This window comes from Triticum urartu, chromosome 3 (genome assembly GCF_003073215.2).
Source record: "Triticum urartu cultivar G1812 chromosome 3, Tu2.1, whole genome shotgun sequence".
Classification (NCBI taxonomy): Eukaryota; Viridiplantae; Streptophyta; class Magnoliopsida; order Poales; family Poaceae; genus Triticum; species Triticum urartu.
This window is the reverse complement of record NC_053024.1, coordinates 532,671,663-532,723,141: the sequence shown is the minus strand read 5'-3', so window position 1 is coordinate 532,723,141 and position 51,479 is coordinate 532,671,663. Positions and strand designations below refer to the sequence as shown.

Below are 51,479 nucleotides of genomic sequence, written 5' to 3'. Positions count from 1 at the left end.
AATAATAGCTACGGAATAAACGGAGACTAGCTAAAGGTGAGCTGACGATATGTGTTGGAAGTGTTTCCAATGTTGATATGATCAAGCATCGCACACTCCCTCTACCATCGAGATTGGTGTTTGCGTTGAGCATAGACATGATTGGATTATGTCTATCGCAATACGGTTATTCATTTAAGGAGAATAACGGTTACTCTGTTTATTTGAATAATACCTTCAATGGTCTTGCACCTAAAATGAATGGTTCATTGAATCTCGATCGTAGTGATACACATGTTCATGCCAAAAGATAGTAATGATAGTACCACCTACTTGTGGCACTGCCACTTAAGTCATATCGGTATAAAACGCATGAAGAAGCTCCATGTTGATGGATCTTTGGACTCACTCATCTTTGAAAGGTTTGAGACATGCGGACCATGTCTATTGGTGTATATGCATGAAGAAACTCCATGCAAATGGACCGTTTGGACTCACTTGATTTTGAATCACTTGAGACATGCAAATCATACCACATGGGCAAGATGACTGAAAGCCTTGTTTTCAGTAAAATGGAACTAGAAAGCAACTTGTTGGAAGTAATACATTTTGATGTGTGCAATCCAATGAGTGCTGAGGCATGTAGTGGATATCGTTATGTTCTTACTTCACAGATGATTTGAGTAGATGTTGAGTATATTTACTTGATGAATCACGAGTCTGAATTATTGAAAGGTTCAAGTAATTTCAGGGTGAAGTTGAAAGATCGTCGTGACAAGAGGATAAAATATCTATGATATGATCATAGAGATGAATATCTGAATTACGAGTTTGGCACAGAATTAAGACATTGTGGAAATTGTTTCACAACTAATACAGCCTGGAACACCATAGTGTGATGGTGTGTCCGAACATCATAATTGCACCCTATTGGATATGATGCATACCATGATGTCTCTTATCGAATTACCACGATAGTTTATGGGTTAGGCATTAGAGACAACCACATTCACTTTAAATAGGGTACCACGTAATTCCGATGAGATGACACCGTATGAACTATGGTTTAGAGAAACCTAAGCTGTCATTTCTTAAAAGTTTGGGGCTGCGACGCTTATGTGGAAAAGTTTCAGGCTGATAAGCTCGAACCCAAAGCGGATAAATGCATCTTCATAGGACACCCAAAACAGTTGGGTATACCTCCTATCTCAGATCCGAAAGCAATAAGGGATTGTTTCTAGAATCGGGTCCTTTCTCGAGGAAAAGTTTCTCTTGAAAGAATTGAGTGGGAGGATGGTGGAGACTTGATGAGGTTATTGAACCGTCTCTTCAACTAGTGTGTGGCAGGGCACAGGAAGTTGTTCCTGTGTCACCTACACCAATTGAAGTGGAAGCTTATGATAGTGATCATGAAACTTCAGATCAAGTCACTACCAAACCTCGTGGGATAACAAGAATGCGTACTACTTCAGAGTGGTACATAATCCTGTCTTGGAAGTCATGTTGCTAGACAACAATGAACCTACGAGCTATGGAGAAGCGATGGTGGGCCTGGATTCCAAAATGGCTCGAGGCCATATAATCCGAGAGAGGATCCATATATGAAAAACAAAGTGTAGACTTTGGGAGAACTACTTGATGGTCGTAAGGCTGTTAGGTACATATGGATTTTAAAAGGAAGATGGACAATGATGGTAGGTATCACCATTAAGAAAGCTCGACTTGTCGTTAAGATGTTTTCCGACAAGTTCAAGGAGTTGACCGCGATGAGACTTTCTCACTCGTAGCGATGCTAAGAGTCTGTTGGAATTATATTGGCAATTACTGCATTATTTATGAAATCTTGCAGATAGGATGTCAAAACATTGTTTCCTCGACGATTTTCTTGAGGACTGAAATACAACCGGAAGGTTTTGTTAATCCTGAAAGATGCTAATAAGTATGCAAAGCTCCAGCAATCCTTCTAAGGACTGGAGTAAGCATCTCGGAGTTGGAATGTATGCTTTGATGAGATGATCAAATATTTTGGGTGTATACAATGTTTATGAGAAACTTGTATTTCCAAAGAAGTGAGTGGGAGCACTATAGAATTTCTGATGAGTATATGTTGTTGACATATTGTTGATCAGAAATGATGTAGAATTTCTGGAAAGCATGCAGAGTTATTTGAAAAGTGTTTTTCAATGGAAAACCTGGATTAGGCTACTTGAGTATTGAGCATTAAGATCTATAAGGATAGATCAAAATGTTTAATGGTACTTTCAAATGAGCACATACCTTGACATGATCTTGAAGGTGTTCAAGATGGATCAGTCAAAGAAGGAGTTCTTGCCTGAGTTGTAAGGTATGAAGTTAAGACTTAAAGCTCGACCACGGCAGAATAAAGAGAAAGGATGAAGGTCGTCCCCTATGCTTAAGACATAGGCTCTACAGTATGCTATGCTGTGTACCGCACCTGAAATGTGCCTTGCCATGAGTCAATCAAGGGGTACAAGAGTGATCTAAGAATGGATCACAGGACAGCGGTCAAAGTTATCCTTAGTAACTTGTGGACTAAGGAATTTTCTCGATTATGGAGGTGATAAAGAGTTCGACGTAAAGAGTTACGTCGATGCAAGCTTAACACCTATCCGGATAGCTCTGAGTAGAGATACCGGATACGTATAATGGAGCAACAATTTAGAATAGCTCCAAGTAGAACAGTTATTTGGAATAGCTCCAAATAGAACGTGGTAGCTGCATCTAGGAGATGACATAGAGATTTGTAAAGCACACATGGATCTGAAAGATTCAGACCCGTTGACTATAACATCTCTCACAAGCATAACATGATCAAACCCAGAACTCATTGAGTGTTAATCACATGGTAATGTGAACTAGATTATTGACTCTAGTAAACTCTTTGGGTGTTAGTCACATGGGGATGTGACCTTGAGTGTTAATCACATATCGATGTGAACTGGATTATTGACTCTAGTGCAAGTGGGAGACTGTTGGAAATATGCCCTAGAGGCAATAATAAATTGATTATTATTATATTTCCTTGTTCATGATAATCGTTTATTATCCATGCTAGAATTGTGTTGATAGGAAACTCAGATACATGTGTGGATACATAGACAACACCATGTCCCTAGTAAGCCTCTAGTTGGCTAGCTCGTTGATCAATGGATGGTTACGGTTTCCTGACCATGGACATTAGATGTCGTTGATAACGGGATCACATCATTGGGAGAATGATGTGATGGACAAGACCCAATCCTAAGCCTAGCACAAGATCATGTAGTCCGTATGCTAAAGCTTTTCTAATGTCAAGTATCATTTCCTTAGACCATGAGATTGTGCAACTCCCGGATACCCGTAGGAGTGCTTTGGGTGTGCCAAACGTCACAACGTAACTGGGTGGCTATAAAGGTACACTACAGGTATCTCCGAAAGTGTCTGTTGGGTTGGCACGAATCGAGACTGGGATTTGTCACTCCGTGTAAACGGAGAGGTATCTCTAGGCCCACTCGGTAGGACATCATCATAATGTGCACAATGTGATCAAGGAGTTGATCACGGGATGATGTGTTACGAAACGAGTAAAGAGACTTGCCGGTAACGAGATTGAACAAGGTATCGGGATACCGACGATCGAATCTCGGGCAAGTATCGTACCGATAGACAAAGGGAATTGTATACGGGATTGATTAAGTCCTTGACATCGTGGTTCATCCGATGAGATCATCGTGGAACATGTGGGAGCCAACATGGGTATCCAGATCCCGCTGTTGGTTATTGACCGGAGCGTCTCGGTCATGTCTGCATGTTCCCGAACCCGTAGGGTCTACACACTTAAGGTTCGGTGACGCTAGGGTTATAGAGATATTAGTATGCGGTAACCCGAAAGTTGTTCGGAGTCCCGGATGAGATCCCGGACGTCACGAGGAGTTCCGGAATGGTCCGGAGGTAAAGAATTATATATAGGAAGTGCTATTTCGGCCATCGGGACAAGTTTCGGGGTCACCGGTATTGTACCGGGACCACCGGAAGGGTCCCGGGGGTCCACCGGGTGGGGCCACCTGCCCCGGGGGGCCACATGGGCTGTAGGGGGTGTGCCTTGGCCTATATGGGCCAAGGGCACCAGCCCCAAGAGGCCCATGCGCCAAGAAGAGGGAAAAGGGGAGAGTCCTAAAGGGGAAGGCACCTCCGAGGTGCCTTGGGGAGGATGGACTCCTCCCCACCCTTGGCCGCACCCTTCCTTGGAGGAAGGGGCAAGGGCTGCGTCCCCCTCTCCCTTGGCCCTATATATAGTGGGGGAAGGGAGGGCAGCAACCTAAGCCCTGGCGCCTCCCTCTCCCTCCCATGACACATCTCCCTCCTCCCGCAGCGCTTGGCGAAGCCCTGTTGGAATCCCGCTACTTCCACCACCACGCCGTCGTGCTGCTGGATCTCCATCAACCTCTCCTCCCCCCTTGCTGGATCAAGAAGGAGGAGACGTCGCTGCTCCGTACGTGTGTTGAACGCGGAGGTGCCGTCGTTCGGCGCTAGGATCATCGGTGATTTGGATCACGACGAGTACGACTCCATCAACCCCGTTCTCTTGAACGCTTCCGCGCGCGATCTACAAGGGTATGTAGATCCACTCCTCCCTCGTTGCTAGATGACTCCATAGATAGATCTTGGTGACACGTAGGAAAATTTTGAATTTATGCTACGTTCCAACCGCCCGTATATAAAGGAGCAAGGGGGGAGGAGGGGCCCTAGGAGGGGCGCGCCAGGGGAGTAGGATTCCTACTCCTAGTTGGAGTAGGTTTCCTCCTTTCCTAGTCCAACTAGGAGAAGGGGGGAAAGGGGGAAGAGGGGAAGGAAGGGAGAGAGGGGCCGCGCCCCAAACCCCTTGTCCAATTCGGACTGGGCTTGGGAGGGGCGCGCGCCACCTCCTGGTCCTTCCCACTAAGGCCCATTAAGGCCCATTGCTTCTTCCTCGTATTCCCGTAACTCCCCGGTACCTCCGAAAATACCCGAATCACTCGGAACCTTTCCGATGTCCGAATCTGTTGGGGAACGCAGTAATTTCAAAAAATTTCCTACGCACACGCAAGATCATGGTGATGCATAGCAACGAGAGGGGGAGAGTGTGATCTACGTACCCTTGCAGATCGACAACGGAAGCGTTAACTTGGTTGATGTAGTCGTACGTCTTCACGGCCCGACCGATCAAGCACCGAAACTACGGCACCTCCGAGTTCTAGCACACGTTCAGCTCGATGACGATCCCCGGACTCCGATCCAGCAAAGTGTCGGGGAAGAGTTCCGTCAGCACGACGGCGTGGTGATGATCTTGATGTACTACCGTCGTAGGGCTTCGCCTAAGCACCGCTACAATATTATCAAGGACTATGGTGAAAGGGGGCACCGCACACGGCTAAGAATATGATCACGTGGATCAACTTGTGTCTCTAGGGGGTGCCCCTGCCTCCGTATATAAAGGCTCAAGGGAGGGGGGCCGGCCGGCCAGGAGAGGCGCGCCAGGAGGAGTCCTACTCCCTCCGGGAGTAGGACTCCCCCCCTTTCCTAGTTGGAATAGGATTCACGGAGGGGGGGAAAGAGGAGAGAGAGGAGGAAGGGGGGCCGGCCCCCTCTCCTTGTCCAATTCGGACCAAGGGGGGGAGGGGCGCGCGGCCCATCTCTGGCCACCTCTCCTCTCTTCTACTAAGGCCCACTAAGGCCCATATACCTCCCGGGGGGTTCCGGTAACCTCCCGGTACTCCGGTAAAATCCCGATTTCACCCGGAACACTTCCGATATCCAAACATAGGCTTCCAATATATCAATCTTTATGTCTCGACCATTTCGAGACTCCTCGTCATGTCCGTGATCACATCCGGGACTCCGAACAACCTTCGGTACATCAAAATGCATAAACTCATAATATAACTGTCATCGTAACCTTAAGCGTGCGGACCCTACGGGTTCGAGAACAATGTAGACATGACCGAGACACGTCTCCGGTCAATAACCAATAGCGGGACCTGGATGCCCATATTGGTTCCTACATATTCTACGAAGATCTTTTATCGGTCAGACCGCATAACAACATACGTTGTTCCCTTTGTCATCGGTATGTTACTTGCCCGAGATTCGATCGTCGGTATCCTATACCTAGTTCAATCTCGTTACCGGCAAGTCTCTTTACTCGTTCTGTAATGCATCATCCCGCAACTAACTTATTAGTTGCAATGCTTGCAAGGCTTAAGTGATGTGCATTACCGAGAGGGCCCAGAGATACCTCTCCGACAATCGGAGTGACAAATCCTAATTGAAAGTGCATTATATCGACTAGAGGGGGGGTGAATAGGCGATTTTTATGAAAGTCTTCAAAACGTGAGAGTTATGAAGACAAACAGTGAAGATTATGCCTATTACTATGCAGCGGAAGTTAGATTACACTAGGCCAGCCATGGTCATGTATTCAATAGAGTGAAAACGCAATGACAAACAGCTTCAGTGTAATAAGGATCAGGTAGGAAGAAGTTATGAAGCCGAACAGATCATACATTCATGTTGTGAAGACAAAAGATAAAGCAAGCATGCAATGGCTTCACAATGAATAACTGTAAGTGAAAGGAAGTGAAGATGAAACCAGTGACACGTTGAAGACAATGATTTGTTGGACCAGTTCCAGTTGCTGTGACAACTGTACGTCTGGTTGGAGCGGCTAGGTATTTAAACCAAAGGACACACAGTCCCGGACACCCAGTCAAGGACACTTAGTCCAAGACACCCAGTCCTCACCGTTTTCTCCTTGAGCTAAGGTCACACAGACCTCGCCCAATCACTCAGGTAAGTCTTCAAGGTAGACTCCCAAACCTTCACAGACTTCGTTCACTGGCAATCCACAATTTCTCTTGGATGCTCAGAACGCGACGCCTAACCGTCTGGAGGATGCACAGTCCTCAAGTGTAATAAGTCTTCAAATCACACAGACATGAAGACTTAAGTGATGCCCAATTTACTCTGGCTCTGGGTGGTTAGGGCTTTTCTCCTCACTAGGAATTTTTCTTTCAAAGGCTTCGAGGTGGGTTGCTCTCAAACGACAAAAGCCTTGCACTGAAATCTGAGCAGCCGACCGTTTATGGTTGTGGGGGTGGACTATTTATAGCCACTTGGCAACCCGACCTGATCTATCCAAAATGACCCTGGGTCACTAAGGAACTGACACGTGTACCAACAGTCGAATTTTGAACTCACACGGCAACTTTACTTGGGCTACAAGTAAAGCTCACTTGTCTGACTCTGGACAAGATTTTCTCTCAAAGTCTTCGCTCGAAGACATAGGATTTGAATTAGGCATCACTACAGTCATTCTGACTGGTTCTTTTGGACCCCACTTAACAGTACGGTGATTCCTATGACACTACATAAATGAAATAAAACTACGAAGGATCTAAGTCTTCGAGTTCCATAAGCTTCATAGGGAGTCTTCTCATGTCATTGTCTTCAATATGAATATCTTCATAAACCACCATTGTCTTCAATGTCTTCGTACATTTTTAGGGGTCATCTCTGGTAATAAAACCGAATCAATGAGGGACTTCTACCTGTGTTTTCCTGCAATTCTCACAAACACGTTAGTCCCTCAACTAGGTTTGTCGTCAATACTCCAAAACCAACTAGGGGTGGCACTAGATGCACTTACACTAATCTCGAAATACGCCAACCCAACATGTACCTTTGGAGACACCTGTAGAGCTCCTTTATAATCACCCAGTTATGTTGTGACGTTTGGTAGCACACAAAGTGTTTCTCCGGTAAACGGGAGTTGCATAATCTCATAGTCATAGGAACATGTATAAGTCATGAAGAAAGCAATAGCAACATACTAAACGATCGGGTGCTAAGCTAATGGAATGGGTCATGTCAATCAGATCATTCAACTAATGATGTGATCCCGTTAATCAAATAACAACTCTTTGTCCATGGTTAGGAAACATAACCATCTTTGATTAACGAGCTAGTCAAGTAGAGGCATACTAGTGACACTCTGTTTGTCTATGTATTCACACATGCATTATGTTTCCGGTTAATACAATTCTAGCATGAATAATAAACTTTTATCATGATATAAGGAAATAAATAATAACTTTATTATTGCCTCTAGGGCATATTTTCTTCAGTCTCCCACTTGCACTAGAGTCAATAATCTAGATTACACAGTAATGATTCTCACACCCATGGAGCCTTGGTGCTGATCATGTTTTGCTCGTTGAAGAGGCTTAGTCAACGGGTCTGCAACATTCAGATCCGTATGTATCTTGCAAATATCTATGTCTCCCACCTGGACTAGATCCCGGATGGAATTGAAGCGTCTCTTGATGTGCTTGGTTCTCTTGTGAAATCTAGATTCCTTCGCCAAGGCAATTGCACCAATATTGTCACAAAAGATTTTCATTGGTCCCGATGCATTAGGTATGACACCTAGATCGGATATGAACTCCTTCATCTAGACTCCTTCATTCGCTGCTTCCGAAGCAGCTATGTATTCCGCTTCACACGTAGATCCCGCCATGACTCTCTGTTTAGAACTGCACCAACTGATAGCTCCACCGTTTAATGTAAACACGTATCCGGTTTGTGATTTAGAATCGTCCGGATCAGTGTCAAAGCTTGCATCAACGTAACCGTTTACGATGAGCTCTTTGTCACCTCCATATACGAGAAACATATCCTTAGTCCTTTTCAGGTACTTCAGGATGTTCTTGACCGCTGTCCAGTGATCCACTCCTGGATTACTTTGGTACCTCCCTGCTAGACTTATAGCAAGGCACACATCAGGTCTGGTACACAGCATTGCATACATGATAGAGCCTATGGCTGAAGCATAGGGAACATCTTTCATTTTCTCTCTATCTTCTGCAGTGGTCGGGCATTGAGTCTTACTCAACTTCACACCTTGTAACACAGGCAAGAACCCTTTCTTTGCTTGATCCATTTTGAACTTCTTCAAAACTTTGTCAAGGTATGTGCTTTGTGAAAGTCCAATTAAGCGTCTTGATCTATCTCTATAGATCTTAATGCCTAATGTGTAAGCAGCTTCACCGAGGTCTTTCATTGAAAAACTCTTATTCAAGTATCCCTTTATGCTATCCAGAAATTCTATATCATTTCCAATTAGTAATATGTCATCCACATATAATATCAGAAATGCTACAGAGCTCCCACTCACTTTCTTGTAAATACAGGCTTCTCCAAAAGTCTGTATAAAACCAAATGCTTTGATCACACTATCAAAGCGTTTATTCCAACTCCGAGAGGCTTGCACCAGTCCATAAATGGATCGCTGGAGCTTGCACACTTTGTTAGCTCCCTTTGGATCGACAAAACCTTCTGGTTGCATCATATACAACTCTTCTTCCAGAAATCCATTCAGGAATGCAGTTTTGACATCCATCTGCCAAATTTCATAATCATAAAATGCGGCGATTGCTAACATGATTCGGACAGACTTAAGCATCGCTACGGGTGAGAAGGTCTCATCGTAGTCAATCCCTTGAACTTGCCGAAAACCTTTTGCGACAAGTCGAGCTTTGTAGACAGTAATATTACCGTCAGCGTCAGTCTTCTTCTTGAAGATCCATTTATTCTCAATTGCTTGCTGATCATCGGGCAAGTCAACCAAAGTCCATACTTTGTTCTCATACATGGATCCCATCTCAGATTTCATGGCTTCAAGCCATTTTGCGGAATCTGGGCTCACCATCGCTTCTTCATAGTTCGTAGGTTCATCATGATCTAGTAGCATGACTTCCAGAACAGGATTACCGTACCACTCTGGCGCGGATCTCACTCTGGTTGATCTACGAGGTTCAGTAGTATCTTGTTCTGAAGTTTCATGATCATCATCACTAGCTTCCTCACTAACCGGTGTAGGTGTCACAGAAACAGTTTTCTGTGATGCACTACTTTCCAATAAGGGAGCAGGTACAGTTACCTCGTCAAGTTCTACTTTCCTCCCACTCACTTCTTTCGAGAGAAACTCCTTCTCCAAAAAGTTTCCGAACTTAGCAACAAAAGTCTTGCCTTCGGATCTGTGATAGAAGGTGTATCCAATAGTCTCCTTTGGATATCCTATGAAGACACATTTCTCCGATTTGGGTTCGAGCTTATCAGGTTGAAGCTTTTTCACATAAGCATCGCAGCCCCAAACTTTCAGAAACGACAACTTTGGTTTCTTGCCAAACCATAGTTTATAAGGCGTCGTCTCAACGGATTTTAATGGTGCCCTATTTAACGTGAATGCGGCCGTCTCCAAAGCATAACCCCAAAACGATAGCGGTAAATCAGTAAGAGACATCATAGATCGCACCATATCTAGTAAAGTACGATTACGACGTTCGGACACACCATTACGCTGTGGTGTTCCGGGTGGTGTGAGTTGCGAGACTATTCCTCATTGTTTCAAATGTACACCAAACTCGTAACTCAAATATTCTCCTCCACGATCAGATCGTAGAAACTTTATTTTCTTGTTACGATGATTTTCAACTTCACTCTGAAATTCTTTGAACTTTTCATACGTTTCAGACTTATGTTTCATTAAGTAGATATACCCATATCTGCTTAAGTCATTTGTGAAGGTGAGAAAATAACGATATCCGCCACGAGCCTCAATATTCATCGGACCACATACATCAGTATGTATGATTTCCAACAAATCTGTTGCTCTCTCCATCGTACCGGAGAACGGCGTTTTAGTCATCTTGCCCATGAGGCACGGTTCGCAAGTACCAAGTGATTCATAATCAAGTGGTTCCAAAAATCCATCAGTATGGAGTTTCTTCATGCGCTTTACACCGATATGACCTAAACGGCAGTGCCACAAATAAGTTGCACTATCATTATCAACTCTGCATCTTTTGGCTTCAACATTATGAATATGTGTGTCACTAATATCGAGATTCAATAAGAATAGACCATTCTTCAAGGGTGCATGACCATAAAAGATATTACTCATATAAATAGAACAACCATTATTCTCTGATTTAAATGAATAACCGTCTCGCATCAAACAAGATCCAGATATAATGTTCATGCTCAACGCTGGCACCAAATAACAATTATTTAGGTCTAATATTAATCCCGAAGGTAGATGTAGAGGTAGCGCGCCGACTGCGATCACATCAACTTTGGAACCGTTTCCCACGCGCATCGTGACCTCGTCCTTAGCCAATCTTCGCTTAATCCGTAGTCCCTGTTTCTAGTTGCAAATATTAGCAACAGAACCAGTATCAAATACCCAGGTTCTACTGCGAGCATTAGTAAGGTACACATCAATAACATGTATATCACATATACCTTTGTTCACCTTGCCATCCTTCTTATCCGCCAAATACTTGGGGCAGTTCCGCTTCCAGTGACCAGTCTGCTTGCAGTAGAAGCACTCAGTTTCAGGCTTCGGTCCAGACTTGGGTTTCTTCTCTCGAGCAGCAACTTGCTTGCTGTTCTTCTTGAAATTCCCCTTCTTCTTCCCTTTGCCCTTTTTCTTGAAACTAGTGGTCTTGTTGACCATCAACACTTGATGCTCCTTTTTGATTTCTACCTCCGCAGCTTTCAGCATTGCGAAGAGCTCGGGAATAGTCTTATTCATCCCTTGCATATTATAGTTCATCACGAAGCTCTTGTAGCTTGGTGGCAGTGATTGGAGAATTCTGTCAATGACGCAATCATCTGGAAGATTAACTCCCATTTGAATCAAGTGATTATTATACCCAGACATTTTGAGTATATGCTCACTGACAGAACTGTTCTCCTCCATCTTGCAGCTATAGAACTTATTGGAGACTTCATATCTCTCAATCCGGGCATTTGCTTGAAATATTAACTTCAAATCCTGGAACATCTCATATGCTCCATGACGTTCAAAACGTCGTTGAAGTCCCGATTCTAAGCCGTAAAGCATGGCACACTGAACTATCGAGTAGTCATCAGCTTTGCCCTGCTAGACGTTCATAACATCTGGTGTTGCTCCAGTAGCAGGCCTGGCACCCAGCGGTGCTTCCAGGACGTAATTCTTCTGTGCAGCAATGAGGATAATTCTCAAGTTACGGACCCAGTCCGTGTAATTGCTTACCATCATCTTTCAACTTTGCTTTCTCAAGGAACGCATTAAAATTCAACGGAACAACAGCACGGGCCATCTATCTACAATCAAACATACATAAGCAAGATACTATCAGGTACTAAGTTCATGATAAATTTTAAGTTCAATTAATCATATTACTTTAAGAACTCCCACTTAGATAGACTACCTCTGTTGGGGAACGTAGCAGAAATTCAAAATTTTCCTACGTGTCACCAAGATCAATCTATGGAGTCATCTAGCAACGAGGGAGGAGTGGATCTACATACCCTTGTAGATCGCGCACGGAAGCGTTCAAGAGAACGGGGTTGATGGAGTCGTACTCGTCGTGATTCAAATCACCGATGATCCTAGTGCCGAACGGACGGCACCTCCGCGTTCAACACACGTACAGCCCGGTGACGTCTCCCACGCCTTGATCCAGCAAGGAGAGAGGGAGAGGTTGAGGAAGACTCCATCCAGCAGCAGCACAACGGCGTGGTGGTGATGGAGGAGCGTGGCAATCCTGCACAGGGCTTCGCCAAGCACCACGGGAGAGGAGAAGAACTTGGGAGAGAGGGAGGGGCTGCACCAAAGGCATAAGGGGTGTTGCAAGAGGCCCTCCTACCCTCACTATATATAGGGAGCCCAAGGGGGGGGTGCGCCAGCCCTAGGAGATCCAATCTCCTAGGAGGCGGCGGCCAGGGGAGGTTTCCCTCCCCCCAAGGCACCTAGGAGGTGCCTTCCCTCCTTGGGACTCTTCCTTAGGGTTCCCCCTTCACCCTAGGCGCATGGGCCTCTTGGGGCTGGTGCCCTTGGCCCATATAGGCCAAGGCGCACACCCCTAGAGCTCATGTGGCCCCCGGGGGCAGGTGGCCCCACCCGGTGGACCCCCGGGACCCTTCCGGTGGTCCCGGTACAATACCGGTGACCCCGAAACATGTCCCGATGGCCGAAATAGCACTTCCTATATATAATCTTTACCTCCGGACCATTCCGGAACTCCTCGTGACGTCCGGGATCTCATCCGGGACTCCGAACAACATTCGGTAACCACATACAAACTTCCTTTATAACCCTAGCGTCATCGAACCTTAAGTGTGTAGACCCTACGGGTTCGGGAAGCATGTAGACATGACCGAGACGTTCTCCGGTCAATAACCAACAGCGGGATCTGGATACCCATGTTGGCTCCCACATGTTCCATGATGATCTCATCGGATGAACCACGATGTCAAGGACTTAATCAATCCCGTATACAATTCCCTTTGTCTAGCGGTATTGTACTTGCCCGAGATTCGATCGTCGGTATCCCTATACCTTGTTCAATCTCGTTACCGGCAAGTCTCTTTACTCGTTCCGTAACACATCATCCCGTGATCAACTCCTTGGTCACATTGCGCATATGATGATGTCCTACCGAGTGGGCCCAGAGATACCTCTCCGTTACGGAGTGACAAATCCCAGTCTCGATTCGTGCCAACCCAACAGACACTTTCGGAGATACCTGTAGTGCACCTTTATAGCCACCCAGTTACGTTGTGACGTTTGGCACACCCAAAGCACTCCTACGGTATCCGGGAGTTGCACAATCTCATGGTCTAAGGAAATGATACTTGAAATTAGAAAAGCTTTAGCATACGAACTACACGATCTTGTGCTAGGCTTAGGATTGGGTCTTGTCCATCACATCATTCTCCTAATGATGTGATCCCGTTATCAACGACATCCAATGTCCATGGTCAGGAAACCATAACCATCTATTGATCAACGAGCTAGTCAACTAGAGGCTTACTAGGGACATGGTGTTGTCTATGTATCCACACATGTATCTGAGTTTCCTATCAATACAATTATAGCATGGATAATAAACGATTATCATGAACAAGGAAATATAATAATAATCAATTTATTATTGCCTCTAGGGCATATTTCCAACAGTCTCCCACTTGCACTAGAGTCAATAATCTAGTTCACATCGCCATGTGATTAACATTCACAGGTCACATCGCCATGTGACTAACACCCAAAGAGTTTACTAGAGTCAATAATCTAGTTCACATTACTATGTGATTAACACTCAATGAGTTCTGGGTTTGATCATGTTGCTTGTGAGAGAGGTTTTAGTCAACGGGTCTGAACCTTTCAGATTCGTGTGTGCTTTACAAATCTTTATGTCATCTCCTAGATGCAGCTACCACGCTCTATTTGGAGTTTATTCCAAATAACTGTTCTACTATACGAATCCAGTTTACTACTCAGAATAATCTGGATTAGTGTCAAAGTTTGCATCGGCGTAACCCTTTACGACGAACTCTTTTACCACCTCCATAATCGAGAAAATTCCTTAGTCCACTAGTTACTAAGGATAACTTTGACCACTATCCTGTGATCCGTTCTTGGATCACTCTTGTACCCCTTGACTGACTCATGGCAAGGCACACTTCAGGTGCGGTACACAGCATAGCATACTGTAGAGCCTATGTCTCAAGCATAGGGGACGACCTTCGTCCTTTCTCTCTATTCTGTCGTGGTCGAGCTTTAAGTCTTAACTTCATACCTTACAACTCAGGCAAGAACTCCTTCTTTGACTGATCCATCTTGAACACCTTCAAGATCATGTCAAGGTATGTGCTCATTTGAAAGTACTTTTAAGCGTTTTGATCTATCCTTATAGATCTTGATGCTCAATGTTCAAGTAGCTTAATCCAGGCTTTCCATTGAAAACCACTTTCCAAATAACCCTACATGCTTTCTAGAAATTATACATCATTTCCGATTAAAAATATGTTAACAACATATACTCATCAGAAATTCTATAGTGCTCCCACTCACTTCTTTGGAAATACAAGTTTCTCATAAACTTCGTATACACCCAAATCTTTGATCATCTCATCAAAGTGTACATTCCAACTCCGAGATGCTTACTCCAGTCCTCAGAAGGATTGCTGGAGCTTTGCATATTTATTAGCATCTTTCAGGATTGACAAAACCTTCTGGTTGTATCACATACAACCTTTCCTCAAGAAAATCGTCGAGGAAACAATGTTTTTGACATCCTATCTGCAAGATTTCATAAATAATGCAGTAATCACTAATATAATTCCAACAGACTCTTAGCATCGCTACGAGTGAGAAAATCTCACCGTAGTCAACTCCTTGAACTTGTCGGAAAACATCTTAACGACAAGTCGAGCTTTCTTAATGGTGACATTTACCATCATTGTCCGTCTTCCTTTTAAAATCCATCTACACTCAACAGCCTTACGACCATCAAGTAGTTCTTCCAAAGTCTACACTTTGTTTTCATACATGGATCCTCTCTCGGATTTTATGGCCTCGAGCCATTTATCGGAATCTAGGCCCACCATCGCTTCTCCATAGCTCGTAGGTTCATTGTTGTCTAGCAACATGACTTCCAAGACATGATTACGTACCACTCTGAAGTAGTACGCATCCTTGTCATCCCACGAGGTTTAGTAGTGACTTGATCTGAAGTCTCATGATCAATATCATAAGCTTCCACTTCAATTGGTGTAGGTGCCACAGGAACAACTCTTTGTGCCCTGCTATACACTAGTTGAAGTAACGGTTCAATAACCTCATCAAGTCTCCACCATCCTCCCACCCAATTCTTTCGAGAGAAACTTTTCCTCGAGAAAGGACCCGATTCTAGAAACAATCCCTTATTGCTTTCGAATCTGAGACAGGAGGTATACCCAACTGTTTTGGGTGTCCTATGAAGATGCATTTATCCGCTTTGGGTTCGAGCTTATCAGCCTGAAACTTTTTCACATAAGCGTCGCAGTCCCAAACTTTTAAGAAATGACAGCTTAGGTTTCTCTAAACCATAGTTCATACGGTGTCATCTCATCGGAATTACGTGGTGCCCTATTTAAAGTGAATGTGGTTGTCTCTAATGCCTAACCCATAAACTATTGTTGTAATTTGATAAGAGACATCATGGTATGCTTCATATCCAATAGGGTGCAGTTATGATGTTCGGACACACCATCACACTATGGTGTTCCAGGCTGTATTAGTTTTTAAACAATTTCCACAATGTCTTAATTCTGTGCCAAACTCGTAATTCAGATATTCATCTCTATGATCATATCATAGATATTTTTATCCTCTTATCACGACGATCTTCCAACTTCACACTGAAATTACTTGAACCTTTCAATAATTCAGACTCGTGATTCATCAAGTAAATATACTCAACATCTACTCAAATCATCTGTGAAGTAAAAACATAACGATATCCACTACATGCCTCAGCACTCATTGGACTGCACACATCAAAATGTATTACTTCCAACAAGTTGCTTTCTAGTTCCATTTTACTGAAAACGAGGCTTTCAGTCATCTTGCCCGTGTGGTATGATTTGCATGTCTCAAGTGATTCAAAATCAAGTGAGTCAAAACGGTCCATTTGCATGGAGTTTCTTCATGCATATACACCAATAGACATGGTTCGCATGTCTCAAACTTTTCAAAAACGAGTGAGCCCAAAGATCCATCAACATGGAGCTTCTTCATGTGTTTTATACCGATATGACTTACGTGGCAGTGCCACAAGTAGGTGGTACTATCATTACTATCTTTTGGCATGAACATGTGTATCACTACGATCGAGATTCAATAAACCATTCATTTTAGGTGTAAGACCATTGAAGGTATTATTCAAATAAACAGAGTAACCATTATTCTCCTTAAATGAATAACCGTATTGCGATAGACATAATCCAATCATGTCTATGCTCAACGCAAACACCAATCTCGATGGTAGAGGGAGCGTGCGATGCTTGATCATATCAACATTGAGAACACTTCCAACACATATCGTCAGCTCACCTTTAGCTAGTCTCCGTTTATTCCGTAGCTTTTATTTCGAGTTACTAACACTTAGCAACCGAATCGGTATCTAATACCCTGGTGCTACTAGGAGTACTAGTAAAGTACACATCAACACAATGTATATCCAATATACTTCTATCGACCTTGCCAGCCTTCTTATCTACCAAGTATCTAGGGTAATTCTGCTCCAGTGGTTGTTCCCTTATTACAAAAGCACTTAGTCTCGGGTTTGGGTTCAACCTTGGGTTTCTTCACTAGAGCAGCAGCTGAATTGCCGTTTCATGAAGTATCCCTTTGTTCCCTTGCCCTTCTTGAAACTAGCGGTTTTACTAACCATCAACGATTGATGCCCCCTTTTGATTTCTACTTTCGCGGTGTCAAACATTGCGAATATCTCAAGGATCATCATATATGTCCCTGATATATTATAGTTCATCACGAAGCTCTAGCAGCTTGGTGGTAATGACTTCGGAGAAACATCACTATCTCATCTGGAAGATCAACTCCCACTTGATTCAAGCGATTGTTGTACTCAGACAATCTGAGCACAAGCTCAACAATTGAGCTTTTCTCCCTTAGTTTGTAGGCTAAGAAAATCGTCGGAGGTCTTATATCTCTTGACGTGGGCACGAGCCTGAAATCCCAATTTCAGCCCTCAAAACATCTTATATGTTTTGCGACGTTTCAAAAACGTCTTCGGTGCCTCAACTCTAAACCGTTTAACTGAACTATCACGTAGTTATCAAAGCGTGTATGTCAGATGTTCACAACATCCACAGACAACGTTCGAGGTTCAGCACACTGAGCAGTGCATTAAGGACATAAGCCTTCTATGAAGCAATGAGGACAATCCTCAGTTTACGGACCTAGTCCGCATAATTGCTACTATCAACTTTCAACTAATTTTTCTCTAGGAACATAACTAAACAGTATAACTAAAGCGCGAGCTATGACATAATTTGCAAAATCCTTTTGACTATGTTCAAGATAATTAAGTTCATCTTATGAACTCCCACTCAGATAGACATCCCTCTAGTCATCTAAGTGATTACATGATCCGAGTCAACTAGGCCGTGTCCGATCTGTGCGTGAGACGGACTAGTCAACGTCGGTGAACATCTTCATGTTGATCGTATCTTCTATACGACTCATGCTCGACCTTTCGGTCTTTTGTGTTCCGAGGCCATGTCTGTACATGCTAGGCTCGTCAAGTTAACCCTAAGTGTTTTTGCATGTGTAAAACTGTCTTACACCCGTTGTATGTGAACGTAAGGATCCATCACACCCGATTAACACGTGGTGCTTAGAAACGACGAACTGTAGCAACGGTGCACAGTTAGGGGAGAACACTTCTTGAAATTGTTGTAAGGGATCATCTTATTTACTACCATCGTTCTAAGCAAATAAGATGTATAAATATGATAAACATCACATGCAATCAAATAATAGTGACATGATATGGCCAATATCATATAGCTCCTTTGATCTCCATCTTGGGGCTCCATGATCATCTTGTCACCGGTATGACACCATGATCTCCATCATCATGATCTCCATCATCGTGTCTTCTTGAAGTTGTCTCGTCATCGACATGCAAGTCGTGATCCCCTTGACAAGAACATGATCAATCTCATACATCACATATATCATTCATCACATCCTTTTGGCCATATCACATCACATAGCATACCCTGCAAAAACAAGTTAGACGTCCTCTAATTGTTGTTTGCATGTTTTACGTGGCTGCTATGGGTTTCTAGCAAGAACGTTTCTTACCTACGCAAAGACCACAACGTGATATGCCAATTGCTATTTACCCTTCATAAGGACCCTTTTCATCGAATCCGATCCGACTAAAGTGGGAGAGACAGACACCCGCTAGCCACCTTATGCATCTAGTGCATGTTTGTCGGTGGAACCGGTCTCACGTAAGAGTACGTGTAAGGTTGGTCCAGGCCGCTTCATACCACGATGCCGCCGAATCAAGATAAGACTAGTAACGGCAAGCATATTGAACAAAATCAACGCCCACAACTTACTACCTTTTCTACCGTCATTAGAATCAACGCGAGAGAAATTATTGGGCTCAATGCAGTTGCCACACCACAGCCACAACAATTCCTAAACTGTTATATATACGACTATATGGGAAGAACTACCACACACACGGGAACGAGAGTGCCTACAACTGTACAGTCGCTATGCACCGTGACACAATGGATCCAACTTCAAGGAACGGTTAAAGAGGAACGCCAAGTACCACGAGAGCACACACACCGAGGAGAACCAGGCCCCAGGACATCCAAGGACCCACATCCGCCTCAAGGAGAGGCCCCCGAGGAAACGTCTCGCCAATCCTTGATTCCTTAGCAGAAATATGGAAGTATGCACACACGACACCATCTCACAGCAGCAACACCTTTACCGTGGGGGAGAGCAGGAACCCCACAGACACGAACCAAAGACAGAGACACATCAGCACCACACCGGGCAGAAGATTTCTTTCACTCCTGCACTCGGTAAGGGATCTCGTTAAGTCGAGTCATCAGAGACTCAAGATCATTCTGGAGCGTGGCCTCTGGCCAAAGTGCCGGGTCGATCCGTGACGTGGCGACCTTCAGTCGAGCCAAGTAGTCCACAACACCGTCGATGCAGGATTCCAGTCGGAGCAGATTCATGGCAGTTTCATCTTTCACGGGAGAATTGATTGGGTCCAAACCTGGCTCAATCCGTCCAGTCTCCTCCTCGAAGTTCTGGCAAAACTCTGCATTCACGATCCAAGGATAAGTCAATTTTCGTACGCTGAGTCGATAAAAAAATCAGTCGGAACAAAATGTGTACCTTCAAGCTTGATGAATAACTTCTTGGCAAGGCTCCTCAGATAGCTCTCCAGATCGTCCCTCCTGCGAGCGATGCCTTCCATCTTCTCGTACAGGTTGTGAGTGTCCTTCTTCAAGCGCGTGCACTCCTTGTTGGCTTCGTTCAGAGCAGATTTCATCTTGGTATTCTCTTCTTCCAACTGGCCGACCGAAGCCAGTTTCTGTTCAGCCAGAGCGGTCCTGTCGTCAGCTTCCTTTCGAGCAGCAGCCAAATCCTGATCCTTCTTCGCCAGAGCTTCTCTCAGTTTTTCTGCAAAGAAATGATGCTTGATTCAGAAAGAGTAGAAGGGTACTCAAGCCTAAGACAAACCAGTCGACAAACTCGTCTTACCATTGGCGTCGTCCTTGGCCTTTTGCAACTCTGTCTTGGCCAGCTCCAAGTCAAGGTTCAGTTGGATCTGCTGTTTCTCCAAGTCAGCAAAGCGAGCTCCAAGATCACAAGATTTCTGCAATCAAAGAGGAGAAGTTATTTTACAGCGAAAAACGACAAAGTCAATAAGTACTAAGACTACGGTCGACTGCCCGCAGTCCACCATAGTCTCGGGGACTACACCCAGTGGGTGCACTTTGCGTGCCCCCACCGGGTTTGATCCCACTCGACCGGCCCGACGGAGTCGAGTGCAGGAAGTAAAAAAAGGGGGAGAGAAAGAAGAACTCAGACCGCGGTCGACCGCGGTCTCGGGGACTACACCCAGTGGGTGCACTTGGCGTGCCCCCACCGGTTCTGATCCCACTCGACCAGACCGAGTGGAAGAGACAAACTACCAGTTCGGTTTACACTCGACAAAATAAAAAGACTACAGTCGACTGCCAGCAGTCCACCGTAGTCTCGGGGACCACACCCAGTGGGTGCACTCAGCGTGCCCCCACTAGTTCAAAAATTCAATCGACGCACCCAGTGGGTGTACAGATGCAAAATTTTTTGAAAAGAGTCTTCAGATAGCATATCCTAACAGAACAAGCGGTGACCAACTAACCTGAACGTTGCTTTGGAGAGCCGAGCTGGCGTCGTAGGCGGCCTGACTGGCATCCCGCACCATCTTCATCTTCTCCATCATGATGCCCGCCTGGCGTATGGCTTCCTTGGCAGCATTCACTTCGTCCTCTGGGACATGATGGGTCGCAAAAACTGAAGGTGGGTCGACAGGGGCCTGAGCAGTCGACGAAGAAGGCAAGGCACTCGACAGTGGCACGGCGAAGGTAACAGAACCCCGATTGGCGTCGCCAGTGTCCTGAACGACTGGTTCCGCCCTCGGCGTCGACTATGGCACCTTGCTTGCAGGAGCTTGCCTATTCTTCCTCGTCAAAGGCCTCTCGGGCTCTTCATCATCATCGGGGAGGTCAATAATGTTGGGAGCTGTGCAAAGTTCGATCGCCAAAATCACATCACCCAATGGTGCACATTGCAGTTGAGTCGACCAAATAAAGACAAAATGGCAGAAATCATACCCAGATTGGAAGTGACCACATCCTCCATTACCTCATCCTCGTCCCTGTAAGCTGAGGTCCCAGAAGTAGTAGCACTGCCAGTTCCAAAGTTCGTCTGGTTAAAACAAGAAAAACAAACAGCGCGGGGCGTCGAGTGAATACAAAGGGAGACACTCACGCGGAAGCGACGGGGATGTCAATCTTAATCTTCGGCAACACCTTTCGAGTCTTCGGCTCTGCAACTTTGGGATGCTTTGGTGCTTTTTCGGTCGGGGTTGGTGAAGAGATCCGAGGACGCTTTGAAGACTGACCAGCCTGAGCAGTCGCCTTTTCGCGGGCACTCGGTCGTTCTTGGTCAAGCTTGGATTGCCTCTCCCTGCAAGGAGGCGACTCGACTTCTTCTTCGTCACTTGAGTCGTCGCTTTCTCTGTCAGAAGTCCATTCGCCACTGTCGCTGCCGCTCGCCTCGCCTTCCAGATCTTGCTCTTGCTCTCCGTTGGGCATTGAATACATTTCGATAAGGGCCTGAAAGAAAGCAGGAAGAATAAAGTCAGTCGGCGCGGTATAGACGGCTGCGCGAGTGAATTCAGATTACAATCAAAAGCTCGGAATCGGACCTTCTCTGGTACATGGGACTGGTCGAATGGAGGAACTCTCCAGGCTCCCTTGGGGTTGTCCTTGTTTCCGGTCATGCCCGACAGCCACTTCTCCAGTGTGTCGTCATCGACCTCCTCTGGGTGAATCCGAGTGGAGTTGTCAAGACCCGAATACATCCACATCGGGTGGTCTCGAGCTTGAAGAGGCTGGATGCGCCGCTGAAGGAAGACCTCCAGGAGATCCATACTGGTGACCCCGTCACGGATAAGCTGGACCACTCGCTCGACCAGCACCCTCACTTGCGCCTTCTCCTCCGGGAGCACCATCAAAGAGGAGGGTTTCCTCACTCGGTCCATGGTAAAAGGAGGGAGGCCGGTCGACTGCCCTGGCGTCGACTGGTCTTTGCAGTAAAACCAGGTCGACTGCCATCCGCGAACCGAGTCGGGAAGAATCATGGCTGGAAAGGAACTTTTCCCTCTCATCTGAACACCAAGACCCCCGCACATCTGAATCACTTGAGTTCTCTCGTCACTCGGATTGGCCTTTTTCACCGTCTGAGAGCGACAAGTGAAAATGTGCTTGAAAAGACCCCAATGAGGCCGGCAACCCAGGAAATTCTCGCACAAAGAAATGAAAGCGGCGAGATAAACGATTGTGTTGGGAGTGAAGTGGTGGAGTTGTGCCCCAAAGAAGTTAAGAAATCCCCAAAAGAAAGGGTGAGGAGGCAAGGAAAATCCATGGTCGACGTGGGTGGCAAGGAGAACGCGCTCACCCTCCCGAGGTTGCGGCTCGGATTCCTTCCCCGGAAGCCGCGCCGATTCATGGGGGGATCAGCCCTCCTTCGGCTAGGTCATCGAGATCCTCTTGGGTGATCATCGAGCAGATCCAGTCGCCCTGGATCCAGCCCTTCGGCAGGCCAGTCCGCGAGGAAGATCCGCCCCGACTGGTCGCTTTCCCCTTCGCCTTTGCCGTCGCTTTCTTCGCCCGCTCCAGAGCTGCCGTCTTCTCCTTCCCCATCGTCGCCGGCGAGACGCGTACGGAGCGGTGGCGTTGGGGCGAGAGCGAGCGCGACGAAGGAGGCTGAAGAGGAGAAGAGATAATGGGGACGCACTGTTCAAGAGCCCCCGGTCCAACGCCTTATATGAGGCCGCTTCCGAGTGGCTGACTGGTAGGCCCGGGCGGTCCTGTCAAATCCCGTAACAATCGCGCGCGCGATACGTGGCGAAAAAGGTGGCGCAGGGATCGAGGCGGCTCCGCCCTATCCCATCCGATTACTGCGGCCTTCCCCGTCCCGCGCGCTTCCCAAAATTCGGATCCCGCGAAATCTGCGGGCAGCAGAACAACTTGTTAGACCGAAGATCTCCTCCACACCGTCACTCGGAGCCTCTCAAGTAAAGAAACTCACTCGACAAAAAAACTAAGAATAGATCAAGGCGACTGAAAAGGAAGTTGCTGGCATCACTCAGGTTCATTGATCCGAAACAAGATATGCTCATAGCATGAAAAATGAGTCGGAGAAGTGCTCAACTCCTTCCCCACTCAAACCTCGATTCATTCGGGGCTAATGATGAAGCTATGTACCTAGGGTAGGGTCATGGACCTGTCCCAGCTGCCCTACCCAAGGACATCTCAAGAAAAAAATCACCTTTCAATCGACTTGGAGGTGTTTCACTCGACAGACTCGAAGACACTCGACCAAGAAGCAATCACTCGACCAAGGTCCAATCACTCGATGGCCAGGAGACCTAAAGGCACTCCGCACGCTAACGGTCGGTAATTAAGTAGCTTTTATGGTCATCATAGCACTTTATTAGAGGCGTTATCAGTAACGCCTCACCTTAATGTATTTAAAACCCTGTACAACTGAGGGCCGGAGGGATCGGGCGAACTCTATATAAGTCACCCCCTCCTCAGTGTAAAGGGTTCGCACCCCTGTAATTCATACACGCATAATCCAGTCGACCGCCTCCGGGCTCCGAGACGTAGGGCTATTACTTCCTCCGAGAAGGGCCTGAACTCGTAAACCTCGTGTGCTTACAACTTCTCCATAGCTAAGATCTTGCCTCTCCATACCTACCCTCCTACATTACTGACAGACTTAGAACCACGACAGTGCACACATTTTTTATGTGTTGGAAAAGCTTGCTCCATTTTCTTATGTTTAGAAAAAGCTTCTAACGATTTTAATCATCTAAATCCAAACAAATAAACCATGAATTGTTACCCTTTTGACTCCCGGTATCGTACATAGCTTCTCAGCCGAACAAAGGGTTTTTCACGCCTGCTACCGACGCCACCGCCTATTTGTCTCATCTTCCAAGGTCTTAGGGCCATGAAGGCGTAGTGGATCTCGACAAAGGTTGGCAGAAGGGCTCCTACTCCGTTTTTAGATGCTTTATTGAAATTTTTTAGGGTTTGTTTCTGCTCAGAAAGACGAGTCTGTGGAGGCTCCCTGAAGATGAAATAAGATTCTTCCCGCCTAGCCCCTATTTTTACAGTGTGTCTAGCGTCGTCGAAGGGCGTGTGTAGGTGTGTCTCCGACAGACCTTCACATTATTTGGTCGGTGTTGTATGTGGTGGACCAGCTGGGATCCAATCTTTATTCATATGTGTTTATGTGTTACAGATTGGATTTTTCTAATGCACACTCATTTTCATGATCGACGATTGTTGTTCTAGTGCATTTGTTCTTTAGAATCTTAACACGACGATTTTTTGATTGTCTATTATAAAAGTTTGTTCGATTCAGGTAAAAAAAAAGTACACCTTCGGTTTAATGTTGTGTTCGTAGTCGTCGCTAAGTAGTCTATGGATCTGAATGTAATTTGCGTTATTTTTTGGCGTTGTTTCGTACTGACGTGTTTGATGCATAGATCGAAAATCCAAACAAATAAGCTCCTCGTTTTTTTTTTCAAGTCACTACTCCCGGGGAGTTTTTTCTAACCTTTCCTAACCCTTTCTGCCCTCCCCGGTTTTCCCTCCCGTCGGCGCCGCTCTGCTCCGCTGTGGCTGATGCTGTCACGATGGATCCCTGCCGCCGGGCGCCAGCGAGGGCTGCTGGCCAGGTTGGGCTCACGCGCTTATTCCTGCGGGAGGGTGTTCGACGCAGCGGTTCGGGACGGCGAACTTCGGGTGTTCGTTGTCGCCGGTGAGGTCTCCGGCGATTCGCTCGCTTCGCGCCTCATGGCGTCCCTCAGGAAGCTCTCCCCTGTTCCCGTTCGTTTTGCTGGCGTTGGCGGGTGTGGTTTAACCCCTGTTCCTACATTTTTGGTTCAGTTATCTGTGCTATTAAAGTATTTTTCAGTCTCAGTTTGAGCATTTTTTTCTGATGAAACGCCCCAGTTTGAACATTTGATAAATACTAGCTCTGAAACCACCTAACTTCATGCACTTTAAGCTTTATATTTGCCTTTTGATGTCAATGTTTTTTTCCCAATGAATGTTCATTTGTCCATACTCTTATAGATCTTCATTACACAGAAATGCTTCATGCAGTCAAGGTATTTTGGACTTGAAGGAGACTTGGAGGGGGGGGGGGGGGGGGGGTAGTTCTGGATTGCTTATTTGTTCCGTTCCGGAAGTGTTTACATGTTCAGATTATGTACTGTACATAGGACTAGGCTCCATTTGTAGTTCTTGCACGCTTAAACATCAAATTTGTGGGCATGGAGAGGGAAATGTGTTCCAGTGGATATTTTGTTCGGTGTCCAATTTTTAGTCAAGTGACAGAATGAGGGAAATTTTTATTTGTTAATTCTTGTTATGCTAGTTTGTGATTCTCTTCTAGGCAGTAGGTTCATCAGGTTCTTAAAGAAACAAGGACGAGTTCCTTCACTTTCTGGATTCAAGTCAGTCTTCAGTATTGGAGATGATGTAGAGAAACAGAAAGAAAATTGAAAAGACAACAGTTCTCTTGATACATTGTTTCCTTCTCTTCCATAGGGGAGCGTGAATAAGGAAGATTGGATGTGAATACAGGAAACATAACATTAGGGTTGCTTTATTTATTACTACCTCTGTAACTTAATATAAGACGTTTTTTGACTCTACGACAGTGTAAAAACCCGTCTTATATTTTTTACGGAGGGAGTATTATGTTTTTTATCTTCACCAGAAGAAAACAAAATGGAGGGTCAACTGCCATGTCGTGGAGTTGTCAGTCATCACCGTCATACAGTTATGATTGATCTCCTTGATGTATGCCCATACTATCTGCTCAAATGCCATTGGTTGATGTTTGCAGTCAGGAATTCCTTTGTGTTCCCTCTGTTTGGATGCAAAGTGAGTTCATTTTCATGTGTGTGCTCAACATATCCATGCATTAATTAGTTCAGCATTGTTGTAGCGTCATTTTACTTTCCATATGCACGCTTTGATCCAAGTCCAGTTCAAGCTGGATCGCATCATGTTGCAACTTTGATCTTTCATTTTTTTACTCACTAAACAGAATTTTCTCAATGCAGGGAATTAATGTGCAAGGAAGGGTTGCAATCACTTTTTCCCATGGAAGAAATTGCCATAATGGGTTTGTGGGAACTGCTGCCACACATATATAACGTCAAGGTGCATCTCTGGTGTGTCTTGTGCTTTGCTTTCTGTTTGTGTTCACTTGATTGTTGGTTATACTCGTTTTTATGTTGCAGAGAAAGATCAAGGATACTTTAGATGCTGCTATATTATTTCGGCCTCATGCTGTAGTTACTGTTGATTCAAAGGGGTTTTCGTTTCGCCTATTGCAGCAATTAAAATGTAAGGCTTTAAGTGGAATCATTTTTACCATACCACAATTTCATTCAAATACCTAAATTTACATTTATTTTTTCATGAGCAAAGATGGTAAGATTTTTCTTTTGTCTAGGTAGGTACAACCAAAAAGTTGATAGCCCTCTACATGTCCATTATGTTGCACCATCATTCTGGGCCTGGAAAGGTGGTGAAAGCAGGCTCTCAAAGTTGCATAATTTTGTGGATCATATGTTATGTATCCTTCCTTTTGAGGACGAAATTTGCAGGTTACATGGGTTGCCTGCTACATATGTGGGCCATCCCTTATTGGATGATGCTGCTGTCTTAAATGTGGCAGGGACTTCGCTTCAACATAAAAATGTGGTAGGGAATTGTGCGGCTTCATTAGTATCTGTTGCATAATGACCTTCTCCTTTGTTGACCATAGAATTATAGTCAAGGCGAGATCTCATCAAAAAATTGAAGTTCATTGGCTGTTGTCATTGATGGATAATAACGCCTATCTCCTTTGTTGAGAAAGGTGGCTCATATCCATTAGGACATGGAATGTGCATCTAAAGATTCCTATACTATTCCTGCCTAAACCTGGGTGTGGCCATAGAAATCCAAGGAGCTAAATCTCATCCAAAGCTAGGTAGAAGCAAGGGTTAGGGACTAGATTATACTTAGCACTATATTATTGTATAAGAAATGGATCTGAGGATCATGATCCTAAAAGGTTCAAGTGGGTTGTGAGAGAGCGGCATTCCCTTGTTTTCTTCTGAGATTGTGCAATGCTAAGAATAATGTTGACATGGAATGTTGTCTTCTCTTCTAGAAGTGACTAATCGATTTCAAACTGAATTGCTGATATCATGTAATTGAATTGTTAAGACTAGTACTTTTGAATTTTGTATATCTGTTTGATATCTGGGACCACCAACTTTACTCACAATATAGTTGTTTATGTCTATCAAATTTCATAGGACTCAGAATTATCTCCTGACATGTCCACGCGTCAACGAAGTGGTGAAGCTTTTAGACTGGAGCATGGGTTGTCTCCAGGTAATTAAATGTGTCATTCTTTGTGCCTTCTTGAATTCTTCTTGTGCACAAATACTAGATTGTTATGCCAATTATTATATCCCTTTTTGTGTTTTTCCTTCTTATATATATCAGATTGGTGAATTGTAATGTGTTGACTTTGTAATTGATGCATTTTATGAATTATCATCAAGGAAATATACAAACATGTAAGATAGGAAAATTCAGTTGCCAATAACTACTGGGAGGGCATGCTGTTTCATCTAGGTTTTAGAAACTAATACTACTGTTTTCCGAAAACTAACATGACGGTTGATGTATGCTAATGGTGCAACTTCAGATCTACAGATCGCTGTGGCAGTTTATTAACTTCCATTCAAATGTAGGCATGCTCGCACACTATCAATCCTTAAGGCTCAGTTTGTGATTGCTGAACTGTGATGTGCTTAACTTATTTTATAATCTGCTGGGAAAGATAGCCACATAAACAGGAAAAAGTTGTTACCGAAATTGTAAAGTAGACAAAAGCTGGTTGAAGAAACTATTATCATAATTGGCAGCAATGACAAACGCAACCTGAGTACCAACTGCCAGATGATTCATTACATAGTCAAATCTGTTTTACATGAGATGCAAAGGAGATGGCCAAATATTTTAGCACCTGCTTTTTCTTGTGATTTCATATATCTTAATTTTAACTGCAAATATCAATCTGGTGAAACAAGGAACATAGCTAAAGCTGAAAAAGAACTATATAGAACTAGCCAACTGGGCCTCTTTAATTCGTAGGATTCTCAAAATGCGGGAATAGGAAAACATAGGAATAGAGTGTCATGTCCTCTTGTATCCTACGGGATTGAGAGAAGTGTTTGATAGCACAGGAAAAACAATGGAATTCTACAAAGAGCTTTGAGTGGATAGAAAGTTTCCTTCAAAATGTAGTACAGATGAATCCTATGGAAAAAACCCTAAGGATTCCAATCCTACGAATCAAATGACCATCATAGGAAAAATTCTGAAGGATTCAAATCCTTTAAAATTCCTATGAAATTCCTTTGTATCAAAGGAGCCCTAGGAGACAAATCAGACACTTGTATGGTCTACTATACCATCCATATATTATTAACATGATACACATTTATTTTTTGTTTTACACAATGGTAAAGCTGCTGCCTTTGTGACCATGAGGTCACGGGTTCAAGTCCTGGAAACAGCCTCTTGCAGAAATGTAAGGAAAGGCTGCGTACTAAAGACCCAAAGTGGTTGGACCCTTCCCTGGACCCTGCGCAAGCAGGAGCTACATGCACCGGGCTGCCCTTTTTTACACAATGCAAGGCCATAAAAAATTTCTGTCTGAATCATTAAATTTTTCTCGCCTAGAGTGCCGAGTAGCTAGAGTGCGCGTGTTGTTTGATCTTAATCCCGGTACTTGCTACCCAAGTCTAGTAATTGTTTGCTTCTCCTCTTAATGAAAAGAGGACAAACACTTGCTTGCACGTTCTCTAGGAAACATTTCTTGCCTTATCATATGCATCAGTAACAATTCATAGCAAGACATCATATCTGGATTTTGTGTTCTGGCATGATGCTAGTTTATTGACCGGTCTATAAATGATTGTTGTGTTATAAAAAGCATGTCTGTTTTCTAATGATAAATACTCCTTTGATAGATGCCACAATCTTAACCATGCTGCCTGGAAGCAGGATGCAGGAAGTAGCTCGTATGCTCCCAATCTTCTTTCGGACTGTGCAACATTTAAGTCACACTTTAAATGATCTGTCACTAGTCATCCCAGTTGCTCCACATCGGGATGTGAGGACCTATGTTGAAAATGTAGTTCGATCAGTGCCGTTTCCAGTGGTACTGATACCTGGGGGTTCACTAGAAAAAAGATATGGTGCATTCAATGTAAGGTCACTTCTTTTTCTAGTTAATGGCTTTATTTCTCTACCACCAAATTCACTCTTTGGATATTGCCATTTTCGAATGTTGATATTTTCACTCATTTGATGGATGTGAAGACTGTAGCACCATACCTTGCTAGCACACATATCATGTATTGCTGTTTGTTCCAAAAGGATTCATGTTACTACTGTCCCTTTACAGCTGTGCTGTGGCTATAACCCCAGACTATGATTGGTTAAGTTAGCATTAGCATTTTCATCTCATCTTATATAGGATCAAAATCTCTATGAAGAAAAATCTAGAGCACTGTTGATTACTGTAGCCACTGGATTGTCCCACGGACCCACACATTATATTCCAGCCATGATTTTATTCTTTTTTTCCCTAGGAAACGATTGTCTAATTATATTAAGAATTTAAGATACAGTGCTGTCTGTCAACAGTTATATTAGTTATACACAAATAGTGATTCTCTAAGTGTTCACTCTTTGTTTTTGAGACAGCATTTATTCCTTGGTTGGTAATGTTAAGGCTCCTCTGTTCAAACCAACCATTCCTTTGGTAGCGAAGTGTACTAACCCAATAGGGCTAGATTTGAAATTTATTAGACTTGATTGATTGTTAGTATGTGAAACTTATCGCGGCCAGAGTCTACTTTCCTAATATTCCTTTTTTTTGGCAGGCTAGTAAAGCAGCATTATGTACTTCCGGAACAGCTGTCATGGAACTAATGCTAGCAAAGCTACCCTGTGTGGTGGCCTACCAAGCTCATTTCCTTACTGAGTGCTTCATCCACCTGAGAAAAAAGATAAACTTTATTTCTCTACCAAACATCCTTTTGGACTCTCCCATTGTGCCTGAGATCCTTTTTCGAGCGTGCACAGATAAAAATCTAGCTGCAAAACTAAGGTAAGTTTCCTTCTTCTAATCTACACCTTATATTTCCGTAAGTACAAAGGTAGCTTCTAGTTATGTGAAACGACATTCTCAATTAAGCATCAACATAATTGTGCTATATATTCATTTTAACCTGTTGGGAATATTCCATCTGCATTTCTAACTGTGGATTGGACCTCATCATATGTCTATCTTATTTTGGTTGGTCCAGCGAGGTTATCTTCAACGATGAAGTTCGTCAGCTGCAAGTTGGATCAGCTGAGCGAATGCTCCAGGTTCTCTACGAACCAATCAAGCGACGAGGCAATTTGTTTGCCGAGGAGTTGGGGGACTTGGGCTTGTCATCAGACGTCTACTCTCCCGGCACGATTGCAGCATTGACGGTGCTTTATATGGACAAAAATCGGCACCGGAATTGAGTGGGCTCTCTCAGTGGTGGATGAATGTTTCATCAGCTAGAGCGCCAGGGCAGTTGCTATTGGTAGGGGACTGTATTGGCTGCAACTGATGATTGATCGTTGGAGGAGCAAAGCAAATGGTTAGGTAAACTTTTTCGGTGTGGACTGATGTAGAGTTCGTGTCGTGTCAGCATCACAATATCGTTGTAGAAATTTCGAACGCATGTGCTCTGGTGGGTCAAATTGCGGGCCTTAGTCATAGAGAAATCCGGACTTCCTTTTTTTCTTTCCCCTTTTTCTTTTTTGCGGGTAAAATCCGGACTTCCGGAGTTATGTTTGGCAGAAACATCTCTTCCATGCGTGGATTTTTGTGGAGGGTACAGGGAGCATATGAGCTGGGAACAAGTAACTTGAAGATATTTATATCCTGAAATCTGGCCGTTTGCTAATTTGATTCGTGCTGCTGTGCTTTTTAAGGCGGTTTTGTGATTATAAAGTGTATCAGATGATCAAATACAGTAACTCTGGCCATAGAGGATCATGGGCCAATGACGGAAGCACTGGTGCAGCCGTAGCCGGTGATCGTGTCACGGCTGAGCTCATGTACGCTGCGGGCCATGGGGCCGCGAATCTTCAATGGAAAATATTTCGGAGTGGCATTTTTAGTTTTGGTCCCCAAGTTGCCATCGTCATCTAGGAACACCAATTTGGTGGCTTTGTAGCCGATTTTTGTCTGCCAAGTGGGCGTGAGTGCATTTCATCGGTCACTAAACGAGTTCATGCAAGGAACTTTCAGGAGTGCAATGTTTGTCGACGGAATCTGTCGTCTCATTACCGGTTCACACAGTTCTCCAGATTTCGTCTTACACTTCGTAAAAATTTCAGATGAGGCTAGTAGTACTACTGTACAATTGATGATTGATATCTGTTGATAACCGTAGAGAGATCACCAAAATAGCACCCACGAAATGCAAATTGGTCCACCACAGACTACTACACCACGCATGAATGAACGGTTACAGAATCGGAATTCGGCCTAAACTAAGAAGCTGACAACACACAGCTAAGAGAGAGGAACAATCGGCGAGAGAACGCACGTAGCATTCACCTCGCCCCATCGGCGCCCCCGCGGCGCGCCCCGTCCGCCCCCACGGCCGGCGGGAAGTTGAGCAGCGCCTTGGCGCCGCGCAGGCGGAACGCGGCGCGGTCGTAGGCGACGGCCGCCTCCTCGGCCGTGCCGAAGGTGCCGAGCCACAGGCGCGTGCCGGGCCGCGACGGGTCCCGGATCTCCGCCGCGTACTTGCCCCACGGCCGCCGCCTCACCCCGCGGTAGTGCGGCCGCTCCGCGGCCCTCCCGGCCGCGCATGCCCCGCCGCCCTCGCTCGCGTCGGGGCTAGAGGCGGCAATGGCCCTCGCCGTCTTCGTCGGGGGAGAGGAGGAGGAGGGCGAGGCGGCGGCCACGGCGGAGGCCTCGCGGAGGACGTCGAGGAGGATCATGTCGAGGGAGTCGTTCTCGTTGAGCGGGAGGTAGGCGGCTGCACCGCCCAGCGAGAGGGACGTGTCCATGCCCATGCCCATGCCCATGGCCGCGCCCACCCGCGCAGGCGGAGCGCGCGCGCCGGGCGCGGCGAGGTGGTCGGCGCCGAGCGAGAGAGGCATGTCTGCGCGCGTGCGGGGCGTGGGGGTTTAGCTTGCTGCGCACACCCCGAGAGAGGTATATGTTGCTATTTACAGCAGCCCGGAGAAGGCGTCTCTGGCAAGACACTGGTTTCCTGGGGGAGCATTGACGAGGTGGAGACCGCGTGGGCACTCTGTGCGCCGCAGGCGTCACGATTCTTGGGGAGGAAGGCAAGGCGGAGGAGGACAAAGAGAAACAAGGGAGTGTGGCGGACCCGTGGTGGGATTTGTCAAGCGACGAGCGTAGATCCCGTGACATAGATCGCCGTGGGAGTGCCACGCCATGGGACGGACGAGCAGCCAGGGGCCCCGGCGGGAAGAGTCGAAGTGTTGTTCTCGAAGGGACGGACAGGCAGGACAAAGGTTGCGGACTGGCTGAGGCCAACTCCACCGCGCGACCTATCCGGATGCGTCCGTTTAGGGTAGAACGGATGAATAGCGCGGTCCAACGTGCGGCCCCAAACGTACAAATATCCAGTTTTTGTCCGTTTTCGACCTATCTCTGGTCCAAACTTGTGCCGAGTTTGGGGTGAAGCGGACATCACGCGGACGGGCTCGCCGTACGCCCTTGTCCTCCCATGGCCCGCCTGTCAGGGACACTAGCAGCCCCTTCGCTTCCAACGCCTCCACCCCCTCTCCCCGCCCCGCCCCCCGCCGGCGCTGCCGCTATTCTCCGGTCGCCTCCTCACTGCGCAGGCCACGACCGTCCATACCAAACCACGTCTCGACATGGCCGCCAACACGACCGCGCTTTCGCCGTAGTTTTGGCCATCGACCAGAGGAGGTTTGGCCGTCGCCGTCGTAGCCAGTGGCAGAGGGGATACGGCCGCCGGTGACGTACCACTGCGGCCGCGGCAGCTTTCGACTAGAGCTCCAGAGCGGCCAGTAGTCGGCCGCCAACCACCCCTGCTGCGTCAAGGTGATCATCGCGGCCTCTTTGCCACCACGACCGCAAGGTTTTCGACACTTTGCCCACAAAGATATGGATAGTGAAGATGAGTTTTTCTTCCACCACTTCATTTGTTCATCGGACGATTCGTCGTTGGATGATGAAGATCTTGTGGTGGCTGCACTGGTCGTTCACGACCACATTCAACGGTAGCTTCGTCGATGCAGGGGGTCACTCCATGGCCGTGCTCCCAACCTGAACCGCAACAGGGAGAGAGGCCACATCCTGCTCTATGCCGATTACTTTGCCAACACCCCGCTCTTCAAGCCGGGTAAAATTCCGTCGCCGTTTTCGAATGGCAAGGCATGTGTTCAATCGTATCCGAAAGGGAGTGGTTGCTCATGACCCATACTTCGAGTGCAAGACGGATGCCCTTGGCAAGCTTGGATTCTCCTCTTACCAGAAATGCACTGTCGGTGTCAAAACCGACGGATCTCAGGTAGGGGGTCCCGAACTGTGCGTCTAAGGCGGATGGTAACAGGAGGCAGGGAACACGATGTTTTACCCAGGTTTGGGCCCTCTTGATGGAGGTAAAACCCTACTACGTCCTGCTTGATTTATTCTTGATGATATGAGTATTACAAGAGTTGATCTACCATAGGATCGGAGAGGCTAAACCCTAGAAGCTAGCCTATGGTATGATTGTATGTTGTCCTACTGACTAAAACCCTCCGGTTTATATAGACACCAGAGGGGGCTAGGGTTACACAAGGTCGGTTACAAAGGAGGAGATATACATATCCGTATTGCCTAGCTTGCCTTCCACGCCAAGTAGAGTCCCATCCGGACATGAGACGAAGTCTTCAATCTTGTATCTTCATAGTCTAACAGTCCGGACAAAGGATATAGTCCGGTTGTCCGAATACCCCCTAATCTAGGACTCCCTCAGTAGCCCCCGAACCAGAGTCCGGCGCGTAGTGTTGTCTTTGGCATTGCAAGGCGGGTTCCTCTCCATCTTTCGAATGTTTGTAAAGCAGTGTCCGGTCCCATAAATGTTTGGACCTCTTGGCTTCTGTACCCAATAAGGGCTTTCTCCCACGCGTCGAATGAATACGAGGCGCCAGGGTGTTTTTACATTCGCCCCCTAGCCAGATAAATAAATTGTCTATTAAAGGGATGGGGATCCTTAGATCCGATCCATACCATCCTCCCCCAGCGAGAATCCATCAGAGCGCGTCCCGGAAAGATCCATTCCAACATGGCCGATCTTCGCAGCTCCTCCTCCCGCCCCCGAAGCCCTAAGCCCGTGATTGGGAGAGGTGTTCAGTCCCACACAGTCGTTTAGTCGAACTGCAGACTAAGGGATTTCTCCCTCCGGCGTATATGGTGCCCGTTCGAGCCGGGCTTGCCACCTACAATGGCGGGGAGCAAGCGGAGAGCTTTCCCTGTCCCTCTATGGGGGAACGGGTCTGCCTTGTTCCCTATTTATTAAGAGGACTCGGATTTCCAATTCATCTGTTCCTCCGCGGGCTCTTGGAGTTCTACGGCCTCCAGTTACACAATTTCACCCCCACCTCCATCCTACATATCGCCGGCTATGTTGCTCTCTACGAGTTGTTCCTGGGCTGCGAGGTTCTCTTCGAGCTGTGGAAGAGGCTATTTTGCCTCGTCCCTCGCACACAGAGGGGGTCACTTTATCAAGTGGGCGGAGCCGAAATATGGCGCATCACCGATACCGGATACCTGTACGGTACTCCGAAGAAGTCATCCGAAGACTGGCCTTTAGAATGGTTTTATGTGGAGGACGTTCCCCTTCCGGACCCTGTTCGGCGGGGTCTTCCTGAGTTCAACAATGCTCCTCTGAAGAAATGCCGAAGTTGGCGCCCACGGAGCCCTCGGGTGGAAGACAATGGAGAAGTCCTCTATCTGATGAACCGGATTAAAGCACTGGCTCGATCAGGATTGATAGTAATCGAAGTTATGTCGATTTGCATAATGCGGGGAGTGCAACCACTTCAATATCGTGGGCACCCCTTGTGGTGTTTTAATGGGGTGGATGACGCCACCCGCTGCGAGCGTAAGGGTCCGGACAATGCTGCCTGTCCGGAGACCCCCTAATCCAGGACTCCCTTAGTGAGCCCAGATTCCGAGCCATGGCTAGAGGCCATGAGATCTGAGTTAAAGTCCATGGATGAGAATCAAGTTTGGGACTTGGTTGATCCGCCGCCTGGCGTAACGGCCATTGGTTGCAAATGGGTCTTTAAGAACAAAACCGATGTGGATGGAAATGTTCAGATCCACAAAGCTCGGCTTGTCGCGAAGGGTTATGGACAAGTTCAAGGAATTGACTACGACGAGACTTACTCGCCGGTAGCGATGCTAAAGTCAGTGAGGATCGTACTAGCTATAGCTGCATATTTCGATTACGAGATATGGCAGATGGATGTCAAGACGGATTTCCTTCATGGAAATTTAACCGAGGACGTGTATATGATACAACCCGAGGGTTTTGTCGATCCTACTAGCACTAGTAAGGTATGCAAGCTCAAGAGATCCATTTATGGGTTGAGGCAAGCATCTCGGAGCTAGAACATTCGTTTTGATGAGGTCATCACTGGTTTCGGCTTCATCAAAAGCGAAGAGGACTCTTGTTTATACAAGAAGTTAAGTGGGAGCTCGATAGTCTTTTTGATCTTGTATGTGGATAACATACTACTGATCGGAAATGATATTTCGATGCTGAACTCGGTCAAGGAGTCATTGAATGGCAAGTTTTTGATGAAGGACCTTGGTGAGGCAATGTACATTTTAGGCATTAAGATCTATAGAGATAGATCAAGGAGGCTGCTCGGCTTAAGCCAGAGCACGTACATAGATAAAGTGTTGAAGCGGTTCAACATGAGTGAGGCAAAGAAATGGTTCTTGCCACTCTCACATGGTATAAGGCTAAGCAAGACTCAGAGTCCTTCGACATCTGATGCGCGAAGCAGGATGAGTAGGATTCCATATGCCTCGGTAATCTGATCCATCATGTATGCCATGATATGTATGCGGCCCGATGTTGCTTTTGCAATAAGCCTAACAAGTAGATACCAGGCCAACCCAGGTGAGAGTCACTGGGCGGCGGTAAAGACTATTTTGAAGTACCTGAAAAGGACTAAAGAGATGTTCCTAGTTTATGGAGGTGAGGAAGAGCTCGTCGTAAGGGGTTACGCCGATGCTAGTTTCCAAACCGACAGAGATGATTGTCGATCATAGTCCGAATTCGTGTACGTCATGAACGGAGGAGTAGTAAGCTGGATGAGTTCCAAGCAAGATAAGGTGGACGACTCTACTACAGAAGCCGAATACATTGCGGCTTGTGAAGCTGCAAAGGAAGGTGTTTGGATCCGGAACTTTCTGGATGATCTTGGTATTTTCCCAGCCTCAGTAAAACCATTGGACCTTTATTGTGATAATTCTGGTGCCATCGCACAAGCCAAGGAGCCGAGGAATCACCACAAGGTCAGACACATAGATCGAAAATATCACCTGATACGAACAATCGTAAAGAGTGGTGATGTAGAGTTATGCAAAATTCACACGGATGCAAATGTTGCGGATCCGTTGACTAAGCCGCTTCCACAACCCAAGCATGAGGGGCACGTTAGAGCTATGGGCATTCGATGTCTATTTGATTGACTCTAGTGCAAGTGGGAGACTGTTGGAGATATGCCCTAGAGGCAATCATGTATGATGATATTTCCTATGTGTTTATGAATAAAGATAGTCCTTGGACATTATCAATGATGTGTATCAGCAAGTACGTGACTTGTTTGTGGGACTATGCATTGTATGATGACTGTCCTAAAAGGTCCCTAGTCGAAAGGGCCGTGTGGACGCGCAGCCAACTAGACTAGCATATGACATGGTCGATGGCTTGGTCTCACTAGCCATGGAGCATTGGATGCTAACCGGATAATATGGACTTGGAGGGATCTGGTCGGATTCGACGTAGTCGGATCCGAGTCGAGATAAGGTCCAAGTCGGACAGACCCAACTATGAGACGCAGCGATATGTCATCTGTGAGTCTCTAGTACAACATATGTTCTATGTCCTAAGACCTGAGCTGACGCATGTACTCGGGATGGTGACAGACTTGCTTTGGGCCGACCAAACGGTACTCCGTAACTGGGTAGTTATAAAGGTAGGTTTCGGGTTTGTCCAGAACCATGCTGCGAGACGTGGTCGAGCAAGACGGGATTTGCCCCTCCGATCAGGAGAGATATACTCTGGGCCCCTCGTGTGATCCGACCAGGATAAGCATGGCCATGCGACAAGGATTATGAGATAATCTGGTTTGTGGTCGGGATCACTGGAACGAGAAAGAGGCCGGGCTAGCACAAGGATGACAGACTCGCCTTGAGCCCGACAACATATATCGTGTGGCAAAAGGAATGGAAGTGTGATGTACAGGTTCGCTAACCAGCTTCATAGCCTGCTTGGTGTTCGGCATGCCTTGCTAGAGGCTGCTACCAACCGTGCAGTTTGGAGGTGATCCGAACTGCGACCAAGCCGACTTTAAACCTAAGGGGTCGCGCGCTTAAGGGAAGGAACCTACGAGGTCGGATCCGAGGACACTGGTCGGATGTGATCTGAACTGTATTCGGATTGTGGCCGAGTAGACTTATGGGCTTTAGGGTCCGTGCGAGGCCCAAGTGTTGAGCTCGTGACGGAAGCCTATATATATAGTGGAGGTGCGGCGCACTCATGGGCTGATCGCTTCGGCGATGTCACTAGGGCTTGCATGTGTTGCGAATAGACACCTCCACTTGCCGCCGGTTGTGTGATTAGACCTAGCAGTCTGCCGCACGACGTTCCTCCTGCACGCGCGGATACCGTTAGAGGAGGTGCACTTGCGCCGCTCCGGCGAACCTGTACGTGGGAACCGACCACCGGTTGTATGAGGGAGATCGGACGAGGAGGAGACGATCCACGCGGACGCGCTGCCCCAAATCTTCTTCCGCTGCACGGCACTGCGCGTCTAGTGGTAACGAACTGTGATCCATCTCCCGTAGCATGTTCTTGGTTGTTCTGCACGTATGAAATTTAAATTTGCAGTCGACGCACCCTACCGGAGATCCCATCATATCCCTCTTGGTCCGGCTTATACGCAATGCTTACAAAGTACTTGGGGGCTTCCTGTTCAAACATAGGTGTATTCACCAAAGAGAATATAGTGTTACTACCCTCGTGAACTGGCTTGGAACACTAGGTGTATTCGCCAAAACCTTCCGGGTTATCCTACTTTGTAGAATCTGCCACTCCGCCCGGGTAATCCCGGAATGACAAGCCGAACTCTTGACAGTCAAACTTACATAGACCCTGAACTTGTCAGCGTTAAATCGACAGTCATGTGAGGCCGGATTCACAAAGTGTAAAACGTTAACTCGATGGCTTGGCGGCCCATGAAAGCCTTGGAGCTTTAGGCTTGGCGGCCTATGAAAGCCTCATTTTCTCGATTTTGATTCGTTATCTTTTTCAGAGCATTTTTAGGATTCATATATTTACGCCATGTTAACATATGGCTTGAGACAATTCAGGCTATGTAGCCTTCATCTCTATGGCTCATATTTGAGCGTATCCGGAGTTTATTAACCCGCCATGATGGCAGATTATAAGTCGCCAGTATATGATGATATTAAATGCTGGGAAGCATTGTATTCTAAATCTTGGGATATTACCCCGTGCTGCATCCGGCGTTGTAAGTCGGTAGTATATGACAATTAAACATGGCATTATATGTTCAATTTTTGGGTTGTCACCCTTACTGCACTAGTATGATAAGCCGTCAGTGTGATCAAGTACCATAGGTATGATATTTTATTAACAATTATATAAAGATCGCGGTTCTACCGGCCCTAGTTATGGACTATTTGTCCCCAGTGGTTTAATATGGGGCATTGTGACCCGCCCCGCGGTAAACCGCCAGGGCACTTGTGATCTGTTTGTGTGCAGGGTATTGCTAAATTTGATCTGTATAAATCGACGCTATCATAAGAATAAAGTGGTAGTTTTTCAACTGGCGGATCAACAGTTTGCGCAAAACAAAACATGCACGATGGCACGGCAGATCAAAGTTTCACTAGCCTATTACATGACTCAGTGAGCCAAAAAGATCAAGTGTTTTTCAGAAGATCAAATATTTGAACCACCCAGCGGATCAATCTTCTTGGCCTTGATGACTTGAAGCTTCTGGATCATCCTTCTTCGGTTCTTCGTCCTCCTCCGCCGTCTGGAAGTTTGGTGATGACCAATCAATGCCACACAAGGCTTCGAATTCAGCTTCATCATCTATAAGATCGGACGGATCAACTTCAGGGGCGAAAGTATGCTTACGGATTGGGGGAATTAGATCCATCACTTTATAAGCCGACGTGGGCATCTTCTGATTCTCCGTATCATAAGCCGGCTAATATTTTGATAGATTCGTTTCATCAACAATCAGAGTCACCAGAGGACGTATTTCCTTCACACAGGCAGCAAAGTCTTTTTGGTCAAATGGAGTGCCATCTTCTTTCAAGCTTGCATATCCCGTAGCTACCTCGGCCGGGTCTAATTCTGGTACCCATGCCTTAGCCTGGCTTAAGGCCATCACGGCACCGGCTCTTGCAGATGACCACTTTATCTCTTCAATTCTCGCAGGCAGAACAGACAGTTTTTTCAAGACGTCACTCAACAGAGTGGGGCCTGGTTGGTTGGAGATATCGTGTCCAGTGTGCGCTGAGTTCCGGTATATAGCTGTTCAACAAGCGTATATACGGCTTTAAGCTTCACCAGCATTTCTTAACCAAGATTGCTACTCCTGGGACCTGAGTAATAATTATGGATTAATCAAAGACGGTTTCTAACATTCAAGATAAAGACTCAATTTTGACGTTGGCAAAGCTACTCGCCAAAGATAGCAGAAACCATCTCGGATATACGATGTTCTAAACCGGTAAGCTCAGTGGTCACCTCTTGAAGAGCAGATTCCGCCTTTTCAGCCCGCTGTATCAGAGCAGTTCTCTCCTCAGCCCAGGCGGTTCTTTCAGTATCAAAGCTGGTCTTTGGTTTTTCTATTTCAGCCAAACTAAATTGGAATTTTGAGTCGGCCTTCCGGGTCTCAAATTCTTGATGCTCCAGCCGTGTTTTTGTGTCAGCCAATTGTGATTGAAGTTGAGCAGTGGCATCCTGTAAATTCAAAGTTTTGCAATTATATTTCATATTCGGGCTACAGTAATAAAAGTCCCAAGCCTTTTGCAAGCAACAACACTTGGCACTTGGGGGCTAATGTGTACCGAAAAATTCTTCATACAACGGCTTATAATGAATAAGTCCCAAGCACTTTGCAAGCAATAGTACTTGGCACTTGGGGGCTAATGCATATTGCTCGTGTTTCATTACTACTTTATGATGACCCGATTGTACCACAAACGACCATAGCCGGCTCTTGGGGGCTACATAAGTAAGTTTTGATTTATAAACAATGATGAACAAGTACCGGTTCATTCATGCTGATTAAACCGGCCCTTGGGGGCTACGGATGCAATGTTGATCATTAAGATCCGGTTTTAACTCTGAAGGTGAAAGACGGCCTTTTGAAGGATTTTTTTATCAAAGATGCTTTTATACTCATCGCTATCCTAATTCTATAGCATATCCTATTCTATTATACACAGTAGACTTGGGGGCTGACAGGATATGCGTAATTTATTAAGCTAGAATTCATACCTCATATTTCTGGTGCATTTGTTTCACCATGTCAATCTCAAGATCGTGGCTGGTATGAACTTGGTTGAGATAACGAGAGAGTACTTCACTAACGCTTAGTTGAGAGTAATCAGCAATGTCAAATCTCACTTTCTGCCTTTCAATGAACTCCTCTTTGGCGGAGTGCTTGGCCAAGACAGTAGGTTGTCCCGGTTCTTTGAAGCAAGTGCCAGTGATCACAACATCGTCGGCATGTGTTCCTGACGGTTTAATTGGGCTTGATGATTCAGTGTTAAAAGGATTGAGGTTTGTATGGTCACTGGAGAGGTCAGGAATTTCTGGTGGATCATCATGGACAGGCTCTTGGGGTTGCGGCACGGAGGTGTCCGATGCTGGAATTTGTTGTTCCGGTTCATTGACCTTGGGGTCTTCAGCCGGCTTGATCACCTTTGCCTTCTTGCTAGGCTTTGCTTGTCCACTGCACGGGTTATGAGAGGTCAGTACTGAAGGAAATATGCCCTAGAGGCAATAATAAAGTTATTGTTTATTTCCTTATATCATGATAAATGTTTATTATTCATGCTAGAATTGTATTAACCGGAAACATCATACATGTGTGAATACATAGACAAACAGAGTGTCACTAGTATGCCTCTACTTGACTAGCTTGTTAATCGAAGATGGTTATGTTTCCTAACCATGAACAAAAGAGTTCTTATTTGATTAACGGGATCACATCATTAGAAGAATGATGTGATTGACATGACCCATTCCATTATCTTAGCACCCGATTGTTTAGTATGTTGCTATTGCTTTCTTCATGACTTATACATGTTCCTATGACTATGAGATTATGCAACTCCCGTTTGCCGAAGGAACATTTTGTGTGCTACCAAACGTCACAACGTAACTGGGTGATTATAAAGGAGCTCTACAGGTGTCTCCAAAGGTACATGTTGGGTTGGCGTATTTCGAGATTAGGATTTGTCACTCCGATTGTCGGAGAGGTATCTCTGGGCCCTCTCGGTAATGCACATCACATAAGCCTTGCAAGCATTGCAACTATTGAGTTAGTTGCGAGATGATGTATTACGAAATGAGTAAAGAGACTTGTCGGTAACGAGATTGAACTAGGTATTGAGATACCGACGATCGAATCTCGGGCAAGTAACATACCGATGACAAAGGGAACAAAGTATGTTGTTATGCGGTCTGACCGATAAAAGATTTTCGTAGAATATGTGGGAGCCAATATGAGCATCCAAGTTCCGCTATTGGTTATTGACCAGAGACGTGTCTCGGTCATGCCTACATTGTTCTCGAACCCGTAGGGTCCGCACGCTTAAGGTTTCGATGACAGTTTCATTATGAGTTTATATGTTTTGATGTACCAAAGGAGTTCGGAGTCCCAGATGAGATTGGGGACATGACAAGGAGTCTCGAAATGGTCGAGACGTAAAGATCGATATATTGGACGACTATATTCGTGAAGGAAATATGCCCTAGAGGCAATAATAAAGTTATTATTTATTTCCTTATATCATGATAAAAGTTTATTATTCATGCTAGAATTGTATTAACTGGAAACATAATGCATGTGTGAATACAGACAAACAGAGTGTCACTAGTATGCCTCTACTTGACTAGCTCGTTAATCAAAGATGGTTATGTTTCCTAACCATGGACAAAGAGTTGTTATTTGATTAACGGGATCACATCATTAGTTGAATGATCTGATTGACATGACCCATTCCATTAGCTTAGCACCCAATCGTTTAGTATGTTGCTATTGCTTTCTTCATGACTTATACATGTTCCTATGACTATGAGATTATGCAACTCCCGTTTACCGGAGGAACACTTTGTGTGCTACCAAACGTCACAACATAACTGGGTGATTATAAAGGAGCTCTACAAGTGTCTCCAAAGGTACATGTTGGGTTCGCGTATTTCGAGATTAGGATTTGTCACTCCGATTGTCGGAGAGGTATCTCTGGGCCCTCTCGGTAATGCACATCACTTAAGCCTTGCAAGCATTGCAACTAATAAGTTAGTTGCGGGATGATGCATTACAGAACGAGTAAAGAGACTTGCCGGTAACGAGATTGAACTAGGTATAGGATACCGACGATCGAATCTCGGGCAAGTAACATACCGATGACAAAGGGAACAACGTATGTTGTTATGCGGTCTGACCGATAAAAGATCTCCGTAGAATATGTAGGAACCAATATGGGCATCCAGGTCCCGCTATTGGTTATTGACCGGAGACGTGTCTCGGTCATGTCTACATTGTTCTCGAACCCGTAGGGTCCGCACGCTTAAGGTTACGATGATAGTTATATTATGAGTTTATGCATTTTGATGTACCGAAGGTTGTTCGGAGTCCCGGATGTGATCACGGACATGACGAGGAGTCTCGAAATGGTCGAGACATAAAGATTGATATATTGGAAGCCTATGTTTGGATATCGGAAGTGTTTCGGGTGAAATCGGGATTTTACCGGAGTACCGGGAGGTTACCGGAACCCCCCGGGAGGTATATGGGCCTTAGTGGGCCTTAGTAGAAGAGAGGAGAGGTGGCCAGAGATGGGCCGCGCGCCCCTCCCCCCTTGGTCCGAATTGGACAAGTAGAGGGGGCCGGCCCCCCTTCCTCCTCTCTCTCCTCTTTCCCCCCCTCCGCGAATCCTATTCCAACTAGGAAATGGGGGAGTCCTACTCCCGGAGGGAGTAGGACTCCTCCTGGCGCGCCTCTCCTGGCCGGCCGGCCCCCCTCCCTTGAGCCTTTATATACGGAGGCAGGGGCACCCCCTAGAGACACAAGTTGATCCACGTGATCATATTCTTAGCCGTGTGCGGTGCCCCCTTTCACCATAGTCCTTGATAATATTGTAGCGGTGCTTAGGCGAAGCCCTACGACGGTAGTACATCAAGATCATCACCACGCCGTCGTGCTGACGGAACTCTTCCCCGACACTTTGCTGGATCGGAGTCCGGGGATCGTCATCGAGCTGAACGTGTGCTAGAACTCGGAGGTGCCATAGTTTCGGTGCTTGATCGGTCGGGCCGTGAAGACGTACGACTACATCAACCAAGTTAACGCTTCCGTTGTCGATCTGCAAGGGTACGTAGATCACACTCTCCCCCTCTCGTTGCTATGCATCACCATGATCTTGCGTGTGCGTAGGAAATTTTTTGAAATTACTGCGTTCCCCAACAGTGGCATCCGAGCCTAGGTTTTATATGTTGATGTTATATGCACGAGTAGAACACAAGTGAGTTGTGGGCGATATAAGTCATACTGCTTACCAGCATGTCATACTTTGGTTCGGCGGTATTGTTGGACGAAGCGGCCCGGACCGACATTACGCGTACGCTTACGCGAGACCGGTTCTCCCGACGTGCTTTGCACATAGGTGGCTTGCGGGTGACAGTTTCTCCAACTTTAGTTGAACCGAGTGTGGCTACGCCCGGTCCTTGCGAAGGTTAAAACAGCACCAACTTGACAAACTATCGTTGTGGTTTTGATGCGTAGGTAAGATTGGTTCTTGCTTAAGCCCGTAGCAGCCACGTAAAACTTGCAACAACAAAGTAGAGGACGTCTAACTTGTTTTTGCAGGGCATGTTGTGATGTGATATGGTCAAGACATGATGCTAAATTTTATTGTATGAGATGATCATGTTTTGTAACCGAGTTATCGGCAACTGGCAGGAGCCATATGGTTGTCGCTTTATTGTATGCAATGCAATCGCGTTGTAATGCTTTACTTTATCACTAAGCGGTAGCGATAGTCGTGGAAGCATAAGATTGGCGAGACGACAACGATGCTACGATGGAGATCAAGGTGTCGCACCGGTGACGATGGTGATCATGACGGTGCTTCGGAGATGGAGATCACAAGCACAAGATGATGATGGCCATATCATATCACTTATATTGATTGCATGTGATGTTTATCTTTTATGCATCTTATCTTGCTTTGATTGACGGTAGCATTATAAGATGATCTCTCACTAAATTATCAAGAAGTGTTCTCCCTGAGTATGCACCATTGCGAAAGTTCTTCGTGCTGAGACACCACGTGATGATCGGGTGTGATAGGCTCTACGTTCAAATACAACGGGTGCAAAACAGTTGCACACGCGGAATACTCAGGTTATACTTGACGAGCCAAGCATATACAGATATGGCCTCGGAATACGGAGACCGAAAGGTCGAGCGTGAATCATATAGTAGATATGATCAACATAGTGATGTTCACCAATGAAACTACTCCATCTCACGTGATGATCGGACATGGTTTAGTTGATTTGGATCACGTAATCACTTAGAGGATTAGAGGGTGTTGGAAATATGCCCTAGAGGCAATAATAAATTGATTATTATTATATTTCCTTGTTCATGATAATCGTTTATTGTCCATGCTATAATTGTATTGATAGGAAACTCAGATACATGTGTGGATACATAGACAACACCATGTCCCTAGTAAGCCTCTAGTTGACTAGCTCGTTGATCAATAGATGGTTACGGTTTCCTGACCATGGACATTGGATGTCGTTGATAACGGGATCACATCATTAGGAGAATGATGTGATGGACAAGACCCAATCCTAAGCCTAGCACAAAGATCGTGTAGTTCGAATGCTAAAGCTTTTCTAATGTCAAGTATCATTTCCTTAGACCATGAGATTGTGCAACTCCCGGATACCGTAGGAGTGCTTTGGGTGTACCAAACGTCACAACGTAACTGGGTGACTATAAAGGTGCATTACAGGTATCTCCGAAAGTGTCTGTTGGGTTGGCACGAATCGAGACTGGGATTTTTCACTCCGTGTAAACGGAGAGGTATCTCTGGGCCCACTCGGTAGGACATCATCATATGCGCAATGTGACCACGGAGTTGATCACGGGATGATGTGTTACAGAACGAGTAAAGAGACTTGCCGGTAACGAGATTGAACAAGGTATAGGGATACCGACGATCGAATCTCGGGCAAGTACAATACCGCTAGACAAAGGGAATTGTATACGGGATTGATTGAGTCCTTGACATCGTGGTTCATCCGATGAGATCATCGTGGAACATGTGGGAGCCATCATGGGTATCCAGATCCCGCTGTTGGTTATTGACCGGAGAGCGTCTCGGTCATGTCTGCATGTCTCCCGAACCCGTGGGGTCTACACACTTAAGGTTCGATGACGCTAGGGTTATAAAGGAAGCTTGTATGTGGTTACCAAATGTTGTTCGGAGTCCCGGATGAGATCCCAGACGTCACGAGGAGTTCCGGAATGGTCCGGAGGTAAAGATTTATATATAGGAAGTCCTGTTTCGGCCATCGGGACAAGTTTCGGGGTCATCGGTATTGTACCGGGACCACCGGAAGGGTTCCGGGGGCCCACCGGGTGGGGCCACCTGCCCCGGGGGGCCACATGGGCTGTAGGGGGTGCGCCTTGGCCTACATGGGCCATGGGCACCAGCCCCAAGAGGCCCATGCGCCTGGGGAAACCCTAAAGGAAGAGTCCCAGCAGGGGAAGGCACCTCCTAGGTGACTTGGGGGGGAGGACTCCTCCCCTGGCCGCCGCCCCCTTGGAGATTGGATCTCCTAGGGGCTGGCGCACCCCCCCTTGGGATCCCTATATATAGTGGGGTAGGAGGGCCTCTCAAACACACCTTTTGCCTTTGGTGCAGCCCCTCCTTCTCTCCCAAGTTCTTCTCCTCTTCTGCGGTGCTTGGCGAAGCCCTGCAGGATTGCCACGCTCCTCCATCACCACCACGCCGTTGTGCTGCTGTTGGATGGAGTCTTCCTCAACCTCTCCCTCTCTCCTTGCTGGATCAAGGCGTGGGAGACGTCACCGGGCTGTACGTGTGTTGAACGCGGAGGTGCCGTGCGTTTGGCACTTGGTCATTGGTGATTTGAATCACGACGAGTACGACTCCATCAACCCCGTTCACTTGAACGCTTCCGCTTAGCGATCTACAAGGGTATGTAGATGCACTCTCCTTCCCCTCGTTGCTAGTCTCTCCATAGATAGATCTTGGTGACACGTAGGAAAATTTTGAATTTCTGCTACGTTCCCCAACAGTGGCATCATGAGCTAGGTCTATTGCGTAGATTCTATGCACGAGTAGAACACAAAGTAGTTGTGGGCGTTGATTTTGTTCAATATGCTTGCCGTTACTAGTCTTATCTTGATTCGGCGGCATCGTGGTATGAAGCGGCCTGGACCAACCTTACACGTACTCTTACGTGAGACCGGTTCCACCGACAAACATGCACTAGATGCATAAGGTGGCTAGCGGGTGTCTGTCTCTCCCACTTTAGTCGGATCGGATTCGATGAAAAGGGTCCTTATGAAGGGTAAATAGCAATTGGCATATCACGTTGTGGTCTTTGCGTAGGTAAGAAACGTTCTTGCTAGAAACCCATAGCAGCCACGTAAAACATGCAAACAACAATTAGAGGACGTCTAACTTGTTTTTGCAGGGTATGCTATGTGATGTGATATGGCCAAAAGGATGTGATGAATGATATATGTGATGTATGAGATTGATCATGTTCTTGTCAAGGGGATCACGACTTGCATGTCGATGACGAGACAACTTCAAGAAGACACGATGATGGAGATCATGATGATGGAGATCATGGTGTCATACCGGTGACAAGATGATCATGGAGCCCCAAGATGGAGATCAAAGGAGCTATATGATATTGGCCATATCATGTCACTATTATTTGATTGCATGTGATGTTTATCATATTTATACATCTTATTTGCTTAGAACGATGGTAGTAAATAAGATGATCCCTTACAACAATTTCAAGAAGTGTTCTCCCCTAACTGTGCACCGTTGCTACAGTTCGTCGTTTCTAAGCACCACGTGTTAATCGGGTGTGATGGATCCTTACGTTCACATACAACGGGTGTAAGACAGTTTTACACATGCAAAAACACTTAGGGTTAACTTGACGAGCCTAGCATGTACAGACATGGCCTCGGAACACAAAAGACCGAAAGGTCGAGCATGAGTCGTATAGAAGATACGATCAACATGAAGATGTTCACCGACGTTGACTAGTCCGTCTCACGCACAGATCGGACACGGCCTAGTTGACTCGGATCATGTAATCACTTAGATGACTAGAGGGATGTCTATCTGAGTGGGAGTTCATAAGATGAACTTAATTATCTTGAACATAGTCAAAAGGATTTTGCAAATTATGTCATAGCTCGCGCTTTAGTTATACTGTTTAGTTATGTTCCTAGAGAAAAATTAGTTGAAAGTTGATAGTAGCAATTATGCGGACTAGGTCCGTAAACTGAGGATTGTCCTCATTGCTTCATAGAAGGCTTATGTCCTTAATGCACTGCTCAGTGTGCTGAACCTCGAACGTTGTCTGTGGATGTTGTGAACATCTGACATACACGCTTTGATAACTACGTGATAGTTCAGTTAAACGGTTTAGAGTTGAGGCACCGAAGACGTTTTTGAAACGTCGCAAAACATATAAGATGTTTTGAGGGCTGAAATTGGGATTTCAGGCTCGTGCCCACGTCAAGAGATATAAGACCTCCGACGATTTTCTTAGCCTACAAACTAAGGGAGAAAAGCTCAATTGTTGAGCTTGTGCTCAGATTGTCTGAGTACAACAATCGCTTGAATCAAGTGGGAGTTGATCTTCCAGATGAGATAGTGATGTTTCTCCGAAGTCATTACCACCAAGCTGCTAGAGCTTCGTGATGAACTATAATATATCAGGGACATATATGATGATCCTTGAGATATTCGCAATGTTTGACACCGCGAAAGTAGAAATCAAAAGGGGGCATCAATCGTTGATGGTTAGTAAAACCGCTAGTTTCAAGAAGGGCAAGGGAACAAAGGGATACTTCATGAAACGGCAATTCAGCTGCTGCTCTAGTGAAGAAACCCAAGGTTGAACCCAAACCCGAGACTAAGTGCTTTTGTAATAAGGGGAACAACCACTGGAGCAGAATTACCCTAGATACTTGGTAGATAAGAAGGCTGGCAAGGTCGATAGAAGTATATTGGATATACATTGTGTTGATGTGTACTTTACTAGTACTCCTAGTAGCACCAGGGTATTAGATACCGATTCGGTTGCTAAGTGTTAGTAACTCGAAATAAAAGCTACGGAATAAACGGAGACTAGCTAAAGGTGAGCTGACGATATGTGTTGGAAGTGTTCTCAATGTTGATATGATCAAGCATCGCACGCTCCCTCTACCATCGAGATTGGTGTTTGCGTTGAGCATAGACATGATTGGATTATGTCTATCGCAATACGGTTATTCATTTAAGGAGAATAATGGTTACTCTGTTTATTTGAATAATACCTTCAATGGTCTTACACCTAAAATGAATGGTTTATTGAATCTCGATCGTAGTGATACACATGTTCATGCCAAAAGATAGTAATGATAGTACCACCTACTTGTGGCACTGCCACGTAAGTCATATCGGTATAAAACACATGAAGAAGCTCCATGTTGATGGATCTTTGGGCTCACTCGTTTTTGAAAAGTTTGAGACATGCGAACCATGTCTATTGGTGTATATGCATGAAGAAACTCCATGCAAATGGACCGTTTTGACTCACTTGATTTTGAATCACTTGAGACATGCAAATCATACCACACGGGCAAGATGACTGAAAGCCTCGTTTTCAGTAAAATGGAACTAGAAAGCAACTTGTTGGAAGTAATACATTTTGATGTGTGCAGTCCAATGAGTGCTGAGGCATGTAGTGGATATCGTTATGTTTTTACTTCACAGATGATTTGAGTAGATGTTGAGTATATTTACTTGATGAATCACGAGTCTGAATTATTGAAAGGTTCAAGTAATTTCAGTGTGAAGTTGGAAGATCGTCGTGATAAGAGGATAAAAATATCTATGATATGATCATAGAGATGAATATCTGAATTACGAGTTTGGCACAGAATTAAGACATTGTGGAAATTGTTTAAAAACTAATACAGCCTGGAACACCATAGTGTGATGGTGTGTCCGAACATCATAACTGCACCCTATTGGATATGAAGCATACCATGATGTCTCTTATCAAATTACAACAATAGTTTATGGGTTAGGCATTAGAGACAACCACATTCACTTTAAATAGGGCACCACGTAATTCCGATGAGATGACACCGTATGAACTATGGTTTAGAGAAACCTAAGCTGTCATTTCTTAAAAGTTTGGGACTGCGACGCTTATGTGAAAAAGTTTCAGGCTGATAAGCTCGAACCCAAAGCGGATAAATGCATCTTCATAGGACACCCAAAACAGTTGGGTATACCTCCTGTCTCAGATTCGAAAGCAATAAGGGATTGTTTCTAGAATCGGGTCCTTTCTCGAGGAAAAGTTTCTCTCGAAAGAATTGGGTGGGAGGATGGTGGAGACTTGATGAGGTTATTGAACCGTTACTTCAACTAGTGTATAGCAGGGCACAAAGAGTTGTTCCTGTGGCACCTACACCAATTGAAGTGGAAGCTTATGATATTGATCATGAGACTTCAGATCAAGTCACTACTAAACCTCGTGGGATGACAAGGATGCGTACTACTTCAGAGTGGTACGTAATCATGTCTTGGAAGTCATGTTGCTAGACAACAATGAACCTACGAGCTATGGAGAAGCGATGGTGGGCCTAGATTCCGATAAATGGCTCGAGGCCATAAAATCCGAGAGAGGATCCATGTATGAAAACAAAGTGTAGACTTTGGAAGAACTACTTGATGGTCGTAAGGCTGTTGAGTGTAGATGGATTTTAAAAGGAAGACGGACAATGATGGTAAATGTCACCATTAAGAAAGCTCGACTTGTCGTTAAGATGTTTTCCGACAAGTTCAAGGAGTTGACTACGGTGAGATTTTCTCACTCGTAGCGATGCTAAGAGTCTGTTGGAATTATATTAGTGATTACTGCATTATTTATGAAATCTTGCAGATAGGATGTCAAAAACATTGTTTCCTCGACGATTTTCTTGAGGAAAGGTTGTATGTGATACAACCAGAAGGTTTTGTCAATCCTGAAAGATGCTAATAAATATGCAAAGCTCCAGCAATCCTTCTGAGGACTGGAGTAAGCATCTCGGAGTTGGAATGTACACTTTGATGAGATGATCAAAGATTTGGGTGTATACGAAGTTTATGAGAAACTTGTATTTCCAAAGAAGTGAGTGGGAGCACTATAGAATTTCTGATGAGTATATGTTGTTAACATATTTTTAATCGGAAATGATGTATAATTTCTAGAAAGCATGTAGGGTTATTTGGAAAGTGGTTTTCAATGGAAAGCCTGGATTAAGCTACTTGAACATTGAGCATCAAGATC

General features: G+C 45.6%; 2 protein-coding genes across 4 annotated transcripts; one reads left to right on the top strand and one right to left on the bottom strand.

The window, feature by feature from the left end:
• Positions 1-24,767: 24,767 nt before the first annotated feature.
• LOC125544812 (probable lipid-A-disaccharide synthase, mitochondrial) lies at positions 24,768-31,313 on the top strand. 3 transcript variants are annotated; one of them, XM_048708578.1, is made up of 10 exons: positions 24,768-24,994; positions 25,312-25,346; positions 26,090-26,127; positions 26,310-26,409; positions 26,490-26,595; positions 26,705-26,955; positions 27,558-27,636; positions 29,286-29,524; positions 30,204-30,430; positions 30,630-31,313. In XM_048708578.1, the coding sequence occupies exons 1-10, from the start codon at positions 24,859-24,861 to the stop codon at positions 30,835-30,837; spliced, it is 1,419 nt and encodes a 472-aa protein (XP_048564535.1). In that variant the 5' UTR covers positions 24,768-24,858; the 3' UTR covers positions 30,838-31,313. The 3 variants fall into 3 exon arrangements, with proteins under 3 accessions (XP_048564535.1, XP_048564534.1, XP_048564533.1); XM_048708577.1 differs by lacking the exons at positions 25,312-25,346; positions 26,090-26,127 and having other exon boundaries at positions 30,630-31,304; XM_048708576.1 differs by lacking the exons at positions 25,312-25,346; positions 26,090-26,127 and having other exon boundaries at positions 24,768-25,085; positions 30,630-31,302.
• Positions 31,314-31,622: 309 nt separating this feature from the next.
• LOC125544813 (pathogenesis-related genes transcriptional activator PTI5-like) lies at positions 31,623-32,832 on the bottom strand. Its single transcript, XM_048708580.1, has one exon. It carries the CDS (start codon positions 32,473-32,475, stop codon positions 31,921-31,923), a length of 555 nt encoding a protein of 184 aa, XP_048564537.1. The 5' UTR covers positions 32,476-32,832; the 3' UTR covers positions 31,623-31,920.
• Between the last annotated feature and the right edge of the window lie 18,647 nt (positions 32,833-51,479).

Bases quoted from the DNA above. Each gene is read 5' to 3' on its own strand.
- LOC125544812 (XM_048708576.1), top strand. From the start codon at position 24,859: ATGCTGTCACGATGGATCCCTGCCGCCGGGCGCCAGCGAGGGCTGCTG. The intron at 26,596-26,704 runs GTAAGGCTTTAA...TCTTTTGTCTAG, and splicing joins CCTATTGCAGCAATTAAAAT to GTAGGTACAACCAAAAAGTT. The intron at 27,637-29,285 runs GTAATTAAATGT...CTCCTTTGATAG, and splicing joins GGAGCATGGGTTGTCTCCAG to ATGCCACAATCTTAACCATG.
- LOC125544813 (XM_048708580.1), bottom strand. From the start codon at position 32,475: ATGCCTCTCTCGCTCGGCGCCGACCACCTCGCCGCGCCCGGCGCGCGC.